The sequence below is a fragment of the Notolepis coatsorum genome (genome assembly GCF_963971535.1).
Source record: "Notolepis coatsorum genome assembly, chromosome: 16".
NCBI classification, from domain to species: Eukaryota; Metazoa; Chordata; class Actinopteri; order Aulopiformes; family Paralepididae; genus Notolepis; species Notolepis coatsorum.
This window is the reverse complement of record NC_140180.1, coordinates 105,469,239-105,541,327: the sequence shown is the minus strand read 5'-3', so window position 1 is coordinate 105,541,327 and position 72,089 is coordinate 105,469,239. Positions and strand designations below refer to the sequence as shown.

Genomic DNA, 72,089 nt, shown 5'->3' with positions numbered 1-72,089 from the left:
GCAAAACCCCAAACATTACAATGCCCGCTACGATTGTGCAATAAAACAATAGTTTCGTTTGAGTTTACTCAGTTTATTTGATCAGGGACAGTGCATATCAATCAACAGTTTATACATTTATAAATTAATACAAATTACAGAAGAAAAAACATTATTATCAAACCAGATTGGAGGAGTGAAAAGGGGATAGTAAGAGACTATGAAAAATATTGAATGAAGCTATGGGTAGAAATAAAATGGGCAAAACGATATCATTTATTGAGTCAGATGGTATATTCATCACTAAACCATTTGACATTGCAACCCATTTCAACAACTACTTTGTTTCCAAGTTAAACACAATTATAAATCAAATGTTGCCAATGAGTGGTTAGCTGTCAGACTCTGTAATTAAAAATACATATAATGTATGACAAGAAATGCCGATTTAAATTCAGGAGCACAAGTCCAAATGATATTGAAAAGCTCCTCCTAGTACTTAAACCAGATAAACCTTGCGGTGTTGATAATCTGAATGGAATACTGCTACAAATCTCTGCAAAATGTGTGGCTAAGCCACTATCACATATATTTAATTTTCTTTCCTCAGCCTTGGAAAATAGCCAAAGTAACTCCACTACCAAAGAACTGTAAAGAGACATTTACAGGTTCAAACAGTAGGCCCATTAGTATTTTACCAGTAATAGGTAAGTTATTGGAAGGAATTGTGTTCAAGCAGATTCAAAAGTATTTCAACGAAAACAACATTAATTCTGATTTCCAGCATGCATACAAAGTAGGATACTCTACAGGAACTGCTTTAACATCTCTTAAAAATAGCTGGCCACAACTGATCGATAGGAAGTTAGTTGTGGGTACAGTGCTCTTGAATTTCAGTGCGGCTTTCGACATCATAGATCATGACCTATTATTATTGAAATTACACACATATGGGCTTGAAGACACTGCCATGGAATGGATGAGAAGCTACTTGTCTAATAGACAACAATGTGTTATATTTAATGGTTCCATGTCAAATATGGTAACACTCCAGTGTGGTATTCCCCAAGGAAGTTGTCTTGGACTTGGACCCCTCCTTTACTCTATATTTGTAAATAATAATAATAATAATAATAATCTTCATTTATATAGCACCTTTCATACACGGAGTGCAGCTCAAAGTGCTTAACAGAGACACGTCTTCTTTAAACAAGTCAAGAAGAGAAAAAAAATACATAGTAACACAGTAAGTCAAGAAAAAACAAGAATATCATAAGGTCCATAAGCTCAAAATAAATGCATGCATGCAACACTCCCAGACGTACCCCACGCGAAGGTAAGGAAAAACTCACTAAAACCTAACAATAGGAAAAAATGCTCCACAGGCGATGTGGAGGAGAGAAACCTTAGAAGGGCCAATTCAAGGGGGGATCTCCCTTCTTAGATGTCGGTGATATTAGTGTTGCAAGTTGCAAAATGATATGCCTTATGTATTGGAAAGTGCAGGTACAGCGATTAATGCTGATGATACAACTATATATGCATCCGCTGAGAGCACAGAACAAGTGAATAAGATACTTCAGAGTGAATTATTTATGATTTCGAATTGGATAACTGAAAACAGACTAAAATGAAATGTAGCAAAAACAAGCACTACTTTGGTCTACCCAGATTAATAACATGGTTACCAGGATGAGTAGAAACATCTCCATAATAAGAATAAATGCCTACCTCCTAACGATTACAACAATTAAAATGGTAGTACAATCTTTAGTCTTGTCCCAACTCAATCTGCCCAGCAATTTGGTCTAGCGCGTCAAAGCAAGAGCTTAGTAAACTCCAGCTCACTCAAAATAGAGCTGCCCGACTCACTCTTCACTGCTCTATAAGGAATAGTGTGGAGGGAATGCATGCTAGACTGTCGTGGATGAGGGTGAAGGAGAGACTAGAATGCAGTTTGATTAGGTTTTTAAAGAACATTTGTACCTTGGGTAAACCCACTCAATTGTATTCTATGCTTTTATCGACCAATGATAGACATGACCATAATACCAGACATGCTTCAAGTAGTCGCTTCACCCTACCTCTGCCTAGAACCAACGCTCTAAAGAAAACAGCAATGTATAGAGCCATAACATACATAGGATCCCATTACATATTATACGGACGGAAAACAAGGACAATCACAACAAGTTATTTTCTTAAAGTGTGTTTGTGTATGTGCAAGTGCAGAATGTTATCGCCCTATTTCCAGATTGTCTGTAATGGCCAAAGTCTTTGAATCTCTTGTAAACAAACTGAAAAAGTTTCTAGCTGACCATAATATTCTTAACGAGTCTCAGTCAGGCTTCAGATCCATATAGTACTTCAGCGACTATGCTAGTCTCAAATGACATAATTGAAGCACTAGACAAGAAAAAACGCTGTGCAGCATTGTTTGTTGATCTGTCTAAAGCGTTTGAATCTGTGGATCACGCATTATTGCTGATGTGATTATGCTTCTTGCCACTGCACAAATGGCCTTCTGTATTTGTATTTGATTTGTATGTTTTTTGTTTAATGCCCTTGTTTTTATGTTGAAGCTTGTTGTGTGCCGTGTTTGTAAGGACTCCCTGGAAGAAGAGATCTTGTATCTCAATGGGACATTCCTGGATAAATAAAGGATAGAATTTAATTTTTTTTTGAAAAAACAATAGCTGACACTTTTATCCAAAGCGACATACAAGTTCTGTTGGACAAGTCATCAGGAAGGGCTCAACTCTATCAGCTGAGTAACAATGTTGACCAAAGTGTTGAGTGCTACAGTGTAGGTTAGTTTATTAGGAAAAGTGCATGACAGTAAGGTTAGTTAGTTATTTTTTTGTATTTTTTTTTTTTTTATGAAAAACGAACTATACTATGCAACAATCACAACAAAGTTATTTTCTTAAAGTGTGTATGTGCGAGTGCAAAATGTTGTGTCGTGCGTGTGTATGTGTTATAATACACAATAATAATTGCTTCTTATAAGCCCGTCTCTTTTTCAGTAGACCACCTCTGTTTTTCTGCCTCATAAAAGGCAGACAACATGAACTCCTCCCAGCTCATTTCTCTCTCCATCCCCTGTGCCTGGTACAGACAGAGCACATTGGCAGGACAGTAAACATACTTCCCTGTCACCCCAGGGAAGCCAGTGTGGATGTGGGGGCTGTTGGGTCCCTGCTTCATGGGTTTGCGGCAGAACCTGCAGAGGGGACCTGAAGGCAGTTGCACCACAGGCTCTCTCTTCCTTCCCTCTGAAGGCAGTTGCACCACAGGCTCTCTCTTCCTTCCCTCTGAAGGCAGTTGCACCACAGGCGCTCTCTTCCTTCCCTCTGAAGGCAGTTGCACCACAGGCGCTCTCTTCCTTCCCTCTGAAGGCAGTTGCACCACAGGCGCTCTCTTCCTTCCCTCTGAAGGCAGTTGCACCACAGGCGCTCTCTTCCTTCCCTCTGAAGGCAGTTGCACCACAGGCGCTCTCTTCCTTCCCTCTGAAGGCAGTTGCACCACAGGCGCTCTCTTCCTTCCCTCTGAAGGCAGTTGCACCACAGGCGCTCTCTTCCTTCCCTCTGAAGGCAGTTGCACCACAGGCTCTCTCTTCCTTCCCTCTGAAGGCAGTTGCACCACAGGCGCTCTCTTCCTTCCCTCTGAAGGCAGCTGCACCACAGGCTCTCTCTTCCTTCCCTCTGAAGGCAGTTGCACCACAGGCTCTCTCTTCCTTCCCTCCTCCAGCACTTTATTCACCACCCTCCGCCGCCGCTTCAAGGCCTCCAGCTCCCTCTGAAAAAACTCTGTTTCAACAAAGTCCTGGAATGGCATCCTGGGATTGGTGAGTCCTTCTGCTGCATAGGTCTGGAAGACCTTAGTGGAGCAGTAGAAGTAGCGCACCGCTCCCATCTGATAAAAAAAAGTGGATGGTGGAGCCATCTCCGAGGAACCGGGACTTTGGCTGACCACAGTTGCGTGTTTTCTTGGGGAGCTGCTGCTGTTGTTGTTGCTGCTGCTGCATGGCTCCCTGCTGCTTCTCCAGCATCTCACTGAATGAATGAATGAATGAATGAATGAATGAATGAATGAATGAATGAATGAATGAATGAATGAATGAATGGAAACTTTATTTAACAGATAATGGGTACAATACAGTACGGCTCAATACACACAATTGTTAAGGGGATGCAGACCAGAGAAAGACGTTTGTCTTGTTTACATCAGGGTCCCCTATTTTCAATTCATAGTGACATTTATGACACACACAACATACATGACATCATGACATTTATGACATAGGGACATACATGACATACAGGTATATAGTACTGTTACATTTGTGACATATACGATATGCAAATATACAGTACTGTTACCCATAGATCCTAACATGGATTATATACATATGACGGTGAGGAGACTGTACATTAGGAGGGGGTGGGTTGGTGGGAGAAAAAATATATACCTCACGATCTTCTCCACTGCAGCCTGGTGTGGCTGCAGGGCTGGCGGCAAAGTGGTGACAGGGACACTGACCGTTTGACTGCCTGCACAAACATAAACAAATTAAATAAAAATATTTTTAAAATCAATTGTTATTGAGAGAAAGTAAACTGGTGAAAAATAGACAACAAGTGATGTCAAGAGTCACTTTATTGTCCCATCAGGTGGGAAATTTGTCTTGGGCTTACACCCACTACAGCCACAGACACATACAGACATGACACAACACAACTGACTCCAAACAATACACAATATAAAATATTCAGTAAAGTACCTGCACAGCTTTTACAGCAACAGGAAGAGGATTGATCCTCCTTGCCTCCTCAGAAGGGGTCCTGCTGTAGATGGCCCGGTGGACCCTTCCTGAAAGAGACATCCATCCTTCCAGGGAAGAAGTTGAACTTCTTCATTATTTCCTGTACAAAGCAAAACACTATATGACATCTTTATATTACACAGACAAGCTGCAGCGTTCTGGAACACCATCCCATCACACATCCGCGGTACTAATACACTCAGGTCCTTCACACACACTCTAAGCATGGCCATTAGCAAGTCACGTCTCAGTCCAGCTGCCCAACCCCTGTACACTAGCCTGACTGTCCTGATTATGTATATGTGTGCCTGCCTGCATATACAGTGCTTATACTGTACATGTATGGGCTTTGATTTGTCCCTGTACACCGTTTTCTTTTTATAGATGCATGAATGCCTAGTAGTGACTAGTGAGTACAGAATATGTTTTAAATTGTTTTTATATTAGCTTTAATGGCCTTCTATTTTTCTGTTTGTTTCTGGCTTAAACATCTAGCCCAGGGACTACAACTGAAAACTAGCAACCCTGCTAATGTTGGCATATTTACAGTTTTTAATTTGTATTCATTTATAAATGTATAACTGTTGATTGATATGCACTGTCCCTGATCAAATAAACGGAGTAAAAAATAAAAGCATAGCAGATAGATAGTGAGATAGATAGATAGGACACAATGTATTATCGTTATTATATGATAGCTCTGCTGTGCAGAAACAAAACACGACTCAGTCAGCTTCACTGAGTACATCCAACTGTTGAAACTGCCAACACAAACCCAAAAACAGTTTAACCTATTGGTAAACAAACGTATTGTTGAAAATATACACTATGACTGCTGTTGTGACATTGTTGGGATCTTATACTGTAGTTTACATTTGAAAAAAAAACGAACTCGGTAAATCTATTCAATTGGAGTCTCTTTAAACAGCGGCAACACAAACCCAATAACCTATTGGTAAACAAACGTATTGTTGAAAATATACATATATGACTGCTGTTGTGACAGTGTTTAGGATCGTATTTAGTAGTTTAAACTCACCTTCAAATGTTAGTTTGCTGTTATTCGAAAGGCAACAGGTTGAAGAAAAACGCGACTTTCTCCAGCTCTGCAAAACGGATCTCTTCTTCTGTTCTTTTTCTTCTCCTAAATGTGGATACAGCAGCGCAGCATCCACAAACTCGCAACAGCGCCACTATATGGCCAAAATAATACATGGTTTTGTAAACAGGGAGTGGATGGTTGTTAAGAGGGGAGTGGATGGTTGTTAAGAGGCTCCCACGCAGGTAGATGGACGTTACGGGTAACTACTCAAGGGTCCCGGCCGCTACAATGATTGTTGGCTCAACTCTCAGTTGCGGTTTTCATTTATTTGTTTTGGACTTTTGCCAATAAATCAAATCATGGCACAATGAAGTAAATCAAAATCAAATCATCGGCACAATCGTGCCGATTACGTTTAGGAAACTGGACATTGCTGCAAATTGCCTTTTGATGTTAATCTGTTCACTCACGGCGTAAGGAAACCTTAATGTATCAACTTGTCAAGTTAATTATTCCATCCAAGACAAAATGTCATGGTGGAGCTGAGGGCTGGTGGAGAGATGCCTGACCTGTCAGCCACTTCTCTCTGGAACATACCGGTTGCCATGAACCCAACAGTGGTCAAGAGAATGGCTCTTGGGGATCTAAATCAGCATATAAGCCAGTCATCATCATGAGCCAAAAAAGCCTTGTGATCCCTAAAGACCCTTTCCCTCCTGATCCGTTAAGCTACGCTGCATCGTGTACCATTGTTACCAATACCATTTATATAAGGCAACAAACATGTAATTGCTTCGCACCTTGTCACAATTATTTGTGTCAGACCAATAATCAGACCCAAATGGCATATTATTTTAATAGGTTAGTTAACTAGGCATTACAAAGGGAAACTGTGAGAATGGGTTTCACTTCTCCATCGACTCCCTCTCTGGGCGTGAGAGCTTGAACAGGCGACTAACGGGGAGCGGTGCTCCTGGGAGTAGGTCAATAGCACAGTCGTATTGGCGATGAGGAGGTAGGGAGAGAGCCTGTTGTTTGCTAAATACAGCCTCTAAATCATGGTAGACAGGAGGAATAGCAGACAGGTCAATGGGTTCGTTGGGAAGGTGGGAACCAGCGACCCCTAGTGGCGGCCGAGCTGATTGCAGGCAGGATACGTGACAGTGAGCGTTCCAGCTAGTCACCAAGCCAGTAGGCCAGTTTATGACTGGGTTGTGTAGTTTGAGCCATGGCATGCCAAGGACAATGGGATTGTGGGGAGAGTTGGTGACATGAAAACGAATACTCTCGCTATGGTTTCCTGATAATAGGAGGCGGAGGGGTACGGTGTGGCGAGTTATTCGGGTGAGCAGCTTCCCGTTTAACCCGCAAGCGTCACGGGGTATTGGCAGGGTGTCGGTAGCGATGTGGTAGTGGGAAACAACCCCAGCGTCGATGAGATTCTCGTCGGCACCTGAGTCGACCAGGGCGGACAGCGGGAGTGATTGACCATTGAGACACAGCGTGGCACTGAATTGCATGTTTGGACCGGAGCTGGGAGCAATATCAAGGGTCGAACAGACGCCCAGCGTCACTGCCGAGCTTCGTCGTTTGGGCGAATCGAACATGAGGAAACGGAGTGACAGAGTTGGCCGCAGTATAAACATGCCCCCGTAGCGAGCCTGTGACGGCGTTCGTTGGGAGGAAGGCACGACCGGTCTAGGTCCATGGGCTCGGGGGAACTACTTTCAGCGCGGACGGCGCGGGGAGAACGAGTTGAGCTGGGCACAGGTGGGCGAGCGGCGCTAGCCCTCTCTCGGCTGCGTTCACGGAGGCGCATGTCCAGTTCCCTGGCTAAATGGATTAGCTCGTCTAGGGAATCCGGCTTTTCTTTAGACGCCAGTTCATCTTTTAAAACGTCGCTCAGGCCTTGGCGGAAAGCCCCTCGCAGTGGCGTGTCACCCCAGTCGGAGCTCCAGTCATAACGCTCCGGCGCGGAGACGTGGGGCTCTCTGTGCATGGGAATCGCAGCAGTGGGTGGGGAGTCTGGCGGGGCTTGCTGAGCCGTGACGTATTCCTCGAAACGGCCGCATTGTCTGTCTCGCTCCGCAGAGCCGAGTGTGAGAGCGGTAAGCTGAGCAGTGACGGCCTCTATTGAGTGGGCGAGTTAGTCTACCCGAGCAGTCTGGCTGTTGATAATACTCACGGATTTCCTCTGAAACTTCCTACATTCCTCGATCTCGAGTGTAGCTGGTTCTGACATCATTGGTCGTGGTGTTCTGTGAGAATGGGTTTTGAGCAGAGCCCAATCGCTGAACACAGGAGAGGAGAGAATCGTGCGTTTCAGGTTGTTTAATAGTATTCCCAAGTAGGCAAGAGTTACATCCAGAAATGTACAACAGATATGAGTTGGGAATGTTCTTGGGGTAAGGGGAGCAGGTGCACTCCAGTGCTAGGGCGGACGGAAGACACGGGTCCGTGTCAAGAGAGGGAGCAGGAACTCCTTGGTAAGCTCCAGGGGGTCCAGACAGGGGCACGCTGGCACGGAGGTCCTGGGCACAAGAGAGGAAAGTTAGAACAGGGAATAATCACACAGGGATGTCTAGCAGGTCTTCGGACTGAGGCGTCGTACCGAGGTAATCATACTAACACCACGACGACTTCTGGTCAGCGTCGTCCGGTAGAAGTAGGGTCTTCATCAACAGGGGATGGGATACAGCTGTGAGGAGTGAGGTGCCTGACAGCGTGCGAATCAGGGGATGAGGTGCAGCTGAGTTGAGTGACAGGGGGTGAAGGGGTGCTGACCATATATGGGCGTGAGGCTTCCGTGGTGGATGGAAGGGAGGATGAAGAGGAGTGAGGAGGGCGTGTGGTGAATGTGAGGGGGGAATGAGGAGGAGTGAAGAACGCTAAAATATTACTAAATTAAATATTCATTAGTTTACAGTTCAGAATAATTCAGTAATAATCACAGTTTTAAGTTTCAGTTTAGACTTTATTTGAACAGGGACAGCACACATTAATGAAGATAAATGTTAATGTGTGAGACAGTGTTAGCCAAAGCTACTTTTCGACTGTTGTCCCTGGGCCTGGTGTTAAAAAGCCACTAAAAAAGAAAGCATAATATATATGGCATACAGTAAGAACAGGTTAAAAACACATCATGCTAAATATATACAGCAGACATTTACAGACAATGTACAAACAATAATACGACATATTAGGTACATACGATCATCATACATGTACATGTGGGCAAGCAAGCAGACAGGCCAAATAGTAGCCTATGCCAGTGGTTCTCAAGCGTCTTCTGACAGGCCCCCTTTGACGGAGTTCCATCCACCATCCACGTCCAGTGGCCTCATCTGGCCTTCCGTCAGGGGACCTATCTAAACACAAATTAATTCATGTTTAAGAAGTGAGTAACAAATCATTATTTAAAGGTTAGTAAATATATTTGATAATACCATGTTTATGAGTTATATACCTTTGTGGGAATTATAATTTCTTTTGTATCCACTTTTTCTCCTCCTGTTTTTCTGTATTTTTCTCCCATCCCAATTTAGTCGTTATGCCAATTCCCCCCCTCCCCTTCCTGGTCGTTGCGCGCATGTGCCCCCCACTGGTCGGTCTAGGGAGCCCTGAAGTCTAACAGATGCTTCCTCCGAGACATAGGAGACAGCCAGCAGCATCTTTTAACCTGCCAGCGCGGACTCTCAGTGTAATGCGTGGGAGGTCACACTACCTTCACCATCTCCCTTTCTCGCTGTGCAGGCGCCCTGACCGACCTGTAGGAGTCTCTGTTTACAACGACCAGAATACCACCCCACCGGCTTCCCTCCCGCTGACTCTGCCAATTGAGCCAGTATGACGGCCGGCCAAGCCGGAGGCAACGCTGACAGCCCCATTCGATACCAGTGTCTCTTGCGTTGGTGATGAGCGCTTAGTCCGCTGCGCCACCCAGCCGCCTTTGTGGGAATTATTCTAAAGTTGTAACTATTCCTCGTTTACTAACATATAACAACAATGTATTGTTTTTTTTATACAGTATATATTTTTTATAATACAAATAAATCTTTATAATATCTTACATTAGCTCTCATGTCATTCTCTATCCTCTCCTTTTGCAGATCTGCTGTTTCAGCCAATCATCTCCTTCTCTGCCTCCATGTATGGGGTCTCTGAGGGTCAACAGCAGGGGCTGCAGGTGATCAGGGATTACAACTTCACCATCAGCTGCTCCATCGAGCCACAGTACCCAGGAGGCTTCTTCCAGCTGATCTTCACCAGCTCCAACACCACCCGCAATTACACCCTGCCAGCTGTCCATCACTCTGCCCACACCTTCACCGGCTCCAACACCACACATAAACACACCCAGCCAGCTGTCAATCACTCTGCCCACTTCCTATTTCCCACTGCAGACCCCGCCCACCAAGGGAACTACAGCTGTGTGTACCACGTCTACGTTTTCTCCCAGAACTTCTCCTCTGAGAGTGAGCTCCTCTCTCTCTCCGTCACAGGTAACCTGCCTGAACGAAAGGTTATCCTATAACCTAGTTATATGAATACTGGCTGAGCATCTCGCTCTTCGCCATTATGAGATATCTCTTATCTCCTAGCACCTACTGTGCTCACGAACAAACAATTGCACTCACATGCACGTGACCAGGCCACGCCCCCGCGTCCTTCTATATGACGCCGGACATGGTCACACTCTACCTTCCTCAGAAAAAGTTTCCAACACTGAAAACCCAACCAAGGGACCTCAGGGCGCTAAGAGCGAGACGCTCAGCCAGTATTCATATAACTAGGTTATAGGATAACCTTTATTTTATCATATTGTTATTATCATACTGGCCAATCGCGTCTTGCTCTTCGCATTATGAGATATGGGGCAGAGCAGACGCATGTCCCGACACCCGCCCGTCCTAACGAAGGGGGGGAAGCAGTCAACTCCACCAAAGTGCGAAAAAGGGGGAACCAGAGACCCCTGAAAAACGCACAGCACAGGCGGGACCACGTGTGACACAGCACCCCGTGGCCCACACCCACACACCCCTGCTAACCCACCAATGGCGGGACGCAGGAGAGGTCCCAGACCTCAGAACCGCCTGGGAGACAGAACCCCCAGTCATGTCCACAAGGTAAAACTTAACGAAGGGACCAGGGGAGGACCAGGAGGCCGCAGCACAGATGTCCTCCACCGAGGCCCCCCCTAACAGGGCAGAAGCCCGAGGGGGGACCTGTCCAGCCAACGTGCAGCAAAAGGCAACGCCCCCGCACAACCAATGTGACAAGTGCTGCTTGGACAGCGCCTCACCCGCGCAAGGGCCACCGTAACAAACAAACAGTTGAACGGAAGCCCTGAGAGCCCGAGTCCTGAGGTAAACCCCCAGTGCACGGACAGGACACGACAGGTTGAAGGCCCGCCTCCAACTCACTAGCGTGAGGAGGCAGACGAACGCCTGAACCACAATATCCCTTGAGCAAAAAGAGCTCAGGATATTCTTTGGCACGAAGACTGGATTAGGCCTCATAGTCGCACCGCTATCGGCCGAATAGACAGGCACTCAGGCCGCACTGAGAGAGCACACAGCTCACCCACACACTTAGCGGAGGTGATGGCCAAAAATAATGCGGTCTTCAAGACAGCTGATCCAGTGGTGCCTGCTCAAGAGGCTCAAACGGGGCCTCTGACAACCGGCCCAGGACCAGTTGGAGGTCCCACTCGGAGACAGAGAAAGTTCCACAGGCTTGAGACGCCAAGCAGGAATTTTCCACGAGAGGGTGGCTGAACAATGTGCCGCCCTCACACTCGACCATACGCCACTCCCCAGCGCAAGCCGCGGTAGAGGACGGAGCGCACGCGTACCGGATAGTGTTAACCACAGAAGAGTCAAGACGCATCCCCACCAGATTCACAGTCAGCAGCCAAGCCCAGCGGCTGCCCCAGAACAGGAGGCAGAACAGAGTTCCGCGTGCCTGAGAAAGGGCCTGCGGTGACCACGGAACAGGCCACGGCGGGCCACCAAGAGCTGAATTAGGGCCGAAGACCACACAACCGAGCCCTGGCCCGGCGCAACCAGGACCAAGTCCCGCGCTCCCGACGTACCCGCCCCAACAGCTGAGCTATCAGGTGTAAGGGGGGGAATGCGTACAGAATCCCGGACGGCCACGGAATCGGTCCCAGACCTGCCCGACTATGTCTGGACGTAGTCCCCACTCGTCAGGGTGAGGACCGCCCCGTGATATCACACCTGCACCCACATTCTCCCTGCCGGGGATGTGGAGAGCCCTCAGGCAGCGCAGATGGAGAACGCCGGAGCCCGACCGCCACCCGGTGCAGACGGGAGAAGCGCACTCCTCCCTGTCTGACAATATACGACGCTGACGTCGTGTTGTCCGTCCTGACCAAAACATGCTTGCCCACCACAAGGTGGCCGAGCCATTTGAGGACCAGAAGGACTGCCTTCAATTCCAACACATTGAATGTAGCGCAGACCGGGCAGCATGGTCCTGCCAGCTGCCCCCTACTGCGTTGGCCCAACACATCCCCCCCCATCCCATGAGGGAGGCGTCGGTGAAGACCGTGACGTGTGACAGCCTGCTCCCCAGAGGACGAGGTCCCCCAGTACTGACATGGGAACCTTCAGCCGCTTCCACATGTCTCTCACCGGGTCCATTTCCATACTGGAAACAAACCACCTCTGTATCCTCCTCATGAAGAGAAAGCTAAAAGGGACCACAGCATCAGGCGCATCACGGACAGCGCCGTAACCGTCCTATGACGGAACATCCCGAGAGTGCCGAGAACCACCCACTCGCCACCGCTCCGAGAGGGATGCCCATATAGACCTTGAGCTTAGAAACAGCCGAAGTACTCCACCCATTGACTGGGAAGAGGAGTACTCTACTTCCAGTCTACAGCAAAACCCAGGCTGGTGAGGCACCACCTGCCTGGTATGAGACCTGGCGATCTACCCTGACCGGCCAAAGACCAGAACGTCGTCCAGGGTAGAATCAAATTCATAAACCCCGACGACGCAGAGGCCCCAGCGTGGTCTCCACGCACTTGGTGAAGATGCGGGGAGCCAGAGAGTAGCCGAACGGCAGCCTCTGGTACCCGTATGCTAAGCCCTGCAAAGGAAGCGTAGGTAAGCCTGAGGATGGAAGATCAGGATGCGAATAGGTCTATGGAGGTGAACCAGTCCCCCACCTGACAGCGTCTAACAGGTGGGAGACGGTCAACATTCTGAAACTTCCATGGGACAGGTCCAGTATGGGTCTGACACCCCCCCCCAATTTCTCGGGCACCAGAGAATACCGGGAGGAAACGCCACGCATTGTGTCCTCCTTTGGGACCACAACGATGGCTTTCTTCGCCCACAGACATTGGATCTCGTCGGTCAGAGCTGTCACTGCTGTTGACCCTGACAATAGGGTCTGTACCAAACCTGAAAACGGAGGGTGGGGTTGTGCAAACTGCAACACAAGCCCCCGCCTCAGCATTCTCCCCATCCACCTCGACATATGGCACTGCTGTAGCCATAATGTGATGATAATCCCAAAGCGCACCCGCCGCCACATGGCGCAGGTCCGCCAGGAACCGTAGATAGGCGGCCCGGTCCCACCCGCTGTGCATTGCCAACCCTGGACTCGCCAACCGCGCGAGCAGGGCACCTCGCGGAGCCGGGATATCGCACCCTGACACTACCAACGAGGCAATCGCACCCAAGGGGGGACCCCGACAGAAAGGGCCGGTTTGATACGGGGGAAGCTGACATCACACTGGGTGACATAAGCTCCCCCACTGAACATCTCCCCGGCATGGACTGCTGAGGATCTGTTCTGCAGCTGGACATGCAAGGCGTGTGGTCCCCTCACTGCCCGATAGGGTGGGTTCACTTCCTACACACCATAGCCCTGCAGTGATATTACTACCACCCAAATCACGTGCGCCTGACTGACCACCGCCGGTCTTCCGGCCGTGGGAGGCACTAACGTGATACCCGGCCTGGCGAGAGCGGGGCTGGGGGAACTCGCGCTGCGACCCCCTGGGCCTCAAGTTCCCCCGCTGACAACCTTCGTCGTTGACAGACACAACACCAGGCTCACCAAACACAGACGCAGAACGTGTGGCGTGGGAGCCGCTTGACAGCACAGCATTCTCACGGACAGACCCAGGCCTAGCCAGCAACTGGGTGTCAGCCCCTGTCCCCATGAGAAGCGAAACATGGGGCCGCTTGTGCTTCACTGAAGGCACGCGGCCCACAGCCAAAGGGAACAAATCAGAGCCCGTATCCCGCTAGTGTTGGGGGGGGGAGTGACCGGAGAGCGAGCTAGACACAGCTAGACGGCAACAGTTTTTTATGGCGTGCTCATCTAATGTAGCCGATCCCTCTGTCGGCCTTGTGATCACCTGTTGTCTTTGTGTCCAGGGTACCTCAGGCGGGGGAAAGCCGCACCCTCACCTCTGGCTGCGTGGTGTGAGGCGGTGTGGGGCCTAGGTCAAATACCGCCTGCGCTCCTGCGGAAAGACCAAAAGTCCCTCTGCAGAGAGGGGAGCCCTGAGGAGGGAAAAACCTTCTCTCCTCCTCAAGGGGAGACTGTTCCAACCAAAGATGTCTGTGAACAAGCGTTGACAGCATCCTAGCCCTCCCTGCGGTTATAGCTTGCGGCTAGGTCAAAAGCTGAATAACCTCAAAACCTTGCGCAATGTTTTGATGTCGGCTGGCCCTAAGGCCCCACCACCCGACACCATTTTTTACAGAAAAAACACCAATTTGAACAATGTTGCCAGTCGCTGCTAATTCTATACCGCGGCGGTATAGGCTTTAACAGCCCACCAGCCACCTGCCGGGCCGACTCGCATCATGGCGTCAGCCGGGCGGGACACCGTTCCACCATGTCAGAGGCAAAGGACTGATGCCACCTGCTTCACAAGCACGGAACACCAGTGGTGGCTGCAGACCAAAGTCTACTACTAGTGAATCACTGCCTCACTAGTAGGCATGCAGCAACCTCCACTGTGGAGTGCACCCATGAAGGGGTAAATGAATAAATGAACGAAAACTCCACTAACACACTGCAGAATGGGCTAGCCCATACACACAATAGACCAGAGAAAAACACCAGATTCCAGGGGCTGGTGAACCTCCTGCGAAAACCCAACATTGTGTAATTTCTCCCTACGTTTCACAACAGCTAGTTCACGGAGTGCACTGCTACGTCCGTGTTGGAAACAAAAAAGAGGAAGGTAGAGTGTGACCATGTCCGGCGTCATATAGAAGGACGCGGGGGCGTGGCCTGGTCACGTGCATGTGAGTGCAATTGTTTGTTCGTGAGCACAGTAGGTGCTAGGAGATAAGAGATATCTCATAATGGCGAAGAGCAAGACGCGATTGGCCAATATGATAATATAACTGTTGTTTTAAAGCGTTAAAGGAACAGTTCCGTTTAAAATGACAATTCTGGCATCGTCTACTCCAGTGGTCACCAACCCGTCGATCTTGATCGACTGGTCAATCTTTGAGACCTTCCCTGTATATCTTTCCCTGAAAAAAGAATAAAAAAGAAATTATCTTTCCCTGAGAGTCCACATTACAGTTCTACTTTTGTTTTGATGTGAAAAGTGATGCTGCATAAGATTACTGCACTTAGCACTGACTGAGAAAGTACATATTACAGTTCTACTTTGATAAACATATTTACAATTAGCATTTTCTAATGTTAATAATATGAGAGTCCACATTATAGTTCTACTTTTGTTTTGATGTGAAAGGTGATGCTGCATAAGAGGACTGCACTTAGCACTGACTGAGAAAGTACATATTACAGTTCTACTTCTACTTTATAAAATGCTAATTGTAAATATGTTTGGCAATGTTAATTAATAGGAGAAGGTCCACATTACAGTTCTACTTTTGTTTTGATGTGAAAAGTGATGCTGCATAAGATGACTGCACTTAGCACTGACTGAGAAAGTACACATTACAGTTCTACTTTATAAAATGCTAATTGTAAATATGTTTGTCAATGTTAATAATATGAGAAAGTCCACATTACAGTTCTACTTTTGTTTTGATGTGAAAAGTGATGCTGCATAAGATGACTGCACTTAGCACTGACTGAGAAAGTACATATTACAGTTCTACTTTGACGTTTTAATGTTGGACCAAAGCATTGCATGTAATTAGAATACAGGCAAATAGGGGTCAGGTGGCGTAGCGGAGATTGCGTTCATCACCAACACCGGAGACGCTGGATTCGCCTGTCCAGCTCACAGCTCCGGCGTTGTCACCAGCTTGGCTGGCCATTCACACTAATACAATTGGCTGTATTAGAGGGTGGGAAAGCTGGCGGGGTGGGTCCGGGTCGTTGTAAACAGCGACTCCTACAGTTCGGTCGGGGCACCTGCTCAGCGCGGATAGGATCTAAGGGGGGTAGTGTGATCCTTCCACACGTTACACCCTCTCAGTGAGAGTCCGCGCTGCCAGGTGAAAAGAAGCGGTTGATTGGCTAGACGTGTGTCGGAGGAAGCACGTGATAGCCTCCACTCTCCCAGACCGACTGTGGGGGGTAAGTGCGCAGCGACCAGGAAGGGGATTGGGAATTGGCATAACGACTAACATTGGGATGGGAGAAAATCGGAGGAAAAAGGAGGGGGGAAAAGATCAATAAAAAAGAAATAATAATACAGGCAAATAAAAGTCATTTAGTTTAAAGTACAATCTTGGCTGTCTTTTTCTCTCAACGCTTCAATAGGTAGATCTTGCCTTCACCAAAAAAAAATAGTGATCTTGGGCTTAAAAAGGTTAGTGACCACTGGTCTACTCAGTAGAGGTCTTCACGGGTCCACCCCGATCCCATTACTCGAGACGGGCCGGGTCCAAATGACATTGGGTGTAATTGGGTCTGGGTAGGGTCCTGTTCTGTTGCTGTAGGTCTCGGCTTTGCATAATTTTGTTATACCAGTTATACTGTAGTGTGCATCTGTTGCCACAAACTCTGCTCTGAATCGGCAAGAGGATGGGTCACTGTTGTCATAGAAAAGTTAGCAAATGGCTTCCTAACGAATTGCAATTGTCTCCCAAGAGCTCTGAAGCGCTTCCCTGTTGGGGCTACGTGACCCATTCTGCTTTTAGAACTCTAGTCAGAACGGTCAGTCGCTCAGCAATGAGCAATATTCATATTCATCATTTTGGAATAATTGTCATCGTATCATGCTGGTTAACCTGGTCCGGAATGGGGCTACATGACAGCAAGTGGACTTAGCAAGAACGAGTAGATTAGCTAACTTGTTTCAATCAGATGAAAATGTGGATTTATTATTTTATTGCTGAGCCACTTTTTTTGGCAAGGATGGATTTAATGTTATCACAGGCAGCCCCAGGGGAGAGGCTATAAAAAGGCTGGGAGTTACCCAGGTAAGACCAATTCTTTCCCCACAGAACAACTGTCCCCCACACACGGCTATAAATGGCATCAGTTTAGGTCCCGGCACAACTTTTTAGACCCATGAAGTCCTCTAATACTTACCTCCATGTCTAGCCCGTAGCATGGCTTTGGATATTGACACTATTCCAAAGCCGCTGGCGTCAATTTGGCTGCGGTGCTCGTAGAGTTGTTCTTTGTGGCGTCCATAGGGGGCGCTCCGTGGTCGTGGTCTGTGAAATGACCACTACTTTGTGTACTGTTTAGTTGTAATTTGGCTCTTAATGGTCTCGTTATTAAACAATATGATCTTTTGTTAGCAAAATACACAGCTGATAATGGCTTATCCCATGTTTCCTGACATGTTTCCTACAAACTGATTCATGCCTTTATTTCAAGCTAACTTGCTCTCCTTACTGGCTTCCCAAGAAAAGAAAACACTTCAGCTCATTAAAAAATCTGCAGCTAGGCTATTAACAAGAACCAAGAGCATATTAGTCCAGTGTTAGCTACTCTGCAGCTAGGCTATTAACAAGAACCAAGAGCATATTATTAGTCCAGTGTTAGCTACTCTGCAGCTAGGCGATTGACAAGAACCAAGAGCACATTAGTCCAGTGTTAGCTACTCTGCAGCTAGGCTAGCTAGCAAGTCCTGACTCTGCAATCAGCAACAGATAATGAGGACAGAGTACAAAACATGAAATGGGCTCTTCAGTCAGGACTGTTCTACTGACATAGCCCCTTTCGTGACTGCTGATGCACGCCTTGCTTTGTATACAGCAGTCACTGGCTCCACGGTACTAGCCATGTTAATGTGCACCATCAAGCACAGGTTAAAAACTAACGGTTGGTCCAAAATATATCACATCGACATTTCAAAAGTACTCAGGGTTGCACAAGGGTTTCACACACAAAGCCGGGGTGGTTTGAAAGCTCGGCGTTGCTAATAAATATTTTAAATAATTTTTATAAACAAGTAAAAATCACTGAGCTTAGCCTTGCGTCAAAATGGCTTACTCTTGTTCTTCCGCATTGTGACTTGCAGGAGCGCGGTGATAGGCTTCTTCTCTTCTTCTGCTTTGTCACATGCCTGGTGCATGCGCCCAGCAATCACAGCACTCCTGCAAGTCACAATGCGGAAGAACAAGAGTAAGCCATTTTGACGCAAGGCTAAGCTCAGTGATTTTTACTTGTTTATAAAAATTATTTAAAATATTTATTAGCAACGCCGAGCTTTCAAACCACCCCGGTTTTGTGTGTGAAACCCTCGTGCAACCCTGAGAACCTTTGAAATTTCAATGTGATATATTTTGGACCAACCGTTCGTTTTAAATCAGTGCTTGATGGTGCACATTAACATGGCTAGTACCGTGGAGCCAGTGACTGCTGTATACAAAGCAAGGCGTGCATCAGCAGTCACGAAAGGGGCTACTACTGGCAGTGAGTGCATGTACCATGTACCAAAACAAACTGGTCAGACTACTACTTGACCTTACCCCCAGAACCCACCTCACCCATGCCCACTTTGACAACATAGGATGGCTTAGAGTAGACGACAGAGTACAGCAACTTGCAATGGGCCTGGTCTACAAGATACACTATACGACTAAGGTACCCATGTACATGTCAAAATACTTCCCAAAGGTCAGTGAATACAACAACCACTACACCAGAGGAAGCTCAACAAATCATGTTAAACCCAGATTCGGCTCAAACAAGGGACTAAACACGTTTCGCAATTATGCCACATCAATGTGGAACGCCCTACCCAAAGCTGTAAAGGAATGTGAATCCCTACCCACATTCAAAACCGCTCTTAAAGAGCACCTACGGGAGGCTGCAATTCGAAACTGGCCACCGTAAATGCCCAAAACCCCCACCACCTCCTAATAGACAGTCTCCTCCCCACCGCATATGTATATATTCCCTCCCCGCCGTATGTATATTTCTCTCCCACCCACCCAACCCCTCCTAATGTACAGTCCCCTCCCCATCATATGTATATACTCTGTCAGGATCTAGGGGTAACAGTACTGTATATTTGAATACCGTCACAAATGTATCAGTACTAAATACCTATATGTCCCTATGCCATAAATGTCATGTATGTTGTGTATGTCATAAATGTCTATATGAATTGAAAATGGGGGACCCTGATGGAAACAAGACAAACGTCTTTCTCAGGTCTGCATCCCCTTAACAATTGTGTGTATTGAGCCGTACTGTATTGTACCCATTCTGCAATCTCTTAAATAAAGTTTTCATGCATTCATTCATTCATTCATTCATTCATTCATTCATTCATTCATTCATTCATTCATTCATTCATACCTTGTATTGTTGACATTACTAACACCATTGATCCCAGTAATTATAAAGAGTTTAAAGACAAAGTATTTAATGTATTTTATTGTAAATTACTCTAACTTGCGGTGAACCTCGTCTTTGATGAGAGTACTTCCAGGTGTCACATGATCAGCTGTGATTTTATGGATGTTGTCATGTCAACATTTTTGTGTGGCAGACTCTCCTCTGCCTGCTATCATCATCAGACATGTCGTGGTGCTGCTGGCCCTGGTGCTGTCCTACACTGCCCTCTATTGCTATTACAAGGTACTGCATATATCTTTATTCTACGGTATGAGGTCATTCTACACTATGATGTCATTCTACTGTCTGTTCCTTCATGCAGGGAGGGGTGTGGTCCAGTTAATGAGTCTCTGTTGCTGCTCTGTCTCTCCAGGCCACCATGAGGATGATCCTAAGAAGAGAGGAGAGCATTGAGGTGGATTACTAGCCCACGGCTCAGAGTAGGATGGTTATATGATGAAGAGGAGCTCAGGGTTCAGAGTAGGATGGTTATATGATGAAGAGGATATCAGGACTCAGACAGATCTCCATGGAGCTCAGTTCACATCCATATTGAACACTGGACTCCTCCTCCACCACAAAATGTTCCTAGAAATGTTCCCTTTGATACAGTGTTATTCAGTCTTAGTCTAGATTAGTATCAACTAGTGTAGTCTTTTGTAGTTCAGTGGTAAACATTTGAAAAGAAAACTATTTAAATCTTTTTACCATTTTTAAATCAAATGCTGCACGAGAGGGGAAGCCTGGGGATGTGTCATTCACATCCCAACAGTAGGCCCTATATTGTTTCATTAAGATGTTTGTAACATAATAATATTCCATGTTTTATAAAACAAATATTTTATTAAGATTTTTTAAACAACAATTTGATTGGATTAAGATGTGATGTAACTGTTTTATACGATTATTTGATTTGATTCAAATGTAATTTTTTCATTTTATTAAGATGTAATGAAGATCATTTGTATTTGTAGAAGTTTATTTGCATTTCACGTACAGTAGTGATGTATGTTTATTTGTATTAGAAGTGTTTGCTGATTAGGGATATTTGTATTAGGCCACCATTGTACATACAGTACACATGTTATGAATGACTTGCCTGGTGAAATAAAGGTGAAATAAATTTTAAGAAAGAAGTGCTGATGAGGTTCATTTGTATTAGAAGTGCTGATGTAGGTGTATTTGTATTGTCAGGATTGGGGGGGGGGGGTGTAGGACACACATAAAAGAGGGGAAGCTTAAAGTTACCCCAGATGGGTAACCACTGGAATCACAGAGCGATGAGGTAAGGCGGGGGGAACACAAACACTGGAATAAATACAAATAAAAGCTATAGAAAACACAAAACATCAGGGACCTGGGCTTGAACTATGACCTCTGCCAGTGGGTCTTGGACTTCCTGACTGGCAGACCCCAGGTGGTGAGAGCAGGCAACTGCACCTCCTCATCCATCACCCTCAACATAGGGGCCCCCCATGGCTGTGTTCTGAGTCCCCTCCTCTACTCCCTGTACACACACGACTGTGTGGCTCAGCGGAGTAGCAATACAATCATCAAATTTGCTGACGACACAGTGGTGGTGGGCCTGATCTCTGCCAACGACGAGAGGGCCTACCTGGAAGAGGTCAAGGTCCTGGTGGGATGGTGCCAGGAAAACAGCCTCTCCCTGAACGTCAGCAAAACAAAGGAGATGATTGTGGACTTCAGGAGGTCGGGGGTCAAGGACTACAGCCCCCTCAGCATCGACGGGGCACCGGTTGAGAGAGTCAACAGCTTTAAGTACCTCGGAGCCTACATATCCGAGGACTTGACATGGACCACACACATTGACAGTGTTGTGAAGAAGGCACGACAACGCCTCTACTTCCTCAGGCGCCTAAGGAAGTTCCAAGTCAGTCAGAAGATCCTTAAGAACTTCTACTCATGTACAATAGAGAGCATCTTGACCGGCAACATCACCTCCTGGTTTGGGAATAGCACTGCACAAGACCGAAGCAGACTACAAAGAGTGACACGTTCAGCCGAACGCACAATTGGAGGGGGGCTCCCCACCCTCCAGAACATTTACAACAAGCGTTGCAAGGGCAAGGCTAAGAGAATCATTAAAGACTCCAGTCACCCGAACAACTACCTCTTTGAACTGCTGCGGTCAGGCAAGCGATACCGGAGTCTCAAGGCGAGCACAGAAAGACTCAGAAGAAGCTTCTATCCCCAGGCCATCAGGCTGCTAAACGAACAATGAACACTACACAACAACAACCACCAAACGCACATAGCACACACATCCACACGCACACACTCACTTTAAACAAACACACTGTAGCACCCACTCCACACACTTTATAGCACACACCCACTTTAAACAAACACACTGTAGCACCCACTCCCCACACTTTATATTTATTGATGAAGGATTGCACTACAACTCGTACACCTTACTGTAAATTGTACCTAAATTGTACCTCATCCCATTTCTGCTTTGCACTATATAGTACTGTACATTAGTACACTGCATAGTATTGTATATTATATGGTAACTCAGAACATTGTACATATGTCTATACCGAACACTGTGACCTCATTTTCTTCTTCTAAATTACATGCTATACTATGTTATTTGATACTATCTTGTCTAGCACAGTCTCTGGAGCGTAACAGTAAGAAGCATTTTGTATGAAAGTATTCTGTACTTCTGTATGACAACTATTAAAGAAACTTGAACTTGAAACTTGATCAAAGAAATGGGGGAAATACCCCAAAATAACCACCACTGCCTAGCGGTTGAAAACAACCAAGAAACCAAAAGCACTACAGACAGAGAAAAGAAAACCCTGGAAACATGGGACACTCCTCTACTACTGAGGGAAAACATGAAATGAACGAGCATCCGAACACAGGAAGCCAAGCCTACTTAAAGGCACTGCACACCTGACACCAATCAAGCCCACACACCTGCCCTGCCGCATGGCAATTAACTGGTGCCTGGTGATTGACAGCTCACAAGAGAAACCCCAAAAGAAATGGTGTCCAGTAATTGACAGCTCACCAGAGAAAACCCTAAATACATCCAAAACATGCAGGAATACACTTTGATGTCCCTCCATGTGCTCAGTGAGTTTCATGGTGATGTCCCTCTTGGCAAGGTGGTAGCATGGGCTCTTCACCTGAGGTCATGAGCTCTTCACCTGAGGTCATGGGCTCTTCACCTGAGGTCATGGGCTCTTCAGCCGAGGTCATGGGCTCTTCACCTGAGGTCATGGGCTCTTCACCTGAGGTCATGGGCTCTTCAGCTGAGGTCATGGGCTCTTCAGCTGAGGTCATGGGCTCTTCAGCTGAGGTCATGGGCTCTTCACCTGCCTGAGGTCATGGGCTCTTCACCTGAGGTCATGGGCTCTTCACCTGCCTGAGGTCATGGGCTCTTCACCCGAGGTCATGGGCACTTCACCCGAGGTCATGGGCTCTTCACCCGAGGTCATGGGCTCTTCAGCTGAGGTCATGGGCTCTTCAGCTGAGGTCATGGGCTCTTCACCTGAGGTCATGGGCTCTTCACCTGAGGTCATGGGCTCTTCAGCTGAGGTCATGGGCTCTTCACCTGAGGTCATGGGCTCTTCACCTGAGGTCATGGGCTCTTCAGCTGAGGTCATGGGCTCTTCACCTGAGGTCATGAGCTCTTCACCTGAGGTCATGGGCTCTTCACCTGAAGTCATGGGCTCTTCACCTGAAGTCATGGGCTCTTCACCTGAGGTCATGGGCTCTTCACCTGAGGTCATGGGCTCTTCACCTGCCTGAGGTCATGGGCTCTTCACCTGAGGTCATGGGCTCTTCACCTGAAGTCATGGGCTCTTCACCTGAGGTCATGGGCTCTTCATCTGCCTGAGGTCATGGGCTCTTCACCTGAGGTCATGGGCTCTTCACCTGAAGTCATGGGCTCTTCACCTGAGGTCATGGGCTCTTCACCAGCCTGAGGTCACAGGTTCGATTCCTGACCTTGCCTACATTACTGTTCGTACACGCACGCCCATGAAACCCATTTAAAACATAATGTAGAATACAGAAAGAACATGGGCCTTTAATTCATTACTGAAAAGTTACTTTTTGAGGAAGCCAAGTTTTCATCTGACAGCACATTATATAGTTTTATTTTAATTATATTTTCTCTTGCTCTTGTTTTATTTTATTTAATTTTTTACTTCTTTGTAACATAAGAAATAACTCAATAAAGACAGAAAATACTTACACAATTATGGGCACTTTATAATTGTGACTGGCACCATTTAAACTTTTCATGTTACCCTCATGTACTATATTTCCATGACCCAGGATCTTTTTGCAAATGTAATTCTAGATTCTCACAAATTCCCCTTTCAGCTACACATGTAATTGTTCAATGAATGTTCAATGATATTATAAAATAAAATATGAATACAATCCAAATAACAACTTTGCTTTTGAAGCTGAAGCATAAACACTTTGAATTAGGAGATGAATCTAGCTAGATCAATTCAGAGTCAAATAGCATTCATTTTCTGTAATTACATAAATAAATGTGTTTTAGGACATTTTAAGAACTACACTTTGCAAAGCACAGCAGACAGCACTAATAGTTGCTGTTATACTACATACACAAAGTATATAGGAAGTATATACATCATACTACAACATACACAAAGTATATACATCGTACTACATACACAAAGTATATATACATCATACTACATACAAGTATGTAATGTACAGCATACTACATACACAAAGTATATACATCATACTACATACAAGTATTAGTATGTAATGTACAGCATACTACATACACAAAGTATATACATCATACTACATACACAAAGTATATACATCATACTACATACAAGTATTAGTATGTAATGTACAGCATACTACATACACAAAGTATATACATCATACTACATACAAGTATTAGTATGTAATGTACAGCATACTACATACACAAAGTATATACATCATACTACATACACAAAGTATATACATCGTACTACATACAAGTATGTAATGTACAGCATACTACATACACAAAGTATATATACATCATACTACATACAAGTATTAGTATGTAATGTACAGCATACTACATACACAAAGTATATACATCATACAACATACACAAAGTATATACATCGTACTACATACAAGTATGTAATGTACAGCATACTACATACACAAAGTATATATACATCATACTACATACAAGTATTAGTATGTAATGTACAGCATACTACATACACAAAGTATATACATCATACTACATACACAAAGTGTACATCATACTACATACAAGTATGTAATGTACATCATACTACATACACAAAGTATATTCATACTACATTCTGGTGGCGCTTACTGTTCGAGGTGGAAGTGGCCGTTCGTAATAGCAGAAGAAGGTATTTAATTTCCTCTTGAATGCCGCAAATAATTGTGGTTTGAAATTATCATGAAGCAGCCATCCACCAAAGAAGCTGGAGGAGAAGAGGATCAACTTTACTTTTGCCAGCAGAGGGCAGTGAGTGCAGAATGAATTGCGGTCAATGAGAGAATTACAATTCTTTTTTGGGGGATTTTTTTTTAATGTATTTATATTTCTTTTTGTAAACTGTTACGACTCACTCCATTCATCTCGTAGAGTCCCAGGTCTGTTTATGTTCCCCAGAGCTGTTGTGTAACGTAAGTATCATGATCATGAGACATAATCAGAAATATGATGTCAGTTGACATAATGGGATTTCTAAACACTGATCGAACCACCTGCATCAAGAAAGAAAGGTTGAATAATCTGTCTCACTCTGCTGCCTTGGATCAGATTGGTAGGTACCGTAGTGGTCCTGACTTTCTGATTTAACTAGCGCACGATCGCTATCGCGTCAAGCGATTCGGTCACATGATACATTAACGACTTCACGGCGACTGACCGAACGCACCCCATAATAAGAACAAGGCCTGGGGTCGGGTGAGGGAGGGGGGGGGGTGCAGATTTTACGTTGGATGAATTGTTGAGGGACGAGGTGGGCAGTAAAGGGGTGCAGGATTTGGTTTTGGGGTTTGTGTTTTCAATTGGTTTGGGGGGTAGGATTTGAATTTTATTTAATTTCTTTTGTTTGTGTTTAGGTTTTATTTTTATTTTTATTAGGTTTGTAGGGTGGTGATGTTAGGGTTGTGTATTTTGTTTGGTTTGTTGTGGGTTTGTTGGTTTTTCTTTATTGTTTTCTTTTCTTTGCCTTATCCGCTGCAGTTGCTGGGTTGTACAGTAGGTGGCGGTATGCGCCGTTCTGTGGTTGTTGCGACCCGCCATTACCTCCAAAGAAGAAGAAGAAGAAGATCCCACAATGCATCGCGAGAGTCCTCCTCTCTCTCTCTCTCGGTCTGCAAGCAGCAACATGCTGACCGTTTTACTCAACTCAGTGAGTTTTGTTTTCTTTATACTGCTTTATAATAGTGTTCTCTATGGATTTTAAAACGTGTGGGAGCGTTTCACTGCATCTGTTGTGCGAAGCAGTTGCCGAAACCGTTATTCGGGCTCAAAACATGTTTAGTACTAGTAACGCTAACTAGCTAACTTGAGCTGTTCGGATCATGACGCCTCGTGGCATCTGCGACACACTTCAACAGATTTATAAATGTATGTTAATGGAAAACTCCAACATTTTGGGGAATTAGCTTATTTGCCATCTACCCTGGAGTTAGACATGTTACATGTAGATGCATACCTTTTTCTTCTCTGTGCCTGCAGTAGGAGTAGGAAGACGTTGGCAACTAGGCTAATGGAGGAACCTACTTCCAGTGACTGACGCTAAGCTAAGCTAACGGTGCACGTCTTCCTACTCCTACTGCATGCACAGAGAAGAAAAAGGTATGTATCTTCTTGTCTAACTCCAGGGTAGATGGTAAATAAGCTAATTTCCCAAAAGGTTGGAGTTTTCCTTTAACTAAAGTTGCATAATGGTGTCGACTAGATATTTTGTTTTTAACCTCGACCATTTTCCTAGTGAGTGTAGTGTTATAGTAACTTGTGTGAATTAAAAAATAGAAATACAGGAAAGGGGTAGTATAGGCATTGGATGCGTCAGTGTTTGTGAAATGTATGTTTAGTTAAATGTATCTGTTTAGTTAAATGTCAACTAACTTTTACATGGTTGCTTTACCTTTTTAGATTGGCCCACCTTGTGAGTTGACAGACGTGGAGGTGACATGAGGCCCTTAAGATTTTGATGAAAGGTAATGTTGGGGGTTGGTTGGTGTCGGATTGAGTAGTCTATGGTGCTCTTAATTCTTGTTCTTTGTGTCGCCATTTCTCAACTTGCTGTAAAACTGTACTTTATGGTTTTGCTTTTCCACAATATTTGAAATGTCCAACTAGTACAAGTTCAAGTTTCCTTTAGTAGATCTAATCTAACTAATTACATCTGTCAGAATCGGTTGATACCATCTATTAAACACCACCTTGTCATGAAACCCTGTGGGAAACCTGTATTGAATTGCCTATCCTGGCAATGTGTTGGTTGGTGTACAATACACTCCAGCTCTAAGTCAACTGTCCAGACACTGTGTCTGGTCGGTGTTACAGAGCTGGTAGAGGAATATTCTGGAGTGATGTGAGGCCCAGCGGGTTCTGTTCTAGAGTCTGCTGTGGCTGAGCTGCTCCAGATCCCGGCCCAACGAGAGTGGACTGTCCTGCTACTGACGGGACGGTCCTAGTACAGGGCCTAACACGCTGAACTACCACAGGACAGACCTAGTACAGGGCCTAACACGCTGAAGTACCACAGGACCGACCTAGTACAGTGCCTAACATGCTTAAATACCACAGGACAGACCTAGTACAGTGCCTAACACGCTGAACTACCACACTACCACAGGACAGACCTAGTACAGGGCCTAACACGCTGAACTACCACAGTAGATTATGGAAACCTAGTGTAGATTTTTTTTTAATCCTAAATTGTGTTGCTTCTTTGTTGCAGGCTAAGCAGCTGTTTGAAGCAGCAGCAGCACTAAAGCTCTAGTGGAGGTGAGTCTGAGAGACGGGTCTTTTTCTCTTCTTGGTTTAACCTTTTTCTGTGCTGTGATGATTATACATAACACATCATGCTGACAACGCCGTGGTGAACCTTTAACAACCCTGAGCACAGACTTAAGACTTGCAACTAAAACTAATGGAAACGCCCCTTTTCTTAAACTTGATGTTCATGAGTGGTAATTTGTGTGGTACTACGCTAACCTTTTTCCCAAGGAGTACATGTGCTCCTAAATGAGAGAATTTAGGAGCACACAAAGAAATTTAGCAGCACACAAAAATATTTAGGAGCACAGTGAAAATATTTCAAGTAACAGAGTTTATTATTATTTTTAAATAAATGTATATTTGTACTGTGCGTGCAAACGGGAACGGGACACATCTGTGCAATAGCACATACCACCAAAGTCACTGGCCCACTGTGTGCGTGTGTGTGTGTATCTGCGTGTGCAAACGGGAATGGGACACAGACATTTGAACTATTAAGTGATTAATGCCTACTGTGGCAAAGTTGTAGCCAACAACTAGGCATAATAAAAAAGGCAGTGACATTGAACTACTGCTACAAAAGTAACAGTCACTTAACTTTAGCTTTTGCCCCTTTTTATGCATACAATGCCTGTTTTGGCTAGTGTTCTTCTAGAAAAATAATCCTTTCAGGGTTGCCTATTGAAATACTGTACACCTCCAGTACAGAAACATTGTTTGAGTTTGCGTGTCAGGTAGACCATTGATTGACAGTCGATTCTGCCAATTACGTCACACCGCTTGCACCCACTTCTGCTGTTGATAACGCTAGCTAAGTTAGCACACACACGTACAGTGGGCCAGTGACTTTGGTGTAGGGGTGTAACAATGCATCAATCCTAAGGGGAAAATTCAACTGCATCAATTTGAAAATGTTAGAATCAATTATCGCAATTTTAATGTGTACAGTGTTGTTGTCATGTCCGTTACAGCCAACACAAAGACATACGCTACTGCATCAACGTTATGATTAACAAAGCAAGGCATTCGTTTAGTTGCATTAACGTTATATTGCTATCGATAAATCTGGTCTGGTAAGACTAGAATAAGTTACATTAACTTAATGTTACGTGTCTCTGGAAAGTCTTGCATACCGCAATGGCGGACTTTCCGGAAGTAAAAAAGCAAATGAAAGCTTCAGATTGGTCATTTCCTTTATTTCCCTTGAAACCTAGGCTGGTAAAGCTATGCCTCCTAAAATGTGAATCGGAAATACAGAAATACAGGCTTTCCGGTTTCCGGGCACCCCCTGATCCGTTTATAGTCCCCAGCGAAACAAACAACAAGCAGGTCTGTCAGCCTGTCGAGGGAGGCGATAACGAGGTTGTTTCTGGGGGGGATACATTTTCATGAGCACCGTGTCGTGATTTCAGGGGCGGGACTTCCTACCTGATATCCACTTTCGGCCGTAGTGCTTTACCAGGCTTTATCTCTCGAGATAAAGCTGGGAACGAGGTTACTTGAAACCAGTCACGTCACTCTACTGTGATTGGACCGTTGGCTTGAGTGCAATGTGGGACTTGTAGTTTTTGAACGATTAGCAGAGAGAAAAAAAGCACGACTGAGGTTGTAATGTTCACTCGCACACTGCGAGTAATTTATTTTTCCGGTTCGCACACATATATTTCTAGGGGCAAATGCGAGTAATATGGTCGCACTGTAGAGCCCTGCGATGGCTGACTAGTGACCATAGATTACCATTATACCCCATAAAATGGCTGCCTAGTGACCATAGATTACCATTATACCCCATAAAATGTCTGGCTAGTGACCATGGATTACCATTATACCCCATAAAATGGCTGCCTAGTGACTATAGATTACCATTATACTCTTGGTAAGGGGCTTTCTATTCAAGGTTATGTGCCTAGATGGATTTAATAGTCTTGATAATTATTAGAGATATTGATTCTTGACTTTTCTCCTGTTCTGTAGGGATGTTGTAGACCTCTGTTGAAGAGGACGATGGACCTGGAAGATTCTGTGACAGGTAGGCATGAAGCGATGTGGAAGAGTATTGTAATGCAATGCCAGAAGTCTGTTTGGTGTAAACCCAATCTGTACTGCCATGACAGAGCCCCCTCTCTCTGCTGTGGAATCTTAATATATTGGGAGAACAATGTCAGGACTTTTGGCACAGGTCCAGTGGTGATTCCATCTACTAGGGCCTGACTGAAGACCTGCGACAACAGTGTTCAGGCTTTAGATGCCTTTATTTTTAAACAAGACTTTTGGAAATAGAGTTTCATTATCAGAATGTGTAATTCCAGACAGATTAAATGCCTCCAGGGGGTGGGTGTGAGGATGGAGATGACAGGTTGCCATACTGAGGGCTGGGGGAGATGAGTGGTAGATGGTGACCATAGATTACCATTATACTCTTGGTAAGGGGCTTTCTTCAAAGTTCTCTGCCTAGATGGTTTTAATTATTAGATATTGATTGTTGACTGACTTGACTTTTCTCCTGTTCTGTAGGGATGTTGTAGACCTCTGTTGAAGAGGACGATGGACCTGGAAGATGCTGTGACAGGTAGGCATGAAGCGATGTATTGTAATGCAATAAGTCTGTTTGGTGTAGAAAACCCAATCTGTACTCCCATGGCAGAGCCCTCTCTCTGCGGTGGATTTGTAAATATTGGGAGAACAATGTCAGGACTTTTGGCACAGGTCCAGTGGTGATTCCATCTACTAGGGCCTGACTGAAGACCTGCGACAACAGTGTTCAGGCTTTAGATGCCTTTATTTTTAAATTAGACTTTTGGAAATAGAGTTTCATTATCACTGTTTATTTCCAGACAGATTAAATGCCTCTGCGGGGGGGGGGGGGGGGTGGATGGATGGATGGATGGATGGATGGATGGATGGATGGATGGACGACATACTGGGGGCTGAGGGAGCTGTGGGTGTAAAAGGCAGACCTGCATGTCATACTTGGTAGGCGTTTATTGGCACATTCCCTTTTTTAACCAGGTTGGACCCGTTGAGATGATCTCTTTTCCAAGAGACACCTGGCCAAGAATGACTGCAGTTTCATACAGTAAACATTAATAAACTAATCTGTTCAAAAGTAGTTAGCAGTAAAAGTTCACAAAATCCATGTAATCCTATTTCACTTAAAACGATTGCAACATCAAGTCTCCTATAGCTTTCATGAAGCAGCGTTTCCGTTAGCCGGTAATTACCGGTATTTGACCGGAAAAATCTGTTTAAGTCCGACATATTTAATCTCTCCGGTCTTAATGTCCGGTGAAAATAATTCCCTGAGTCTAAGCACAATTTGATTATTTGAATTGTATTAAAATAGGCTAAAATTAAATGGCCTATGCGATGAACGAAACAATCATTACATTTGTTTCATCGTTGCTTCTAATAATGACAACGACGTTGTCAGCGAGAGCTTAGTGCTGGGTGTGCGAACTTTTGTGAAGCTGCAGAGCCGGAGCAGCAGCAGCACAGTGCAGTACTCCAGCAGTACTCCAATTCAGCCATTGGCAATTCAATGTTGGGTGGGGGGCGCTGCTGTGCGGTCCCCAGAAAAGAGCCAATAACAGCTGAATCTGCTGCTCTGCATCGACATACTCTCGCAAATAAGTCATTGGGAGGTGGAGAGAGAGAGAGTCGTCACGCAAACCCACGATAATGTTGCCGTCTCTCTCTGCCAAATTTCTCAGTTCTTCGCTCGATATAATTAATACAAATGTCCAATATAACGGAATTCGTTAGCTCATAATGTGATTATAACAGACTGTTGTTTATTAATGTCGGGCGACTGCCCACAGACACCTATTTGATTTAAAGTCGGCAGCAGCATGGAGTCTCAGGACTTATTTTATTTCGAATATAATGACTATACGCAAAAGTAGCCTAGTTTTAAGTAAAAATATTATAAATCTACATGCCTTGATGATGTCATTCTTTTGTTTTGTCATTCTTTTGCCTATCAATTGTTTTTAAGCTCAATAAACTCTGACCGGAATTTCTCTCATTTGACCGGTAAATTCAATTTACCGGACACTGAGGCCGGCAACAATTTTTTCTAACGGAAACCCTGTCATGAAGAGTGACTAGATGCTGGATTTTAAAGGAACTATCTTATAAATAGCCTTTTCCAGTGTTTAGCATTGTTTTCTAGCAATGTGGGGTTGTACCAACACTGTCTCAAATTCTCATTTTGGCACATTCCTCCAGTTCAGATGAGACGAGATCCTCCCCCACTGAACCAAGCCATTCTGAATGTTGGTCCCCTGTGACAGAAGCAGAATTATTTGCACAATGAAATGCGTACCTTCGCCCCTTCTGTGGTTTAGTTCCACCACTTGCGTTAAACTATTATTTAGTGCAGACCGCAAGCTAATGCGTAAGTGAAGTTGAACAGTGAGTTAGGGTTAGCATTTTAAAACGCTGTAAGACACTTTCACTTCCCCAAGACAGGGAGACACAGATGAAGAGGCTCAGTTGACATAATGGGATTTCTGAACACTGATCGAACCACCTGCATCAAGAAAGGTTGAATAATCTCTCACTCTGCTGCCTTGGATCTGATTGGTGGTGGTCCTGACTTTCTGATTTAACTAGCACACGATCGCTATCGCGTCAAACGATTAGGTCACATGATGCATTCACGGCGAGCGACCAAACGAACGCACCCATAAGAACAAGGCGTGCATGATGATCCCACAGTGCATCGCGAAAGTCCTCCTACCACTCTCTCGCACGCTCTCGGTCTGCAAGCAGCAAAATGCTGACAGTTTTACTGAACTCTATGACTTTTCTTTTACTGCTTTATAATAGTGTTCTCTATGGATTTAAAACGTGTGGGAGCGTTTCACTGGATCTGAGTTGCCGAAACCGTTATTCGGGCTCAAAACATGTTTAGTACTAGTAACACTAGCTAACTTGAGCTGTTCGGATCAGGACGCCTCGTGGCATCTGCGACACTTCAACAGATTTATAAATGTATGTTAACTAAAGTTGCATATCAGTGCCAACTGGATATTTTCTTTTTAACCTCGACCATTTTCCTAGTGAGTGTTCCTAGTGTTATGTAACTTGTGTGAATTAAAAAAGAGAAATACAGGAAAGGGGCATTGGATGTGTCTGTTTGTGAAATGTATGTTATTTAATTAAATGTTAACTAACTTTTACATGGTTGCTTACCTTTTTAGATTGGCCCACCTCGTGAGTTGACTGACGTGGAGGTGACATGAGGCCCTTAAGATTTTGATGCAAGGTAATGTTGGGGGGTTGGTTGGTGTCGGATTGAGTCTTCTATGGTGCTCTTAATTATTGTTCTTTGCGTCTGCATTGCTCAACTTGCTGTAAAACGGTCTACTTTGCGGTTTTGCTGTTCCACAATATTTGAAATGTCCAACTAGTAGATCTAATCTAACTAATTGCATCTGTCAGAATCGTTTGATACCGTCTATTAAACACCACCTTGTCATGAAACCCTGTGGGAAACCTGTATTGAATTGCCTATTGCCCTGGCAATGTGTTGGTTGGTGTACACACACCAGCTCTAAGTCAGCTGTCCAGACACTGTGTCTGGTCGGTGTTACAGAGCTGGTAGAGGAAGATTCTGGAGTGATGCGAGGCCCAACAGGTTCTGTTCTAGTGTCTGCTGTGGCTGAGCTGCTCCAGATCCCGGCCCAACGAGAGTGGACTGTCCTGCTACTGACGGGATGGTCCTAGTACAGGGCCTAACATGCTGAACTACCACAGGACAGACCTAGTACAGGGCCTAACATGCTGAACTACCACAGGACAGACTTAGTACAGGGCTTAAAGGAACACGCCAACATTATGGGATACTCTTTAAAGTCTTCTCCAGAGTCTGGCAAGAGGATGTATGCTGATTTCCTCCGACTGTGAAGCTATCTGGCTTCAAGCTAGCCTAGTTTATCACATGAATGGAAGCGGGTGCATAGTGGCGAGCCTAACACGTCTCCTTGATGTGGATGTGCATAACGTGGTGGTTTGGCACATCCCTTACTAGATATCCGTGCACATCTCTTAGAGTTTTAAGGTAGGCTAGCTGCTATGCACTTGCTTTTCTGAAGTAGATTATGGAAACTTAGTGTTTAGGCAAGTGTGCTTAAACCTTTGACTGGTATAGAATTTTTTTAATCCTAAATTGTGTTGCTTCTTTGTTGCAGGCTAAGCGGCTGTTTGAAGCAGCAGCAGCACTAAAGCTCTAGTGGAGGTGAGTCTGAGAGACGGGTCTTTTTCTCTTCTTGGTTTAACCTTTTTCTGTGCTGTGATGATTATACATAACACATCATGCTGACAACGCCGTGGTGAACCTTTAACAACCCTGAGCACAGATTTAAGACTCACAACTCAAACTAATGGAAAAGCCCCTTCCCTTTCTTAAACTTGATGTTCATGAGTGGTAATTTGTGTGGTACCTCATATGATGGCTGACTAGTGACCATAGATTACCATTATACCCCATAAAATGGCTGCCTAGTGACCATGGATTACCATTATACCCCATAAAATGGATGCCTAGTGACCATAGATTACCATTATACCCCTTAAAATGGCTGCCTAGTGACTATAGATTACCATTATATACACCATAACATGGCTGCCTAGTGACCATGGATTACTATTATACCACAAAATGGCTGCCTAGTGACCATGGATTACCATTATACCACATAAAATGGCTGCCTAGTGACCATGGATTATCATTATACCTCATAAAATGGCTGCCTAGTGACCATAGATTACCATTATACTCTTGGTAAGGGGCTTTCTATTCAACGTTATGTGCCTAGATGGATTTAATAGTCTTGATAATTATTAGAGATATTGATTCTTGACTTTTCTCCTGTTCTGTAGGGATGTTGTAGACCTCTGTTGAAGAGGACGATGGACCTGGAAGATGCTGTGACAGGTAGGCATGAAGCGATGTGGAAGAGTATTGTAATGCAATGCCAGAAGTCTGTTTGGTGCAAACTAGTGATGCACCGATGTGAAAATTGTGGCCGATACCGATAACCGATATTAATATTGCTGTTCTGGCCGATACCGATATTTACCGATGTCGATATCTCTGTATAGAAAACACTTTTTTATGATAATCAAATAAAGAGCTATTTTCCAAAACGCATAATTTTTTTACTTTTGTAACTTATTTTCAGAAATGACTGATTTTTGAAACTATTTAAGGCCAAAACATGTAAAAAGAAAAAAAAATATTAAAAAAAAAAACATTTTTTTTTTTTTTTTTTTTTTAATATCGGATATCGGCCCCATCTTGATATCGGACCGATACCGATGTGTAAAAAAACGGCCATATCGGCCGATATTATATCGGCGGCCGATATATCGTGCATCACTAGTGCAAACCCAATCTGTACTGCCATGACAGAGCCCCCTCTCTCTGCTGTGGAATCTTAATATATTGGGAGAACAATGTCAGGACTTTTGGCACAGGTCCAGTGGTGATTCCATCTACTAGGGCCTGACTGAAGACCTGCGACAACAGTGTTCAGGCTTTAGATGCCTTCCTACGCCAAGACTGCCAAACGTCATGCCATTCTCCTGCACGACCCTGCTGCAAGTAGCCTGTAGCGCTCCAGTAGGAGAACCCACGTATTCTGTTGCGGATATTGACACATATAAATCTCTCCATTGAATTGGCTAATTAACCCTTTCTCTGCCACGCTTATATCCATCCTTATACCGTCCTCTGCCAGCTCTATTTGTCTATGGAGATGTTCCCCTTCTTTGCAGGGCTATAACTTTTTAAATTGTATTGCTAAATTGACATTACTATGGCCCATTCAACCTCAAGTATCTATCGTTTAGGATGTAGCAACGTTCTACTTTTTCATTCACATATTCATACTAAAATACGGTCTAAAGTATAAATATGTTTGTATCGTATTCTGCAGAACGTGATTTATAGCCCTAAATACATATATTACATCATCAAATGTAGTTTGATACCGATTGACGTCATATTAAAACGTTCAATTGTGCAAGGTCCTAAGCGTCATGCCTTATCTGCTGGTGACCGTGGGTGGGGGGTTATAAGTCCGTGGCCGACGTTAAATCATTTATGTAGTATGGTCGATACATAGATCACAGCAGTTTATATGGATCATATTATTCAAACACGCTAAAACTTACCGCAGCTTCCTCTGACCGTTGGGTGGTCCACGTGGAGCAGAAAGTTCTCGATTATGGGATGTTGATATATGCGATCCATTTCCAGGTTGTATAATAATATATATGTCCACACAGGCATTAAAGCGTTCCGTCTTGGGACATTGATTTGGAGATTCCGTCATTTGATTTGGAGTCGTGACGGACCAAACAGTCATTTGCGAGCAATCGGCAAATTCTCAGGCAAATGCAACCAACCAGAAGGCGAGATTGTTCTGAGTTTACAGCCCTTTCACCCGCCTCCGCTGTGCTCAGCACCAATGGGAAGCGCCCATTTTGAGACTCTCTAGCGTCTAGCTCTACTCGCGAGTAAACTTGACTCATCAACACCATGCGGCAACTTTTTACGAGACCGTAAGTTCATTTGACTTATTCTAGTCTAAAGAAACATATATATTACTATTGCTATTGATAAATCTAGGTAACGTGAATGCCACAAAACGAATGCCTTTTGTTAATCAGAACGTTATTTACGCGACAAGCAGTGTGTTGTTGTCGTTGTTGTTGTTGTTGGTGGTGTTTCGTGTGTGTGCTTGCGCCGCTCGCTTTCTGATAAATGTATGAATGTTGATAAATCTAGATAACGTTAATGCCACAAAACGAATGACTTTGTTAATCAGAACGTTATTTGCGGTATCAATTGTTTTTAAGCTCAATAAACGTCTTTCTCCCATTTGTCCGGGAGATCTCTGGGTAACAGTACTGTATATTTGCATATCATATATGTCACAAATGTAACATTACTATATACCTGTATGTCACTATGAATTGAAAACGGGGGACCCTGATGTAAACAAGACGAACGTCTTTCTCTGGTCTGCATCCCCTTAACAATTGTGTGTATTGAGCTGTACTGTATTGTACCCATTCTGCAATCTGTTAAATATTGATTGATTGTTATTAACAGATTGCAGAATGGGTACAGTACAGCTCAATACACACAATTGTTAAGGGGATGCAGACCAGAGAAAGACTTTCGTCTGGTTTACATCAGGGTCCCCCATTTTCAGTTCATCATAACATATATGACACACATGACATACAGATAGACAATACTGCTACATCTATACATTTATGACATACCAGATTTACAAATACAGTAGCCTATTGTTTGTTTGTGATACAAAAATAGTCTAAAAAGAGTATATACATTTGACGAAGAAACTGTACATTGGAGGTGGTTGGGTGGGATGGGGGGGGGTTGTAACTATACATTGGATTATCGACAACCTTACTTGGTCCCAAGAAGAGGGTCTCGTGTATTAAATAAAGTTTTCATTCATTCATTCACTCTGGATCTTGTAAATCCAGTAGCAATACACACAATTGTTAAGGGGATGTAGACCAGAGAAAGGCGTTTGTCTTGTTTACATCATCAGGGTCCCCCATTTTCAATTCATAGTGACATTTATGACATACACAACATACACATGACATCATGACATTTATGACATAGGGACATGCATGCCTTACAGGTATATAGTACTGTTACATTTGTCACATATACGATATGCAAATATACAGTACTGTTACCCAGAGATCCTAACAGTAAATATATACATATGATGAGGAGGAGACTGTACATTAGGAGGGGGTGAGTGAGTGGGTGGTAAATAAATATATACAAACGGTGGGGAGGAGACTGTCCACAGGCATTAAAGCGTTCCGTCTTGGGACGGATATCCGTCCATTTGATTTGGAGATTCCGTCATTTGATTTGGAGTCGTGACAGATTTTAACCTGAGCCAATCAGAGGCGTCAAATATCCTTTTTTCCCCTACCGCGGCCGCACCAAACAGTCATTTGCGAGCAATCGGCAAATTCTCAGGCAAATGCAACCAACCAGAAGGCGAGATTGTTCTGAGTTTACAGCCCTTTCACCCGCCTCCGCTGTGCTCAGCACCAATGGGAAGCGCCCATTTTGAGACTCTCTAGCGTCTAGCTCTACTCGCGAGTAAACTTGACTCATCAACACCATGCGGCAACTTTTTACGAGACCGTAAGTTCATTTGACTTATTCTAGTCTAAAGATCGTCACATATACGATATGCAAATATACAGTACTGTTACCCAGAGATCCTAACAGTAAATATATACATATGATGAGGAGGAGACTGTACATTAGGAGGGGGTGAGTGAGTGGGTGGTAAATAAATATATACAAACGGTGGGGAGGAGACTGTCCATTGTTGTTGTGGCATAATTGCGAAACGTGTTTAGTCCCTTGTTTGTATGATAACAAGCCATTTAGTTCATGGTTCAAAGTGGGGAGGGGTGCTAGCTCGCCATCAATCAGAAGCTAGCCACAAGACTTGCATTCACGCTCTCCAGCACACAACAGTAGGGTCTCTATAGTCACAGTCAGGACAGTAGGCTCGCTCTACAAGTAGGCTCCCTTAAAACGCTAACCCTATTAAAAAAAAAATACAGTAGAGGTTAAAATAAGAATATGACTTGGCCAGAAAAAAAGTTCAGTCAGGAGATTTTTTTTTGCTTTAATCCCTGCGTCCAAATCATGTTTATCGAGTTATTTGCAACCGATCGATGTCCAGTGTATCAAATAGAGTCCTGCTAACGATAGCGAGTGCCCGGCCGAAATATGGGCGAGCACCACTTCCGGCGCGTCACTTCCTGTTTGGGCGATCGGCCACCAGATGGCGCTCTTGAACCGTTGGAGAGTTGAGAGGAGATCAACAGGAGATCTCAAGACTCCGTGGGTAAAATATGATTGATCACAGATTTTTGAAATATTACCTTACGGCGTCATTGGCAGATTACGCATGGCGGAGAATGACGTGGAAACTCGTCCTTGGCGAATAAAGGGTTAAAAATTATGTAGCGTCCTTAACATTTCTTATTTGACTCATGATTGTGTAATTTGCATCTGACCCTGTGAACAGTGACAGTTGCCTGCTGTCACAGGTAGTTGATTTATAGAGTTCTGAGCAAGATCTGGAATCTATTGATGGTGATTGATAATTGCGATACACAGGCTATAAGAAGGATCTTTCCTTATTCAGGACACCGCATTCAGGAGATCCCGAGGTCCCACTGGTGATTGGCGACAAAGTTGAGGGCTACAAGAAGGCCGTGCTGCTGAAGAAGCTTGAGGCCTGGAATGACGTCAAGAAGGTAAACTAAACCAGTGTATGAACTTACTTGGCATCAAAATTGACATTTGTGCCATGATGAGATTCCACTTCAGGTCCGTGTTTATGAATCCTGATTTTATTGGAAGTTCTGAGCCATTCGGCTATTAAAAGTTTCACAAATGTGAAGAGAGATGGTATATGTACATTATAATGCCGTTGTCTGTATTTGTTCCTCTGTGTGTCCCTTGGTGATGGTGCCTCGTTGTCTGTGCCACTAGTGAGCTCAAGTGTTTTGTTTCCAGGTGTATGCCTCCCAGCACATGTGTGCTGGAAAGGGTAAGATGAGGAATCGTAGACGTATCCAGCGCAGAGGACCATGCATCTACAACCAAGATGCCGGTGTGACCAAAGCCTTCAGAAATATCCCAGGTTTGTAAATAAAATCGCATATCTAGAAGGCATTCATGGTATTCTCTAATAATCTGATGGGACTGCCTTTCATAAAAAAATCTGAGAGCTGTAGCCAGTATTCCTCATGTGAGGTGGTGGTATACACCATTCTGACCAAGGAGCCTTCGGTAACATATCCTTGTAACCATGATTGTGGTTTTTTTCAATTACTACACTTGGTGGTGCTAAACTACTGTTGCATCACTAAGACTAACTAGGTGTACAGAGGCTTGCAGTGATGGTGTAATTTGCGTCTTACACTGTGAACAGTGACGGTATGCCTACTGTCATATACTGGCACAGATGGCTGACGAACATAAGAGTCTGAGCAGGTACCTGGTACATACAGTTATTGTATGACTATTGCAACCCAAAATGTGTGCTTTGCGGTGGCTTCAACAAATTAAAACAAGCTTTTCCTAGAGGCTTTTTCTGTCATGTGCCCTATGATATTGTTTTTTTTTTATCCACTTTTTCTCCCATTTTCTATATTTTCTCCCATCCCAATTTCGTATCATCCAATTCAACCCGCCCCTGTCACGAACGCTGTTTCTTGCCTCCCACAAGCCAGATGCAATGTGGACTAAGTCATACATAGCACAAGTCCCCTCCGGTACTTGAGGTAACAGCAGTCGCATCTTTTCACACTGCCCCTGACACTTCCTGATTCTACTGCGCAGGCGCACCAACCGACCTGTAGGAGTCGCTGTCCACAACGCCCGATCCCCACCCATCAGTTTCCCACCCCCTAATACGGCCAATGTGTATTCGTATGAACGACCAGCTAAACTGAAAGCAATGTGGAGCGCTGGGCTTGAACAGGCAAGCCCAGCGTCTCCGTCATTCGTGGCGAGCGCCTTGCCCACTACGCCACGTAGCCGCCCCATGCCCTATGATATTGTTATTACTGTATTGTGTTTTGTCTTTTGTGTGTAAAAGATTATGAATTTAGAGTTCATTGATGTGACGTTTTTCACAGGAATCACTCTACAGAAAGTCAAACTCTGTCGGACGCTTCTGCATATGGATAGAGAGCGTCTGCCGTGCACTGGATGATCTGTACGGCACCTGGCGCATCTGCCTCCCTGAAGGTGGATTACAAGTGAGTGTATAAGTGTTAAGTCATGGCACTAGAGATCATTACTCAAGTTGTGACAGTGATGAGCTTACACTTCCCGTGTTTTTGAAACTTAGTGATATTCATTGAAGTTCTGAGGTTTTTGAGTAATGACTGTTACCAGTGTGAGTGGTGTAATGCACGATAACCTGATCTTAACAATCCTTTTATTGCAGCCTGCCAATGTACAAGATGACCAACACAGACCTGGGCAGGATTCTGAAGAGTGAGGCGGTCCAGAAAGCACTTTGTGAAGTAAGCAACACACTTCTTAAATGTGTCAATCACATGTTAGCCATGATGAGGTTCCACTTCTGGTCCGTGTTTCTGAATCCTGATTATGTTGGAAGTCCTGAGCCATGCTGTTTTTATCATAATGGAGCAGATGGTATCAAAATGTACACATCCCTCTCACACCGACTCTTCTGTCTTGACATCGCAGCAAGAAGAACCCTCTGAAGTGTGATGTTGAAGCTGAACCCCTACGCCAAGACTGCCAAACGTCATGCCATCCTCCTGCACGACCCTGCTGTAAGTAGCCTGTAGCCAGGCATTAAAGCGTTCCGTCTTGGGACGCATATCCGTCCATTTGATTTGGAGATTCCGTCATTTGATTCGGAGTCGTGACGGATTTTAACCTGAGCCAATCGGAGGCGTCAAATATCATTTTTCCCCTTACCGTGGCCGCACCAAGCAGTCATTTGCGAGCAATCGGCAAATTCTCAGGCAAATGCAACCAACCAGAAGGCGAGATTGTTCTGAGTTTACAGCGCTTTCACCCGCCTCCGCTGTGCTCAGCACCAATGGGAAGCGGCCATTTGCTTTTTGAGTTTCTAGCTCTACTCGAGAGTAAACTTGACTCATCAACATGCAGCAACTTTTCCGAGACTAAGTTCATTTGACTTATTCTAGTCTAAAGAAACATATATATTGCTATTGATGCATAACTATAGCTAGGATTATACACAATAACAGGAAAATTGCATTGGCAGCGGTATATGCCCCGAATTTGTACGAAGTGGGTTTCTTCACTTCACTAACAGGAGAAATGTTAAACCATCCCGAGTACTCATACATAATAGGTGCAGATTTTAATGCCATTTGGAACCCAAGGATGGACAAAACTTACCTTTCCTTCTCCAGCGAACAAAAGAATTCATCTAAAGCATTAAAAGATTGGTCGAAATCAACAGGAGTAACTGATTTATGGCGTTCACTTAACCCCATGACCCGCAAGTACTCCTGTCGTTCGGCGAGACACAACACACTATCCAGAATTGATTACGTCTTTGCATCCCCGAGAATATTTGATAAATACGAAGTGGAAATGACACCCAATGCGCTATCAGATCACTGCTACTTAATCCTGAAAGCAACATTTGGTACATTATCTACCCGGGCCCCAAGATGGCGTTTTAATTCGATGCTGCTTAACAACAAGGAATTCATTACACAAATTAAAGAAGCTCTCACAGTATTCCTACAAGATAATGCTAACTCGGTGCAAGATCCCAGAATATTATGGATGTCGGTAAAGAGTATGATCAAGGATTTCTCGGATAGATTTACCTCCATATTGCGCAAAAATCAAAACACAAAACTGTCTGAAATGGAAACGCTTTACTCAACGCTTTTTAATTCTTTAAAATACAACAACTCTACTAGACTAGATAACCAAGTTAACATTCTAAAGACCGAGATCAAAGCAATGTACAGACAAAAATCGGAATTGCAAATACGCAGCACTAGACAACAGCAGTACTTCCAAGGTTCTAAACCTAGTCACCTATTAGCCATGCGACTAAGAATTAATGCAAAATTTGCAGATATAACTGCCATTAGGAAACAACAAGCTCTAGTAACAGAACCCAAAATAATAAACGATACATTCAAAGAATTCTACTCCGATTTATATAACTCAGAAACGACCTTTGATCAAGACAAATTAGACACATATCTTAATCAAATTACTCTCCCTAAACTTACGGATGAAGACGCTAAACAGTTAGAAGTACCGATCACATTAGAAGAACTCAAGAAGGCCATATCCGGAATGAAAAACGGCAAAGCTCCGGGAATTGACGGTATCCCATCAGAAATGTACATTTCTTGCTGGGACATATTTGGACCCTTATTACTAAATATGATCTTATACTCAGTCAAAGAGGGAAGCTTCATTGAACACCAAAATACCGCACTCATTTCAGTTCTTCACAAAAAAGACAAAGACCCCACTGAATGCGGTAGTTACCGTCCTTTAAGCCTCCTCGGAACCGATGTCAAACTGTACTCTAAGATATTAGCCATCAGATTGCAAAAGCATATGACGTCTTTAGTTCATACGGACCAAACAGGCTTCATAAAAGGTCGCCTGATCAATGATAACATAAGGCGAATACTGCACGTACTAGATACAGACAAAGAGGACATCACACCTAAGGCGATACTATCCCTGGATGCTATGAAAGCATTTGACAGGTTGGAATGGTCGTTTCTATGGGCAGTATTGGAAAGGATGGGGTTAGGAAAAGGTTTCATTGATATGATTAAAGTACTATACAAGGACCCATCGGCCATGATTACAACAGGCACAATCATCTCCAAAATCTTTCCGGTATCACGCTCTGCCAGACAGGGTTGCCCTCTTAGTCCCGGACTATTCAATTTATCATTAGAGCCTTTAGCACAATATATAAGACAATCCCAATCCATAGAACCAATCGTAATCAAGGGCACACAACAAAAAATTAGTTTATATGCGGACGACGTAATATTGTTCATGCAAAACCCCAACACCACATTGCCTCATCTGCTCAAGTTGATTGAGAACTTTGGTGATTTATCGGGATTTAAGATAAATTGGCCGAAGTCGGCTTTCCTTCCACTTAACACCCCTGCAAAAAAAGATATAACCCTCCCAGGTGCGATACCGATGGTAAAACATTTCAGATGCTTGGGAGTGGAAATATTCCCCACCATAAGACAAACGGTGAAGCACAATTACACAAAAATACAGAACAAAATCAAGGACGACCTGGACAGGTGGGCAAAACTTAAAAACTCAGTACAGGCAAGGGTATCAATAGTTAAGATGGATGTATTACCAAGAATCAATTTCTTCAGCTCAATGCTTCCGTTACCTCCTCCAGAGGGCTACTGGAAAAGATTACAAACCTCCACATACAAATTTATTTGGAATAACAAACCACCTCGCATAAAAAGATCCACCGCACAGAGAAGTAAAGCAGACGGTGGCATGGCAGTCCCAGATTTTTTACAATATTTTAATGCCTTCACATTAAGACCATTGAAGAAGATATGGTTTGACCCCGAGGCTTTGGTATCTTGGAGAAAATTAGAAGAAAACATAGTAGCCCCACAGAGATTGAAAGACATAGCATACACTAAACTTTCAATCAAGCATTGTGAGCGAGAATTTGGCCCAATAATAACCCATGCAATCAGGACATGGCGGGAAACACAAAGGAAATTTCCTAACAATCAAGTATGGCATAATCACACTCCCATATTCAATAACAATGCTCTCTTAATGGGAAAACAACCTATAAGATTCCCTGTATGGGAAGAAAGAGGCATACACTCATTAGGGGATATTTTTAATAACAAGGGCCTCTGTAGTTATGTCGAAATATGCATAAAGTTTAACCTCACCGAGTCCACATGGCTTTTTTACATACAGTTACGACTTTGTATGAGATCTCACGGTGTTCCATTACACATACCAATTGAACACCACAGATACCACACATTTTTCTATGACAGAGATACATTGGGAGGTTTTGTATCAGGTTTTTATTATCAATTACTAACGTCCTCGTACGAAACCCTTCAACTAGACAATGTCTGGAGGAGGGATATACCAGACCTGGAAAATGACTTTGATTGGCAAGGAGCCTGGGCAAATGTCCGACTTACATCAAGGAACCCGGATCATCAACAAATCAATCTGAACTATATTCACAGGACATACTTGACTCCTATAAGGCTGTGCAAAATGGGGCTTATACAAGACTCCAAATGCTCCCAATGTACAAATGGGGATGAAGGAACATTTATGCACATGTATTGGGACTGCCCACCAGTTAAGGCATTCTGGGAAGATGTGTCCCAACAATTATCAATACTCGTATTTTGGAATATACCTGTACACCCCGCGGTATTGCTATTGAATGATGTTTTTGAGTTTGCAGTGAACCCACAACTAAAAAGATTGGTTTTATCGGGTATCACAGTAGCTAAAAAACTGATTGCATCACGTTGGTTTCAACCGGAAAAAATGTGCCGGAAAGTGTGGTTTCTTACATATCTTGATGTGATATATCAAGAAATATCAACAGCAAGAATTCTAGGGCTCAATGAATCCAAAATGTTAATGTGGTTAGAAGTGGTGGAGAGAATAAAAGCTAGCCTATAATGGTGATGTCTGGTTAGGAGTGAGGGATAATGGAGGTACTATCCAAGAGGGGGTCCGGGAGGGGGGGATTTGAGCTGGAGCATATGTGTGTAGGGTTTTAGAAAATAGGTATTCGGGGTATATTATATACTAACATTTATATAATTGTAACTTGCTGGATATACACGGTATACGGTTAAAATGTTATTATTGACTATTTTTGTTTTATCCTGTTTCTGTACTTGCATATATTTTTAACCACCTTTACTGAAAGTTTCATTATACATTGTGTGTTGAGTACTGACTTTTAATAAGTTTTGTTTTGCAATAATAAAAAAAAATTAAAAAAAAAAAATATTGCTATTGATAAATCTAGGTAACGTGAATGCCACAAAACGAATGCCTTTTGTTAATCGGAACGTTATTTACGCGACAAGTTCAACCAGTGTGGTGGTGGTGTTGTTGCGTGTGCTTGCGCCTCCGTGTATGATAAATGTATGAATGTTGATAAATCTAGGTAACGTTAATGCCACAAAACTAATGCCTTTGTAAATCAGAACGTTATTTGCGTTATCAATTGTTTTTAAGCTCAAACGTCTTTCTCCCATTTGTCCGGGAGATCTCTGGGTAACAATACTGTATATATACTGTGATATTTGCATATCATATATGTCACAAATGTAACATTACTATCTATATACCTGTAGTCATGTATGTCACTATGAATTGAAAATGGGGGACCCTGATGTAAACAAGACTAACGTCTTTCTCTGGTCTGCATCCCCTTAACAATTATTAAGTATTGAGCTGTACTGTATTGTACCCATTCTGCAATCTGTTAAATATTGATTGATTGTTATTAACAGATTGCAGAATGGGTACAATACAGTACAGCTCAATACACACAATTGTTAAGGGGATGCACACCAGAGAGACTTTCGTCTTGTTTACATCAGGGTCCCCCATTTTCAATTCATCATAACATATATGACACACATGACATACAGATAGACAATACTGCTACATCTATACATTTATGACATACCAGATTTACAAATACACTAGCCTATTGTTTGTGATACAAAAATAGTCTAAAAAGAGTATATACATTTGACGAAGAAACTGTACATTGGAGGTCGGATGGGGGGGGTTGTAACTGTACATTGGATTATCGACAACCTTACATGGTCCCAAGAAGAGGGTCTTGTGTATTAAATGAAGTTTTCATTCATTCATTCACTCTGGATCTTGTAAATCCAGTAGCAATACACACAATTGTTAAGGGGATGCAGGCCAGAGAAAGGAGTGTCTTGTTTACATCATCAGGGTCCCCAATTTTCAATTCATAGTGACATTTATGACATACACAACATACATGACATAGGGACATGCATGCCTTACAGGTATATAGTAATAATACTGTTACATTTGTCACATATACGATATGCAAATATACAGTACTGTTACCCAGAGATCCTAACAGTAAATATATACATATGATGAGGAGGAGACTGTACATTAGGAGGGGGTGAGTGGGTGGTAAAAAAATATATACAAACGGTGGGGAGGAGACTGTCCATTGTTGTTGTGGCATAATTGTGAAACGTGTTTAGTCCCTTGTTTGTATGATAACAAGCTGTTTAGTTCATGGTTCAAAGTAATGGGAAAAGGGTGCCATCTCGCCATCAATCAGAAGCTAGCCACAAGACTTGCATTCACGCTCTCCAGCACACAGCCTCCCTGCCTGGCACAACAACCACAACAGTAGGGTCTATAGTCACAGTCAGTACAGTAGGCTCTACAAGTAGGCTCCCTTAAAACGCTGACGCTATTAAAAAAATACAGTGGAGCTTAAAATAAGAATATGACTTGTCCAGAAAAAAGCAGTCGGGAGATTTTTTTTTTTGCTTTAATCCCTGCTTTATATTTAAACAAGACTTTTGGAAATGGGGAGTTTCATTATCAGAATGTGTAATTCCAGACAGATTAAATGTCTCCAGGGGGTGTGTATGAGGATGGAGAGGACAGGTTGCCATACTGAGGGCTGGGGGGAGATGAGTGGTAGATAGTGACCATAGATTACCATTATACTCTTGGTAAGGGGCTTTCTTCAAAGTTCTCTGCCTAGATGGATTTAATTATTAGATATTGATTGTTGACTGACTTGACTTTTCTCCTGTTCTGTAGGGATGTTGTAGACCTCTGTTGAAGAGGACGATGGACCTGGAAGATGCTGTGACAGGTAGGCATGAAGCGATGTATTGTAATGCAATAAGTCTGTTGGGTGTAGAAAACCCAATCTGTACTCCCATGGCAGAGCCCTCTCTGCGGTGGATTTGTAAATATTGGGAGAACAATGTCAGGACTTTTGGCACAGGTCCAGTGGTGATTCCATCTACTAGGGCCTGACTGAAGACCTGCGACAACTGTGTTCAGTCTCTAGATGCCTTTATTTTTAAATTTGACTTTTAGAAATTGAGTTTCATTCAATGTGTATTTCCAGACAGATTAAATGCCTCTGCGGGGGGGGGGGGGGGTGTGAGGATGGAGCACATGTTTCCATACTGGGGGCTGAGGCAGCTGTGGGTGTAAAAGGCAGACCTGCATGTCATACTTGGTAGGCGTTTATTGGCACATTCCCTTTTTTAACCAGGTTGGACCCGATGAGATGATCTCTTTTCCAAGAGACACCTGGCCAAGAACGACTGCAGTTTCATACATTAAAGAGCCGCCTGGCCAAGAATGACTGCAGTTTCATACATTAAAGAGCCGCCTGGCCAAGAGTGACTGCAGTTTCATACAGTAAACATTAATAAACTAATCTGTTCAAAAGTAGTTAGTCGTAAAAGTTCACAAAATCCATGTAATCCTATTTCACTTAAAACTATTGCAACATCAAGTCTCCTATAGCTTTCATGAAGAGTGACTAGATGCTGGATTTTAAAGGAACTATCTTATAAATAGCCTTTTCCAGTTTTTAGCATTGTTTTTAGCAATGTGGGGTTGTACCAACACTGTCTCAAATTCTCATGTTGGCGCATTCCTTCAGTTCAGATGAGACAAGATCCTCTCCCACTGAACCAAGCCATTCTGAATTTTGGTCCCCTGTGACGGAAGCAGAATTATTTGCACAATGAAATGCGTACCTCCGTGGTTTAGTTCCACCACTCGTGTTCAACCATTATTTAGTGCAGACCGCAAGCTAATGCGTAAGTTAAGTTGAACAGTGAGTTAGGGTTAGCATTTTAAAACGCTGTAAGACACTTTCACTTCCCCAAGAGAGGGAGACACAGATGAAGAGGCTCAGTTGACATAATGGGATTTCTGAACACTGATCGAACCACCTGCATCAAGAGAGGTTGATTAATCTGTCTCACTCTGCTGCCTTGGATCTGATTGGTGGTGGTCCTGACTTTCTGATTTAACTAGCGCACGATCGCTATCGCGTCAAACGATTAGGTCACATGATACATTAACGACTTCACGGCGAGCGACCAAACGAATGCACCCATAAGAACAAGGCGTGCATGATGATCCCACAATGCATCGCGAAAGTCCTCCTACCACTCTCTCGCGCGCTCTGCTGACAGTTTTACTGAACTCTGTGACTTGTTTTCTTTTACTGCTTTATAATGGTGTTCTCTATGGATTTAAAACGTGTGGGAGCGTTTCACTGGGTCTGAGTTGCCGAAACCGTTATTCGGGCTCAAAACATGTTTAGTACTAGTAACACTAGCTAACTTGAGCTGTTCGGATCATGACTCCTCGTGGCATCTGCAACAGATTTATAAATGTGTTAACTAAAGTTGCATATCAGTGCCAACTAGATATTTTCTTTTTAACCTCGACCATTTTCCTAGTGAGTGTTCCTAGTGTTATGTAACTTGTGTGAATTAAAAAAGAGAAATACAGGAAAGGGTGTAGGCATTGGATGTGTGTTTGTGAAATGTATGTTATTTAATTAAATGTTAACTTTTACATGGTTGCTTACCTTTTTAGATTGGCCCACCTCTTGAGTTGACTGACGTGGAGGTGACATGAGGCCCTTAAGATTTTGATGCAAGGTAATGTTGGGGGTTGGTTGGTGTCGGATTGAGTCGTCTATGGTGCTCTTAATTATTGTTCTTTGCGTCGGCATTGCTCAACTTGCTGTAAAACGGTCTACTTTACGGTTTTGCTTTTCCACAATATTTGAAATGTCCAACTAGTAGATCTAATCTAACTAATTGCATCTGTCAGAATCGTTTGATAGTCTATTAAACACCACCTTGTCATGAAACCCTGTGGGAAACCTGTATTGAATTGCCTATTGCCCTGGCAATGTGTTGGTTGGTGTACACACACCAGCTCTAAGTCAGCTGTCCAGACACTGTCTGGTCGGTGTTACAGAGCTGGTAGAGGAAGATTCTGGAGTGATGCGAGGCCCAACAGGTTCTGTTCTAGTGTCTGCTGTGGCTGAGCTGCTCCAGATCCCGGCCCAACGAGAGTGGACTGTCCTGCTACTGACGGGATGGTCCTAGTACAGGGCCTAACATGCTGAACTACCACAGGACAGACCTAGTACAGGGCCTAACACGCTGAACTACCACAGGACAGACCTAGTACAGGGCCTAACACGCTGAACTACCACAGGACAGACCTAGTACAGGGCCTAACACGTTGAACTACCACAGGACAGACCTAGTACAGGGCCTAACACGCTGAACTACCACAGGACAGACCTAGTACAGGGCCTAACACGCTGAACTACCACAGGACAGACCTAGTACAGGGCCTAACACGCTGAACTACCACAGGACAGACCTAGTACAGGGCCTAACACGCTGAACTAATGCACAGGACAGACCTAGTACAGGGCCTAACACGCTGAACTAATGCACAGGACAGACATGCTAATCTTAACGGCACACCACAGGGCAGACCTAGTACAGGGCTTAAAGGTACACTCCAACATTATGGGATACTCTTAAAGTCTTCTCCAGAGTCTGGCAAGAGGATGTATGCTGATTTCCTCCGACTGTGAAGCTATCGGGCTTCAACCTAGCCTAGTTTATCACATGAATGGAAGCGGGTGCATAGTGGCGAGCCTAACACGTCTCCTTGATGGGGATGTGCATAACGTGGTGTGCACATCCCTTACTAGATATCCGTGCACATCTCTTAGAGTTTTAAGGTAGGCTAGCTGCTATGCACTTGCTTTTCTTAAGTAGATTATGGAAACTTAGTGTTCAGGCAAGTGTGCTTAAACCTTTGACTGGTATAGAATTTTTTTTAATCCTAAATTGTGTTGCTTCTTTGTTGCAGGCTAAGCAGCTGTTTGAAGCAGCAGCAGCACTAAAGCTCTAGTCGAGGTGAGTCTGAGAGACTAGTCTTTCTCTTCTTGGTTTAACCTTTTTCTGTGCTGTGATGATTATACATAACACATCATGCTGACAACGCCGTGGTGAACCTTTAACAACCCTGAGCACAGACTTAAGACTCACAACTCAAACTGATGGAAAAGCCCCTTCCCTTTCTTAAACTTGATGTTCATGAGTGGTAATTTGTGTGGTACCTCATACGATGGCTGACTAGTGACCATAGATTACCATTATACCCCATACGATTGCTGACTAGTGACCATAGATTACCATTATACCCCATAAAATGGCTGCCTAGTGACCATAGATTACCATTATACCCCATAAAATGGATGCCTAGTGACCATAGATTACCATTATACCCCATAAAATGGCTGCCTAGTGACCATAGATTACCATTATATACACCATAAAATGGCTGCCTAGTGACCATGGATTACCATTATACTAGGGATGCACCGAAAATTCGGCTACCGAAAATTATCGGCCGAAAGTCAAATAACGTGTTGTTGTGATGACGTCCTCCAAACACTACAGACATACCGGATTACCGTTACCGGTAGCATGCGCAACATGTAACGTGAGCAGCTTGGCAGCTCTTCCTGCATTCTACAGCCTGTGATAACTAACTCCTCTTGGGAGTAGGGATGCCCCCCGAAACCCGTTTCTAAACTAAATTAGAAAAAACCGGAGTATTGATCAGCTCCGAAGTTAACGGTACTGCTATCAGTAGTCTAGGAGCGGATTAGCTACGGAGCTAACAGTGTACCATCCATCTGCGACGCAACGGTGGCAGCAACAGTGGACACTGAGTAATGTTAACGACGAGTTCATACTACACTACACGTATGAACTCGACATAACGTTAACATTACTCCGTTTAAATGAAGTGTTTAATTAGCAGCAATCTGTTGTTGAAAATGTATTATCGTTAAACCGGAAATGGAAATGAGAGGACAGGAAGTCGTCATCAATCGTTGTAGTCTTAACAGTCTGGAATTAATGTATGCATTCAAAAGTGCTGAATAAATATTTTATGGGCCCATAATAGTGATTATTAATATTATTTAAGTTAAGTTTAGCCATAATCATGTCTTTTGCCATAATCAGGTAGCTAAAAAAAAAGAAATATATATATTTATATTAATCATTTTCGGCATTCTGTTTTCGGCCAACTGTTTCCTTTTTTCGGTATCTGTTTCGGCCAAGAATTTCCCATTCGGTGCATCCCTACATTATACCACATAAAATGGCTGCCTAGTGACCATGGATTACCATTATACCACATAAAATGGCTGCCTAGTGACCATGGATTACCATTATACCCCATAAAATGGCTGCCTATTGACCATAGATTACCATTATACTCTTGGTAATGGGCTTTCTATTCAAGGTTATGTGCCTAGATGGATTTAATAGTCTTGATAATTATTAGAGATATTGATTCTTGACTTTTCTCCTGTTCTGTAGGGATGTTGTAGACCTCTGTTGAAGAGGACGATGGACCTGGAAGATGCTGTGACAGGTAGGCATGAAGCGATGTGGAAGAGTATTGTAATGCAATGCCAGAAGTCTGTTTGGTGCAAACCCAATCTGTACTGCCATGACAGAGCCCCCTCTCTCTGCTGTGGAATCTTAATATATTGGGAGAACAATGTCAGGACTTTTGGCACAGGTCCAGTGGTGATTCCATCTACTAGGGCCTGACTGAAGACCTGCGACAACAGTGTTCAGGCTTTAGATGCCTTCCTACGCCAAGACTGCCAAACGTCATGCCATTCTCCTGCACGACCCTGCTGCAAGTAGCCTGTAGCGCTCCAGTAGGAGAACCCACGTATTCTGTTGCGGATATTGCCTAAATACATATATTTCACCATCAAATGTAGTTTGATACCGATTGACGTCATATTAAAACGTTCAATTGTGACCGTGGGGGGGGGGGGGGGGGGGGTTATAAGTCCGTGGCCAACGTTAAATCATTTATGTAGTATGGGCGATACATGGATCACAGCAGTTTATATGGATCATATTATTCAAACACGCTAAAACTTACCGCAGCTTCCTCTGACCGTTGGGTGGTCCGCGTGGGGCAGAAAGTTCTCGATTATGGGATGTTGATATATGCGATCCATTTCCAGGTTGTATAAATTAATAATATATACGTCCAAATCATGTTGTTTATCGAGTTATTTGCAACCGATCGATGTCCAGTGTATCAAGATGGAGTCCTGCTAACGATAGCGAGTGCCCGGCCGAAATATGGGCGAGCACCACTTCCGGCACGTCACTTCCTGTTTGGGCGATCCGCCGATCGGCCACCAGATGGCGCTCTTGAACCGTTGGAGAGTTGAGAGATCAACAGGAGATCTCAAGACTCCGTGGGTAAAATATGATTGCCATCACAGATTTTGAAATATTTATCTCAAAGACGCCTTACGGCGTCATTGGCAGATTACGCATGGCGGAGAATGACGTGGCAACTCGTCCTTGGCGAATAAAGGGTTAAAAATTATGTAGCGTCCTTAACATTTCTTATTTGACTCATGATCGTGTAATTTGCATCTGACCCTGTGAACGGTGACAGTTGCCTGCTGTCACAGGTAGTTGATTTATAGAGTTCTGAGCAAGATCTGGAATCTATTTATGGTGATTGATAATTGCGATACACAGGCTATAAGAAGGATCTTTCCTTATTCAGGACACCGCATTCAGGAGATCCCGAGGTCCCACTGGTGATTGGCGACAAAGTTGAGGGCTACAAGAAGGCCGTGCTGCTGAAGAAGCTTGAGGCCTGGAATGACGTCAAGAAGGTAAACTAAACCAGTGTATGAACTTACTTGGCATCAAAATTGACAATTGTGCCATGATGAGATTCCACTTCAGGTCCGTGTTTATGAATCCTGATTTTATTGGAAGTTCTGAGCCATTCGGCTATTAAATGTTTCACAAATGTGAAGAGAGATGTTATATGTACATTATAATGCCGTTGTCTGTATTTGTTCCTCTGTGGGTCCCTTGGTGATGGTGCCTCGTTGTCTGTGCCACTAGTGAGCTCAAGTGTTTTGTTTCCAGGTGTATGCCTCCCAGCACATGTGTGCTGGAAAGGGTAAGATGAGGAATCGTAGACCTATCCTTGCAGAGGACCATGCATCTACAACCAAGATGCCGGTGTGACCAAAGCCTTCAGAAATATCCCAGGTTTGTAAATAAAATCGCATATCTGGAAGGCATTCATGATATTCTCTAATAATCTGATGGGACTGCCTTTCATAAAAATTCAATATGGCTTTAACAAATCTGAGATCTGTAGCCAGTATTCCTCATGTGAGGTGGTGGTATACACCATTCTGACTAAGGAGCCTTCGGCAACATATCCTTGTAACCATGATTGTGGTTTTTTCAATTACTACACTTGGTGGTGCTAAACTAATGTTGCATCACTAAGACTAACTAGGTGTACAGAGGCTTGCAGTGATGGTGTAATTTGCGTCTTACACTGTGAACAGTGACGGTATGCCTACTGTCATATACTGGCACAGATGGCTGACGAACATAAGAGTCTGAGCAGGTACCTGGTACATACAACATACAATCATACATTGTATGACTATTGCGACCCAAAATGTGTGCTTTGCGGCGGCTTCAACAAATTAAACAAGCTTTTCCTAGAGGCTTTTTCTGTCATGTGCCCTATGATATTGTTATTACTCTATTGTGTTTTGTCTTTTGTGTGTAAAAGATTATGAATTTACTTATGAATAGAGTTCATTGATGTGACGTTTTTCACAGGAATCACTCTACAGAAAGTCAAACTCTGTCGGACGCTTCTGCATATGGATAGAGAGCGTCTTCCGTGCACTGGATGATCTGTACGGCACCTGGCGCATCTGCCTCCCTGAAGGTGGATTACAAGTGAGTGTATAAGTGTTAAGTCATGGCACTAGAGATCATTACTCAAGTTGTGACAGTGATGAGCTTACACTTCCCGTGTTTTTGAAACTTAGTGATATTCATTGAAGTTCTGAGGTTTTTGAGTAATGACTGTTACCAGTGTGAGTGGTGTAATGCACGATAACCTGATCTTAACAATCCTTTTATTGCAGCCTGCCAATGTACAAGATGACCAACACAGACCTGGGCAGGATTCTGAAGAGTGAGGCGGTCCAGAAAGCACTTTGTGAAGTAAGCAACACACTTCTTAAATGTGTCAATCACATGTTAGCCATGATGAGGTTCCACTTCTGGTCCGTGTTTCTGAATCCTGATTATGTTGGAAGTCCTGAGCCATGCTGTTTTTATCATAATGGAGCAGATGGTATCAAAATGTACACATCCCCCTCACACCGACTCTTCTGTCTTGACATCGCAGCAAGAAGAACCCTCTGAAGTGTGATGTTGAAGCTGAACCCCTACGCCAAGACTGCCAAACGTCATGCCATCCTCCTGCACGACCCTGCTGTAAGTAGCCTGTAGCCAGGCATTAAAGCGTTCCGTCTTGGGACGGATATCCGTCCATTTGATTTGGAGGTTCCGTCATTTGATTTGGAGTCCTGACGGATTTTAACCTGACGCTGTAAAATGCGGATGTAATGTTATCATATCAAGAAGATAAGCAGAAATGTACTACCAGATTCGCGTATAACGTTATTTATTTCCCGTGACTTCGTGGTTTATTCATAACGTTATGCACATTTCACAACACAGCCAGCTGTTAGAAACTGTACATTGTAACATTATATAACGTTATGTTATTTCGCGGTTTATTCACATAACGTTATATTGTTTACACTGTCTTTCTTCTATTATAACCCTCCCAAATCATATTCAGAAAGGCACACACAACATATTCCAGTTAACGGTATATTTTTTTTAAATGATTCGTTATGGCGTAATCAATACTTCCATGCGTATAAATTGCGTTTGCGACCTCCATGTTTTGGGGGTAGTCATCAGAAACCTCGGATCCGGGATTCGCTCCCATCCGTCGGCAAGAACTGGGTTTTCAGCCTCTCTCTCTGGAGCTTAACGGAGTTTCCTCCGGAGTTTCTGGAGGAGCTTGTCGCGGCTCATGCGCACGCTCAACCAATCAGAGAGGGGTCTGCAGAAATGCGGCTACGAAATGTAGAGACGCCGCTGTGCTCGGCACCAATGGGAAGCGGCCATTTGCTTTTTTAGTTTCTGAAACTCCGCCATTGCTCTCTAGCTCTACTCGAGAGTAAACTTGACTCATCAACATGCGGCAACTTTTCCGAGACTAAGTTCATTTGACTTATTCTAGTCTAAAGAAACATATATATTGCTATTGATAAATCTAGGTAACGTGAATGCCACAAAACGAATGCCTTGTTAATCAGAACGTTATTTACGCGACAAGTTCAACCAGTGTGGTGGTGGTGGTGGTGGTGTTGTTGCGTGTGTGTGCTTGCGCCTCCGTGTATGATGAATGTTGATAAATCTAGGTAACGTTAATGCCACAAAACGAATGCCTTTGTTAATCAGAACGTTGTTTGCGTTATCAATTGTTTTTAAGCTCAATAAACGTCTTCTCCCATTTGTCCGGGAGATCTCTGGGTAACAATACTGTATATTTGCATATCATATATGTCACAAATGTAACATTACTATCTATATACCTGTAGTATGTCACTATGAATTGAAAATGGGGGACCCTGATGTAAACAAGACTAACGTCTTTCTCTGGTCTGCATCCCCTTAACAATTGTGTGTATTGAGCTGTACTGTATTGTACCCATTCTGCAATCTGTTAAATATTGATTGATTGTTATTAACAGATTGCAGAATGGGTACAATACAGTACAGCTCAATACACACAAGTTAAGGGGATGCAGACCAGAGAGAGACTTTCGTCTTGTTTACATCAGGGTCCCCCATTTTCAATTCATCATAACATATATGACACACATGACATACAGATAGACAATACTGCTACATCTATACATTTATGACATACCAGATTTACAAATACAGTAGCCTATTGTTTGTGATACAAAAATAGTCTAAAAAGAGTATATACATTTGACGAAGAAACTGTACATTGGAGGTGGGATGGGGGGGGTTGTAACTGTACATTGGATTATCGACACAACCTTATTGGTCCCAAGAAGAGGGTCTCGTGTATTAAATAAAGTTTTCATTCACTCTGGATCTTGTAAATCCAGTAGCAATACACACAATTGTTAAGGGGATGCAGGCCAGAGAAAGGAGTTTGTCTTGTTTACATCATCAGGGTCCCCAATTTTCAATTCATAGTGACATTTATGACATGCACAACATACATGACATCATGACATTTATGACATAGGGACATGCATGCCTTACAGGTATATAGTAATAATACTGGTACATTTGTCACATATACGATATGCAAATATACAGTACTGTTACCCAGAGATCCTAACGGTAAATATATACATATGATGAGGAGGAGACTGTACATTAGGAGGGGGTGAGTGGGTGGTAAAAAAATATATACAAACGGTCGGGAGGAGACTGTCCATTGTTGTTGTGGCATAATTGTGAAACGTGTTTAGTCCCTTGTTTGTATGATAACAAGCCGTTTAGTTCATGGTTCAAAGTAATGGGAAAGGGGGGCTATCTCGCCATCAATCAGAAGCTAGCCACAAGACTTGCATTCATGCTCTCCAGCACACAGCCTCCCTGCCTGGCACAACAACCACAACAGTAGGGTCTATAGTCACAGTCAGGACAGTAGGCTCTACAAGTAGGCTCTCTTAAAACGCTGACGCTATTAAAAAAAATACAGTGGAGCTTAAAATAAGAATATGACTTGGCCAGAAAAAAAGCAGTCGGGAGATTTTTTTTTTTGCTTTAATCCCTGCTTTATTTTTAAACAAGACTTTTGGAAATGGAGTTTCATTATCAGAATGTGTAATTCCAGACATTAAATGCCTCCAGGGGGTGGGTATGAGGATGGAGAGGACAGGTTGCCATACTGAGGGCTGGGGGGAGATGAGTGGTAGATAGTGACCATAGATTACCATTATACTCTTGGTAAGGGGCTTTCTTCAAAGTTCTCTGCCTAGATGGATTTAATTATTAGATATTTATTGTTGACTGACTTTACTTTTCTCCTGTTCTGTAGGGATGTTGTAGACCTCTGTTGAAGAGGACGATGGACCGGGAAGATGCTGTGACGGGTAGGCATGAAGCGATGTATTGTAATGCAATAAGTCTGTTGGTTGTAGAAAACCCAATCTGTACTCCCATGGCAGAGCCCTCTCTCTGCGGTGGATTTGTAAATATTGGGAGAACAATGTCAGGACTTTTGGCACAGGTCCAGTGGTGATTCCATCTACTAGGGCCTGACTGAAGACCTGCGACAACGGTGTTCAGTCTCTAGATGCCTTTATTTTGAAATGAGACTTTTGGAAATAGAGTTTCATTATCACAATGTGTATTTCCAGACAGATTAAATGCCTCTGCGGGGGGGGGGGGGAGGAGATGGAGCACATGTTGCCATACTGGGGGCTGAGGGAGCTGTGGGTGTAAAAGGCAGACCTAGGGCTGGGCGATATGGCTAAAAACGTTATCGCGATAAAATTATTTTCATATAACTCGATATCGCTAATTATCATCGATATAATATCTGTCTAGTTTAATTAACTTCTTATGCCCGGCGCCGATGGACGGGCTATTAATAGACTTGTTTTGCTAGTGCGAATGTCTCGAGTTGATGTCGTCATCAGTCCGCGCACGTTAGCAGTTAGCCAGAGCAAGCGGTGTATCCCATGACAATGTACTAAATATCCCTAAAATACTCCGTTCCGCCCCAATACATTGCAACAACGTCCACCGTATACCCCACACTACTATAACCGTGGCGTCAGAATTCACGCCACACACAGTCGGCACGTAAACTATAAAATAGCGCCGTGCAAGCTAATTATCCTAGCCAGCCAAACTATAAAATTGCACCGTGCAAGCTAATTATCCTAGCCAGCCATGTTTCCAATGTACTAAATATCCCTAAAATACTCTGTTCCGCCCCAATACATTGCAATGACGTCCACCGTATACCCCACACTACTATAACCGTGGCGTCAGAATTCACGCCACACACACACTCGACACGTAAACTATAAAATAGCGCTGTGCAAGCTAATGATCCTAGCCAGCCTTGTTTACTACCCAGAGGTGCAGCTCGGGTCTCCTTCGCTCTCAGCCATCTCCTTCACTGATTGGTTGTTAGTGCGTGTGCTCATATCCAAGCTTGGAAAATCGATATATCGAAACTTTGCGACCACGTTTCATGTTTATTTCGAGGAAATAATTTATCGCGATAGTTATCGTTTTATCGCCCAGCCCTAGGCAGACCTGCATGTCATACTTGGTAGGCGTTTTTTTGGCACATTCCCTTTTTTTAACCGGGTTGGACCCGTTGAGATTATCTCTTTTCCAAGAGCCACCTGGCCAAGAATGACTGCAGTTTCATACATTAAAGAGCCGCCTGGCCAAGAATGACTGCAGTTTCATACAGTAAACATTAATAAACTAATCTGTTCAAAAGTAGTTCGCAGTAAAAGTTCACAAAATCCATGTAATCCTATTTCACTTAAAACTATTGCAACATCAAGTCTCCTATAGCTTTCATGAAGAGTGACTAGATGCTGGATTTTAAAGGAACTATCTTATAAATAGCCTTTTCCAGTTTTTAGCATTGTTTTCTAGCAATGTGGGGTTGTACCAACACTGTCCGTCTCAAATTCTCATTTTGGTGCATTCCTCCAGTTCAGAAGAGACAAGATCCTCTTCCACTGAACCAAGCCATTCTGAATGTTGGTCCCCTGTGACTGAAGCAGAATTATTTGCATAATGAAATGCGTACCTCCGCCCCTTCTGTGGTTTATTTCCACCACTCGCGTTCAGCTATTATTTAGTGCAGACCACAAGCTAATCCGTAAGTGAAGTTGAACAGTGAGTTAGGGTTAGCATTTAAAAACGCTGTAAGACACTTGCACTTCCCCAAGAGAGAGGCTCAGTTGACATAATGGGATTTCTGAACACTGATCGAACCACCTGCATCAAGAAAGGTTGAATATCTGTCTCACTCTGCTGCCTTGGATCTGATTGGTGGTGGTCCTGACTTTCTGATTTAACTAGCGCACGATCGCTATCGCGTCAAACGATTCGGTCACATGATGCATTAACGACTTCACGGCGAGCGACCGAACGCACGCACCCATAAGAACAAGGCGTGCATGATGATTCCACAATGCATCGCGAAAGTCCTCCCACTCTCGCACGCTCTCGGTCTGCAAGCGGCAAAATGCTGACCGTTTTACTGAACTCTGAGTTTTGTTTTCTTTTACTGCTTTATAATGGTGTTCTCTATGGATTTAAAATGTGTAGGAGCGTTTCACTGGATCTGTTGTGTGAAGTAGTTGCCGAAACCGTTATTCGGGCTCAAAACATGTTTAGTACTAGTAACGCTAACTAGCTAACTTGAGCTGTTCGGATCATGACGCCTCGTGGCATCTGCGACACACTTCAACAGATTTATAAATGTATGTTAACTAAAGTTGCATATCAGTGCCAACTAGATATTTTCTTTTTAACCTCAACCATCTTCCTAGTGAGTGTTCCTAGTGTTATGTAACTTGTGTGAATTAAAAAAGAGAAATACAGGAAAGGGGTAGTATAGGCATTGGATGTGTCCGTTTGTGAAATGTATGTTATTTAATTAAATGTTAACTAACTTTTACATGGTTGCTTACCTTTTTAGATTGGCCCACCTCTTGAGTTGACTGACGTGGAGGTGACATGAGGCCCTTAAGATTTTGATGCAAGGTAATGTTGGTTGGTGTCGGATTGAGTAGTCTATGGCAGGGGTTCCCAAACTTTTCAGGCCGGGACCCAGAAAATAAGGCGTCAGAGAGCCGCGGCCCAATTCACATTGTCAGGCTTTTTTTTTTTCAGGTGACCGATTTTTTAAAGCCAAATATCACTTCAATCCTATTAAGTTAGTTCAAGTTATTCATTTATATGTGCTATTTATGAGAGGGCTAACTTGTTGCAAAATAATAATGATAATAATAATAGCCTCATTAAAATGCTATTGTTGCTTCGGTTGTTTTCAGCGTTTTATGTGCATAATCTGTTTAGTTTGAAATGTTCGTTGAAATAAGTAGATTTTTCGTTTTTATTTGTTAAGTTAATATAAAACCATATAGTCACATTTTAGAATACAATAGAATAGAATTTTAGAATACAACTAGAAACACTCCTGGCTTGCTTCTAAGTTCAGTGGCCTGACAATTATTTTAATTTTTTTATATAAACCCACCTTTGGTTCGCGACCCCGACTTTGGGAACCACTGGTCTATGGTGCTCTTAATTATTGTTCTTTGCGTCGGCATTGCTCAACTTGCTGTAAAACGGTCTACTTTACGGTTTTGCTTTTCCACAATATTTGAAATGTCCAACTAGTATATCTAATCTAACTAATTACATCTGTCAGAATCGTTTGATAGTCTATTAAACACCACCTTGTCATGAAACCCTGTGGGAAACCTGTATTGAATTGCCTATTGTCCTGGCAATGTGTTGGTTGGTGTAAACACTCCAGCTCTAAGTCAACTGTCCAGACACTGTCTGGTCGGTGTTACAGAGCTGGTAGAGGAAGATTCTGGAGTGATGCGAGGCCCAACGGGTTCTGTTCTAGAGTCTGCTGTGGCTGAGCTGCTCCAGGTCCCGGCCCAACGAGAGTAGACTGTCCTGCTACTGACGGGATGGTCCTAGTACAGGGCCTAACATGCTGAACTAGTACAGGGCCTAACACGCTGAACTACCACAGGACAGACCTAGTACAGGGCCTAACACACTGAACTACCACAGGACAGACATGCTAATCTAACGGCACACCACAGGGCAGACCTAGTACAGGGCTTAAAGGAACACGCCAATATTATGGGATACTCTTAAAAGTCTTCTCCAGAGTCTGGCAAGAGGATGAATGCTGATTTCCTCCGACTGTGAAGCTATCGGGCTTCAAGCTAGCCTAGCTTATCACATGAATGGAAGCGGGTGCATAGTGGCGAGCCTAACACGTCTCCTTGATGGGGATGTGCATAACGTGGTGGTTTGGCACATCCCTTACCAGATATCCGTGCACATCTCTACTAGAGTTTTAGGCTGCGGTTAGACTGAGTTTCGTTTTCAGATGAGTTTCGCTTTTCCAGGTCGCAACGTAGCCGGTAGGCGAGTCACACTTTCGTTTTGTCACCTGAGCACAGTGATGTAGTACACTGCCAAAGCAGTAGGTGGCGAACATGAAGGCAATTTTCAACCAATCAGAACTTGAATGTGCCAATACACTTCCTGCAAAGAAAATGTCAACAAGGCGCCGCCATCTTTAAATGCCTATTTACCCAATGCAGCACTTATTTTTCAGCAAAGTGCAATAAACAAAACGGATACATTCACTGTGTTCTGCCTCTCGTTTGTTGATGAAACAAAACTAACATCAACACAAGTGACTACCAAGAGCGGATAGTTTAGTCTCAAAAAGGATCGGCGATGTTGTTAGCTACATTGTTACCTACATGCTAACGTGAATGGAATATGCCAGTATAACAGTATAGCATTGTGGCTAGAAGCTAACGCTAGCTCACGTTAACCAGCCAGCACCTGATGATATCGGGAGCTCAGTAGCTAGATAACATTAGAGACAACGCCGTGTGTATTAAACAAAGGTGAATAGATCACTGGGCCATTTTGTTGAATGCTTGTTAAGATTGAAAGAGGAGCTTGAGCTAACTGGGTCTAATAGCTAACGCTAGCTCACGTTAGCCAGCTGCAGTGCTCATGCAATCGGTAATGCTAGCAGAATGAATGGATGTAAACTTTATTTAACATATTGCATAATGGGTACAATACAATACGGCTCAATACAAACAATTGTTAAGGGAATGCAGACTGTTGTAGCTTGGACTGGGGTCCTTATAACTAGGGCTGGGCGATAAAACGATAACGATAACTATCGCGATAAATTATTTCCTCGAAATAAACATGAAACGTGGTCGCAAAGTTTCGATATATCGATTTTCCAAGCTTGGCTCCGTTCCAATAGTATCTCCTCCGTTCAGCCTCGGCTCAACACACTCACTAACAACAACCAGCGTTACGTGATGACGTACTTACGCACAACAGCTAACAACCAATCAGTGAAGGAGATGGCCGAGACCCGGAAGGAGGTAGGACTCACTCAACAAGGCTTGCTAGGCTAATTGGCTTCCACGGCATTGTTTTATATATTTACGTGCCGAGTATGTGTGTGTGTTTTGAATTCTGAGGCCACGTTTATGGTAGTGTGGGATATACAGTGGACGGCGTTTCAATATATTGTGGCGGAAGAGAGTATTTTAGTGTCATATTTAGCACATTGTCATGGAATACTCCGCTTAGAACCAACAGGCTGGCTAGGTTAACTAGCTTGCACGTCGCTGTTTTTATATATTTACGTGCCGAGTATGTGTGTGTTTTGAATTCTGAGGCCACGTTTATGGTAGTGTGGGATATACAGTGGACCTCGTTTCAATATATTGTGGCGGAAGAGAGTATTTTAGTGTCATATTTATTGTCATGAGATACTCCGCTTGTCGGCTAACGTGCGCAGACTGATGACGACATCAACTCGACTTGAGACATTCGCAGCAGCATAAGAAGTTAATTAAACTTGACGGACATTATATCGACGATAATTATCGATATCGAATTATATGAAAATAATTTTATAATTTTATCGCGATAACGTTTTTGGTCATATCGCCCAGCCCTACTTATAACTAACTTGACAACACATGGTAGCTGCAGCTATTTGGGACAGCTCTGTTGTCACCGGAAGGGCACGCAGATGGTATCTACTGCGCATGGGCGCTGAACAACAACGGCTCCGCAAAGATTACACGACATGTTGTCGGCGAGTTTTTGGCGCTATAACAAAACGGAAACGCAATTTAGCGTTTTCAGTAGGGCCACAACGTTTCCTGCCAAAACGGCATTTCTATCTAATAGGGACAGCAAACGTATTCAAAAACGTATTCAAACGAGCACAAAAACAGTGTGCAGGGCCTTAAGGTAGGCTAGCTGCTATGCACTTGCTTTTCTTAAGTAGATTATGGAAACCTAGTGTTCAGGCAAGTGTGCTTAAACCTTTGACTGGTATAGAATTTTTTTAATCCCAAATTGTGTTGCTTCTTTGTTGCAGGCTAAGCAGCTGTTTGAAGCAGCAGCAGCACTAAAGCTCTAGTGGAGGTGAGTCTGAGACGGGTCTTTTTCTCTTCTTGGTTTAACCTTTTTCTGTGCTGTGATGATTATACATAACACATCATGCTGACAACGCCGTGGTGAACCTTTAACAACCCTGAGCACAGATTTAAGACTCGCAACTCAAACTGATGGAAAAGCCCCTTCCCTTTCTTAAACTTGATGTTAATGAGTGGTAATTTGTGTGGTACCCCATACGATGGCTGACTAGTGACCATAGATTACCATTATACCCCATAAAATGGCTGCCTAGTGACCATGGATTACCATTATACCCCATAAAATGGCTGCCTAGTGACCATAGATTACCATTATACCCCATGAAATGGCTGCCTACTGACCATAGATTACCATTATATACACTATAACATGGCTGCCTAGTGACCATGGATTACCATTATACCCCATAAAATGGCTGCCTACTGTCTGCCTAGTGACCATAGATTACCATTATACTCTTGGTAAGGGGCTTTCTATTCAAGGTTATGTGCCTAGATGGATTTAATAGTCTTGATAATTATTAGAGAGATATTGATTCTTGACTTTTCTCCTGTTCTGTAGGGATGTTGTAGACCTCTGTTGAAGAGGTCGATGGACCTGGAAGATGCTGTGACAGGTAGGCATGAAGCGATGTGGAAGAGTATTGTAATTAGGGCTGACCTTCGAATTTCTTTTTGGCAATCGAAGCTTCGGGGCCGAGCTTCGATTTTAATTCGAAGCAAGTGTTGCGTGTTACAGTGTAGGTTCGTTTATTAGGACAAGTGCATGACAGTAAGGTTAGTTAGGGTTAGATTTATTTTATTTTTAAAATTTTATTTCAGATAATGGTTGAAGAAGTGCGTATTTAGTCGACGGCGAAAGATTGGATGGGATTCGGCTGTCCTAACTGGGGTGGGTAGTTCATTCCACCATTGTGGGGCAAGGACTGAGAATAGGCGTGTAGGTGGTGTATATGTGTTTGAGGATGATATCCTTCAAACAGGCAATAGTGATGATATAATTTTGGCAGTGCTGAGCTGGGTTACTTTCCTCCAGTGTATTTGTCCCCCGGCCCCACCCAATGGCCCCACACACACACACACTTTTTTAACTTCGATTTTTTTTTAACACTTTGACTGCCATGAAACGTCTTTTCACGTCATTGCTGGCCATGCTCAAGTTGCCGGGGGACGCTGTACAGCGTCCTTATATCAATATTTCAAAAATCTGCGATCGGATTCATATGTCCCCGCCGCTGGCCTGAGATCCACCAGCAGGACCCACTGAGCTCTCTGGCGGTTCAGGAGCGCCATCTGGTGGCCGATCGGCGCAATCGCCAAACAGGATGTTGAATAGAGGTTGTCATGACGACCGTAGTACTTCCGGGCGCTCGCTATAGTTCATGGGACTCTGGCTCGTCACGCTACACGGTGATCGATTGGCAATAACTCGATAAACAACATGATTTGGACGTATATACCATTATACAAGCTGGAGATGGACCGGGTAAAAATATATCCCATAATGATAAGATTTCTACTCGACGATGATCGCCCAACGGCGCGCGGAGACTGGGGTGAGTTTCAGCGTGTAACGTTACCGTCTTCAATACTAACTGCTATTATCAACATTTGACCCACATTAGATGATTGGTATAACGCTGCCCACGGAATTATAAACGCCCCCTCGCCCATCCGGTCAACATCAGATGACGTGTAGTAACTTCTAGAAGTACGTCTAGTTGGAATTTTTTATATCGCGCTGATTGCCATCAAACTGTATTTCATCATCAATATAATGCATTTGGGGCTATATATCACGTTCTGGAGAAAGCTGCAGAAAGAGATGAAAACATACTTATACATTAGACCATACTTTACTATGAATATGTGAATGAAAAAGTTTAACGTTGCTACACAATGAACAATACATATAGGACTTTGAATGGGCCCTAATAATGGCAATGTAGCAATAGAATTTAAAAAGTTATAGCCCTGCAAAGAAGGGGACTTTCTCCATAGACAAATAGCGCTGGCAATCTATGGTATATCATGAATTTAACCTTAGGCAACCAAAGTGTTAATGTTCGAAGCTTCGAAGTATTTAAGACAGCCCTAATTGTAATGCAATGCCAGAAGTCTGTTTGGTGCAAACCCAATCTGTACTGCCATGACAGAGCCCCCTCTCTCTGCTGTGGAATCTTAATATATTGGGAGAACAATGTCAGGACTTTTGGCACAGGTCCAGTGGTGATTCCATCTACTAGGGCCTGACTGAAGACCTGCGACAACAGTGTTCAGGCTTTAGATGCCTTTATTTTTAAACAAGACTTTTGGAAATAGAGTTTCATTATCAGAATGTGTAATTCCAGACAGATTAAATGCCTCCAGGGGGTGGGTGTGAGGATGGAGATGACAGGTTCCCATACTGAGGGCTGGGCGGAGATGAGTGGTAGATAGTGACCATAGATTACCATTATACTCTTGGTAAGGGGCTTTCTTCAAAGTTCTCTGCCTAGATGGATTTAGTTATTGGATATTGATTGTTGACTGACTTTTCTCCTGTTCTGTAGGGATGTTGTAGACCTCTGTTGAAGAGGACGATGGACCTGGAAGATGCTGTGACAGGTAGGCATGAAGCGGTGTATTGTAATGCAATAAGTCTGTTTGGTGTAGAAAACCCAATCTGTACTCCCATGGCAGAGCCCTCTCTCTGCGGTGGATTTGTAAATATTGGGAGAACAATGTCAGGACTTTTGGCACAGGTCCAGTGGTGATTCCATCTACTAGGGCCTGACTGAAGACCTGCGACAACGGTGTTATCCGAATGTGTATTTCCAGACAGATTAACACAAATTCACCACACAAATTCCAACGCTCATTGAAAGCTCTGGATGTCCTCTCACTGTGCCTCACTGCATCACTGAGCACAGAGTGACAGTTACCATCTTCCTGGACTCTTATTTTTAAACAGCACTGGGCAATATTACACCTACTGTAGACTTCAGTATATTTTTACTGTATTTATTTACTGTATCAAATGGCGGATCCCCGCGATCCCTCACTAACACTTTAACCTATTGGTAAACAAACGTATTGATGAAAATATACATTATAACTGCTGTTGTGACATGGTTATGATGTTTATTCTTGAATACGTTTGAAAAATATAACGATAATTGTCAGACAGTCTGGAGAGCTTGATTTATGACTATCATTTGCGGTCCGCAGGGGTGGAAAAGGTTAACAAAAGTATTTGAAGATGTGCAACTATACCCTCTATAATGTCACCATGGTGATATTCTAAAGACCAGAATCGCTCGTTGCTGAGTAACGGGACTTTGTCCTCGTCCTGCTGCATGGTGTTGACACTTCCTTTGTCCGGTCTCTCTCCAGGTTGGGGCAGTGGACCTGTCCTGTCTCTCTCCAGGTTGGGGCAGTGGACCTGTGCTGTCTCTCTCCAGGTTGGGGCAGTGGACCTGTCCTGTCTCACTCCAGGTTGGGGCAGTGGACCTGTGCTGTCTCTCTCCAGGTTGGGGCAGTGTACGGCTTCTGGAGGCCGGTTTGGACTGTCCCAAGATTTGACACGTGGTCCACAATGTTGTGTAGATGTTGGCCACATGACCTAAGATGTCTGCCCTTGTTATGCCCTGAAGAGCAGCTGTCAGAATCTGTTGGTGTTTTAAATGATGCAGCTGTGCTTTCATTTAATAAAGTCTTTAATTCATCCTTCCTGAAACTAGTGCCTGATCTCTTCTTGTTCCCTGACTTCATTGTATAAACTGTAGGCCTACTGTATCTAAACTGTACTGTAAAGTTAACTAGATTTTTTTTAGTTACAACTAAAATAAGACTGTTTGGTCATTAACTCTTTAGTTAGGGTAGGAGTGAACCCAGAGTGTGAATCCTCAGTGGTTTTGTATTTGAGTTTGTGAATTAAACTAGCATTCTCCACAACAAACTGGTCCAGCTGTCTGCTTCCAAGTGAGCCCTGGTGCAGGAAAATACTTTAAAAACTCAATTCAGTTCATAATATGTACATTTTCAGTAAACGGTACATTTTCCTAAATGTGAATTTTAGCTAGTTAAAATGGCCAAGTTGGTCAAGATCAGAAATGGTGTCGATAAAAGGCTGACCTGCATGACATGTTTTGGTTAATTTGACATGTAGGTGAGAAAAGCCAAGGAGTGGTGCTGGTTATGGCCACATGCAGGGAGCAGATCTTGATTTTTATACAACGGCATGCAAATTTCTCGATTCTGATTGGCTGAAACGGTCCATTTACACATATGTATAGGGACCATTCTACGCTCCTGGTCCCAGGACCCGCCCACAACCGAATCACATCACTCCGCCAGGATCACTCCGTCGGCAAAAACAAGATGGTGGACAATAATCTTTAGAATAGAATAGATCTTTATTTGTCATTGTTGGTACAACGAAATTTGTTAGGAACATCACCACTGGCATACAACATAAGATATAACATGTGCAAAATAATAATGTCAATAATAATAGTAATATAGTAATACAGTATTTCGGTGAAAATTAAACAGCAGCAGTTGTCCATGTGTTTTTGTGTTGCTAATTCCATTCGTATGTCGTCTATCTTGTAGCGGATCGAACGGGCATTTGAGAGGAAGATGGTAGGGAGCGGAGGTTTGAATGGGTTTGTTTTTAGCCTAGCCCATGCACCTCCACGTTTTCCCCTCTTTTGCAGCCGCTCACAACGTCTCCTCTTCCGCCTCTCAGCTCCGGGAGTAGTGGGTGGTGATGATCTAGCAATCTCCGCTGGAATGGTAAAATCCGCTGGGAGAAATGCTCCGTTGTTTAGCTCTAGTAGTACATCTCGACTGTACCTTACCGTCGGGTGTTGAAAGCTGCGTGAAATAATGTTAAGTGCTACCAAAATAATAAAAAGTGTATGCCAGCTCTGTGAGCTCCGGGCCGCTGCGACTGTGCGCCATTTAACAAATGGATATGTTGATAGCGTCATAACGACTAAATATAAAGCGATTCTGTCACGGCGAATGTCTTAGTCCTTTAAACAATGTTGGATGATGTAATTGATGGGTCATGTCATTTTAGAACAAAAGAAAAATCGCTGATTGATTTATTTGCTATTTAAAATTTCTACTTCCCCCTGACTGCAGTGTTCACTCTCACACTGTCCGACGCTGGCGTACCCACCCACCCCCACACAAACACACACACTCCTGTCTGCAACGCAGGGGGGAGTCAGACTAGAAGCAGCTGAGTGCTGCGCTGTTCTAAGTGAGCATGGCCTATTGAGTTGATTGATTGATTGCTAATTTTATTACTGTACGCTTGTTTTCCAACTGGTTAAGTTTAGGCCCTCTACAGTAGGTTTAAAAAAAATAGGGCGAAAACTTTTTTTTCCTAGGGCAAAGAGAACTTTAATTTGTTTGACCTACTTTCTATAGAAGCATCTAAGAATGAAGTTTTATAGAAAGTAGGTCTGCATCCCCTTAACAATTGTGTGTATTGAGCCGTACTGTATTGTACCCATTCTGCATCTGGTAGTAAAATGTTCAATCAATCATTCCAATAACACACAGTTGGATGTGTTAGTTTGTTGGATGCACTTCCGAGCTGCTTCCACATGGAGGCAAATTGTCTTTTTTGTTGTTGTGGGAACTACTTTTTCTGGCGGATGGTTTTTTCAATAAATCTTCGATTAATCTGTGTTTATTGTATAGCAATAAGGTTGGATGAATGTGGCAGTTGTATAAAAGCATTACACCACTTGCAGTCGTGATTTGTGAACAATAAACCATGCCTAGGGGGTCTAACGACCACCCCTAGGCATGGTTTATTGTTCACAAACCACTCCTGCGTGTGATGTAATGCTTAAGTAAAGCAGCATTTTGGCTCATATCAGATCCTCATGCATACGACTGGCTATTAATTTTATTTTTATCTTTTTTAGGTAAAATGACTAGTGGCTATGAAACTTGGATTTTGATAAGTCATCCATTATCATTGATCACCTTTTGAAATCAAACTTAAACAGAAAATGTATATAGACTACTGCTTTGATTTGGGTTAAACTGCCACATTGGGGAGATGTGCTGGCTGCAGTACTTTAATTATCCACAAGATGTCGCCACAGGATGGTAAATAAATGCCTACTGCACTTGCAACGTTACCTAAGGTTGATTGATTGATTACTTTATTAACCGATTGCAGAATGGGTTCAATACACAATTGTTAAGGGGATGCAGACCAGAGAGACTTTCGTCTTTACATCAGGGTCCCCCATTTTCAATTAATAACAATTATGACATAGCCTACAGAAACAGGGATTCACATTTTTTTACGGCTGTGGGTAGGGCGTTCCACATTGATGTGGCATAATTGCAAAACATGCTTAGTCCCTTTGGGCCGAATCTGGGTTGAACATGATTTGTGGAACTCCCTCTGGTGTTGTGGTCGTGGTATTCACTGACCTTTGGGAAGTATTTCGACATGTACAGGCATTAAAGCGTTCCGTCTTGAGACGGATTTCCGGCAATTTGATTATATTTATATAATATTTTTATTTATATTTATAAAAAGAAATTAATATGAAGTTTGCCAATAGGGTTGTATCAGTAGTATTGGCAATGGTAGTAGTCGTAATAGTAATCCAGTCTATTTTTTTATTTTCTAAAAAATAAACTAGTTCAACACAGGTAACCACTTTTGCTTAATTTCTTTGATGGCTCAAATGTATGCTCTAGTGTCTAGTCGATTTTGTGTTTTGAGCACAAAGTTCATCATAGATCTAGCCTCTTAATTTTGCTCTCAAAGTGCACCAGATTGATGCATTTAATTTTAAAACTTAAAAAAATAAATACCTCGGGGGGCACGCCCACCGAGGTTCACCCACCACCACAGTCTCACTAAATCCTGTGGGAAACACTGAGATTCAAAAAAAATTTACGGCTGTGGGTAGGGCGTTCCATATTGTTGTGGCATAATTGCGAAACGTGTTTAGTCCCTTGTTTGTATGATAACAAGCCTTTTAGTTCATGGTTCAAAGTAATGGGAAAAGGGTGCTAGCTCGCCATCAATCAGAAGCTAGCCACAAGACTTGCATTCACGCTCTCCAGCACACAGCCTCCCTGCCTGGCACAACAACCACAACAGTAGGGTCTATAGTCACAGTCAGGACAGTAGGCTCTACAAGTAGGCTCCCTTAAAACGCTAACGCTATTAAAAAAATAAATACAGTGGAGGTTAAAATAAGAATGACTTGGCCTGAAAAAAAGTTCAGTCAGGAGATATTTTTTTTGCTTTAATCCCTGACATGGGTATTTTAGTGGTGTAGTGGTGTATCTTGTAGACCAGGCCCATTGCAAGTTGCCGTACTCTGTCGTCTACTCTAAGCCATCCTAGGTTGTCAAAATGGGCAGGGGTCAGGTGGCTTTTAGGAGTGAGGTCAAGCAGTAGTCTGACCAGTTTGTTTTGTGATGTTTGTAATCTTGTTTTTAGGGCCTTTGAGGTGCTTTGGTACCATGAGGTGCAAGCATAGTCGTAGTACCCTTGAATGACTGCTCCTGTTAGAGTCTTCAGGGTATTCTTGTTTACCAGAGAGGAGATCCGGTACAAGAATCTTGTTTGTTGGTTGACTTTTTTGATTACATTGGTTGCCATTTTGTCACAGGAAAGATTTTCCTCTAGGATGGATGCCTCTCATTTATCAGTGAGCCAGGTGCAGATTCTGCCGAGTTCAGAGCTGAGGGCTTTTTCAACCTGCAACTTGTCCCTCTCAGAGGCGTGCTTACCAAACCAAGCCGCATTTCTCTGAGACGCTCTGTGATTGGCCACTGACGCGTTTGCCCAATCCGTGACGAGCTGTGTCTTTGCCCATTTCCACGCCAAACAGCCTGCAAACTACCTGCCGTTCTATCGCCCTGCTCTAAGACAAACTCTAACCTTAACCAACTTCGAAAGAGTGCCTAAGCTTAACCGTCGAAAGAACTTGCCGTCACGCTCTAAGACAAACTCTAACCTTAACCAACTTCGAAGAGTGCCTAAGCTTAACCAGTGTAGAAACAGGCGTCGGCCAATCAGAGAGCGTCTCCGAGAAATGCGGCTTGGTTTGGTAATCACGCCTCTCAGAGACCAGCAGGGCTGAGTCGTCCGCGAACAGGAACATGTTGCAGTCACAAGCTGATGACATGTAATTTGCATAAATTAGGAACAGTAACGGTCCTAGTAGGAGCTCTGGACTTCAAACCAAATGCATTCCAGTATCTGTTTCACTGAAACATTTCCTCCAAGCCACTCGTAACTGATGTTAGTCTGGTCTTGGGACCCACTGCAACATTCTGTGACTCACTAACTGTTAGGGATCAAGATACAGGCCATTTGGATCCTCATAACGAGAGAGGCATTCATATACTTTATTTGTTTAGCACCTTGCATACACGAATTGTAGCCCAAAGTGCTTCACAGCAGTACAATAGACATACTATGGCCATAAAATA

The 72,089-nt window shown here is 43.5% G+C and overlaps 1 long non-coding RNA gene across 5 annotated transcripts; it reads left to right on the top strand.

The window, feature by feature from the left end:
- Window positions 1–26,016: 26,016 nt before the first annotated feature.
- LOC311242725 lies at window positions 26,017–67,321 on the top strand. 5 transcript variants are annotated; one of them, XR_014620633.1, is made up of 28 exons: window positions 26,017–26,059; window positions 26,809–26,873; window positions 27,620–27,666; window positions 29,635–29,689; window positions 30,175–30,229; window positions 32,865–32,929; window positions 33,855–33,901; window positions 34,546–34,600; window positions 38,898–39,009; window positions 39,272–39,398; window positions 40,399–40,521; window positions 40,713–40,762; window positions 40,979–41,067; window positions 47,138–47,192; window positions 48,950–49,014; window positions 50,255–50,301; window positions 51,781–51,835; window positions 53,009–53,120; window positions 53,383–53,508; window positions 54,100–54,222; window positions 54,414–54,492; window positions 54,680–54,768; window positions 57,434–57,488; window positions 60,074–60,138; window positions 63,557–63,603; window positions 64,177–64,231; window positions 66,167–66,221; window positions 66,990–67,321. It is a non-coding gene; the product is annotated as an uncharacterized lncRNA (long non-coding RNA). The 5 variants fall into 5 exon arrangements; XR_014620634.1 differs by having other exon boundaries at window positions 40,713–40,791; window positions 54,414–54,463; XR_014620636.1 differs by having other exon boundaries at window positions 40,713–40,791.
- The last annotated feature ends 4,768 nt before the right edge of the window (window positions 67,322–72,089 follow it).